General features: G+C 39.7%; 6 protein-coding genes and 1 long non-coding RNA gene across 9 annotated transcripts in view; 3 read left to right on the top strand and 4 right to left on the bottom strand.

Annotated features, from left to right (window-relative positions):
• LOC134658527 (facilitated trehalose transporter Tret1-like) overlaps positions 1-4,432 on the top strand; it is a 7,814-nt gene extending 3,382 nt beyond the window's left edge. Inside the window, exons 2-3 of the mRNA XM_063514213.1 lie at positions 2,177-2,312; positions 3,147-4,432. Of these exons, the coding sequence (XP_063370283.1) occupies positions 2,177-2,312; positions 3,147-4,432 (1,422 nt within the window). The remainder of the gene's footprint in view (positions 1-2,176; positions 2,313-3,146) is intronic.
• A 2,178-nt stretch (positions 4,433-6,610) lies between these two features.
• Positions 6,611-22,570, bottom strand: LOC134658526 (pickpocket protein 28-like). Its single transcript, XM_063514212.1, has 14 exons — positions 22,566-22,570; positions 18,087-18,242; positions 16,434-16,563; positions 15,787-15,938; positions 15,406-15,523; positions 13,347-13,510; positions 12,588-12,723; positions 12,163-12,258; positions 10,421-10,560; positions 9,619-9,749; positions 8,680-8,742; positions 8,222-8,420; positions 7,239-7,406; positions 6,611-6,725 (listed from the first exon to the last, which is right to left on the bottom strand). Exons 1-14 carry the CDS (start codon positions 22,568-22,570, stop codon positions 6,611-6,613), a joined length of 1,773 nt encoding a protein of 590 aa, XP_063370282.1.
• A 5,025-nt stretch (positions 22,571-27,595) lies between these two features.
• Positions 27,596-31,883, top strand: LOC134658525 (uncharacterized). Its single transcript, XM_063514211.1, has 3 exons — positions 27,596-28,067; positions 28,802-31,558; positions 31,833-31,883. The coding sequence occupies exons 2-3, from the start codon at positions 29,063-29,065 to the stop codon at positions 31,881-31,883; spliced, it is 2,547 nt and encodes an 848-aa protein (XP_063370281.1). The 5' UTR covers positions 27,596-28,067; positions 28,802-29,062.
• A 947-nt stretch (positions 31,884-32,830) lies between these two features.
• On the bottom strand, positions 32,831-55,618 carry LOC134658306 (uncharacterized). 3 transcript variants are annotated; one of them, XM_063513935.1, is made up of 5 exons: positions 55,355-55,618; positions 37,169-37,231; positions 35,685-35,793; positions 34,918-35,100; positions 32,831-33,209 (listed from the first exon to the last, which is right to left on the bottom strand). In XM_063513935.1, exons 1-5 carry the CDS (start codon positions 55,577-55,579, stop codon positions 32,842-32,844), a joined length of 948 nt encoding a protein of 315 aa, XP_063370005.1. In that variant the 5' UTR covers positions 55,580-55,618; the 3' UTR covers positions 32,831-32,841. The 3 variants fall into 3 exon arrangements, with proteins under 3 accessions (XP_063370005.1, XP_063370006.1, XP_063370007.1); XM_063513936.1 differs by having other exon boundaries at positions 55,364-55,614; XM_063513937.1 differs by lacking the exon at positions 37,169-37,231 and having other exon boundaries at positions 55,364-55,614.
• LOC134658463 (cytochrome P450 6B5-like) lies at positions 46,610-48,167 on the top strand. Its single transcript, XM_063514144.1, has one exon. It carries the CDS (start codon positions 46,635-46,637, stop codon positions 48,120-48,122), a length of 1,488 nt encoding a protein of 495 aa, XP_063370214.1. The 5' UTR covers positions 46,610-46,634; the 3' UTR covers positions 48,123-48,167.
• Positions 49,786-51,428, bottom strand: LOC134658419 (cytochrome P450 6B5-like). Its single transcript, XM_063514102.1, has one exon. It carries the CDS (start codon positions 51,309-51,311, stop codon positions 49,827-49,829), a length of 1,485 nt encoding a protein of 494 aa, XP_063370172.1. The 5' UTR covers positions 51,312-51,428; the 3' UTR covers positions 49,786-49,826.
• Positions 55,619-68,692: 13,074 nt separating the features above from the next.
• On the bottom strand, positions 68,693-71,135 carry LOC134658327 (uncharacterized). The gene is made up of 2 exons (XR_010097690.1): positions 71,045-71,135; positions 68,693-69,422 (listed from the first exon to the last, which is right to left on the bottom strand). It is a non-coding gene; the product is annotated as an uncharacterized LOC134658327 (long non-coding RNA).
• Positions 71,136-71,887: the final 752 nt, after the last annotated feature.

Below are 71,887 nucleotides of genomic sequence, written 5' to 3'. Positions count from 1 at the left end.
GCATTTGCTTGCTCCTCGCGCTCCCGTTCCGCTACCTCTTTTCTCTGCAGCACCACTTCGCAGAATTTTGAGACGGCATTCCACGATCTCTCGCTGCTCAACATACTCGACACCACGCTGTGCAGAGAGAGATCGTCCACCCCCAATATCGCCACCATTTCGTGGCGCTCTAAGACCCAGCTTGGGCAATCCGCAAGGGTGTGCTGGGCAGTGTCGTCCTCTTCGCCACAGTGATGGCAGACTGTTGACGGTTCCCGCTGAATTTGGTACAGATAATGACCAAAGCAGCCATGTCCGGTCAAAACCTGCACCAGCCTATATGTCAGGCTCCCTCTTTTCCGGTCTAGCCAGTTGTCGAACGACGGGAGAAGCGCCGCTATGGTGCGGGTACCATATGGGGCGTCCTCCAGCTGGTCTTTCCACCGATCCCGCTCCCTTTTGGTTGCCGCCTTTCGCCTCGCATCTATCTCTTGTGGAGCCAGACGATCGTCATTATTTCTGGCTTCCAGCCGCTCTCTGTACCGCTCCGCCAAGAGCCTGGCGTCAAGCTCCCATGGCAAAGTGCCCGCGAGAGCGCATGCAGCGTCATATGCCACCGTGCGGTAGCTCCTAATAATTCTCTGGGCTATTATCCTCTGCGGTCTTCGGAGGAGCGCCCTTGCTCTGTATTTTAGGCGCTCAGCCCATATCGGCGCCCCATATAGCGCCATGCTTCGCACCACCATTGCGAAGAGGCGCCGGCATAGAGCTTGGGGTCCTCCCACGTTTGGCAGCAGGCGGCCCAATGCAGATGCCATGCCGACAAGCCGAGGAGTTAATTGTGAGAAATGCTCCTCAAAGTTCCACTGGCGGTCCAGGATAAGACCAAGATATTTTATGTGGTCCTTAACCTGGACCGCTTCTCCCCCTACAGGGAGCGCCTCGTTGGGTCGTAATCGCCAGCCCCTTCCTCCGAAGATCACTGCGTCCGTTTTCGGCAGTGCCACCCTTAGCCCCAGGAGGCTGATTCTCCCTACTGTCAGCTCTGTAGCAATTGCTGCCCGCCTCAGAGTGTCATTATAGTCCTTCCCCCTCACGGCCACCATAGTATCATCAGCATAGCAAATGGTGACCATGCGGGGGAGTTGTGCACCTCGTATCGCCCAGTCAAAGCCGACATTCCAAAGGAGGGGTCCCAGCACTGACCCCTGAGGAACGCCGCACTCCATTTTGCGCTCCTTTAGGCCGTCCGCTGCTTGATAGAGCACTACTCTTTCAGAGAGGTAGTGTCCTATAATCTTTTGCAGATAAAGAGGCACTTGGTGGTAACGGAGTGCCTCTTTAATTACCTCATAGGGGAGGGAGCCAAAAGCGTTTGCAATGTCCAAGGACACCGCTATTGCCCCCTCCCCTTTATTCGCTGCCTGATCACTGAAGGCCCTCAATGTACTCAATGCGTCGACCGTCGACCGCCCCTCCCGGAACCCGAATTGCCTATCACTTATGTTAGGGCCCGTGTCCTCCAAATGCTTGATTACCCGCCTGGCAATAATGCGTTCAAGCATTTTTCCCGTCTCGTCCAGGAGGACAATGGGGCGGTACCCTGAAGGAGAGTCAGCTGGACGACCCTCCTTCCGCAGCAGGCACAGCTTTCCCATGGAGCTGATACCCTGTGGCAGATCGTTCATAACGCATTGAGAGTAGATTTGGAGGTCGTCGGCATAGAGGTGGTAAGAAGAAGAAATATTAGTAGTGATGGAGTTAATAAAGATGGAAAATAGTAAAGGAGACAGCACACCGCCTTGCGGAACGCCGGCCAGGGTGCTGCACCAAGAAGACATGGAAGAGTCTACCTTTACTCGCTGCCGACGACATTCCAAATAACTGCGGAACCAGCCAATTGTCACGGGAGATATATTAACAGCACGCATTAAACTAAGTAAAACATCGAAATCGACAGTGTTAAATGCATTGCTGAAGTCTAACAGCGTCAGTACGGTGAGCTTACGGTTATCCATGCCGGCACGAACATCATCGGTAATTTTTACTAGAGCTGTTACCGTACTGTGACCGGAGCGGAAGCCAGACTGTAAAGGGTTCATGAGCTCATGGAGATGTTAAAAGATTTGTAATATGTTAATACATTGTTAGTTATTCAGTTACAAGTGAAGTGATTTAAGTACCCTTTCTATTCCAGTCATGGGCGGTGTCAGCCATACTCCTGAACATGCTGGGGCAAGGCATGGTCCTCAGTTTCCCGGCTGTCCTGCTGCCGGGGCTGAAGGCTGATGATTCCACCATCAAGACTGACTTGGAAACTATGTCATGGCTTGGTATGTATCTCTTCTGGTACGCAGTTCGTAGTCGGTATCCTGAGGCAGGTTTTGTAAAGCTACATACAATTTAATTGTCCGCTTGTATCCGCTTGTATTACAAGTTACAAGCTTCTGAGAAACTGGCCCCTGGTGTCCTATGGAATGTTACAAAAATTGCGCTGCTTTCCATAAACATGCTTCAGAAATGGAGCTTTTCTAAATGGAAACTTTCAAAACGCCATTGGTCAACTGCGATTCAGTTGTTAATTTTGTCAAAAAAAATGTAACGTCCCATAGCAAAAGGTACCTTATGGCGGCTGGCGCTTACGTCGCATAGCGCCGCAGTAATATTGGAGCGGCGTTAATAATAGCGTAAGCGCCAACCGCCATAAGGTACCTTTTGCCGTGGGACGTCACATTTTTTTTTGACGAAATTAACAACTGAATCGCAGTTGACCAATGGCGTTTTGAAAGTTTTCATTTAGAAAAGCTCCATTTCTGAAGCATGTTTATGGAAAGCAGCGCAATTTTTGTAACATTCCATAGGACACCAGGGGCCAGTTTCTCAGAAACTTGTAATACAAGCGGATGTCACTTTTTGACAGCTTTTGTTAGAAAGAGACTTCCACTTGTATTCAAAGTTACAAGCTTTTGAGAAACGGGGCCCATGCCGGGGGGTCTTTCCGAGATGACAATTGTAGATCGACAAACCCCAAACGAATAGAAAATTGCTACGAAAACTCACTTGACTATTTTTATATATAACTTAAATCAATGATTGTCATTTTGTCTAGTCTCCCAGTAATCCATACTAAACATACCAAATTTTTAACACTAATCTCGTCATTCCAGCTTCTCTGGTGGGCCTGGCCAGCTTCCCCGGTTTCCTGATTTCCGCTTTCTTCATGGAGCTGTGGGGCCGGAAGATGTCACAGGCTCTGGTCATCCTACCGGGCACGTTGGGCTGGCTCCTCATCTACTTCGCCACGGATGTGACCACCCTCATGGCTGGCAGGATCCTCGGAGGCATCACCGCTGGAGCCAGCGTCACTGTAGGAGCCGTCATCATAGGCGAGTACACTAGCCCACAGCTCCGGGGCATGTTCTTAAACCTCAAGACTGCGGCCGTCTGCGTTGGCAATACTCTTGTTCACATTGCAGGTCATTTCTACACTTGGAGAACAGTTGCAATTTTCGGACTAGTGCCCCATATTATTGCTCTCGGAATTATCTGCACTTGGCCAGAAAGTCCGACGTGGTTGGCTGCTAGATTTAAGTTTGATAAGAGTGAGAAGGCCTGGTTGTGGCTGCGAGGTAACGACCAAAGCTCTAGAAACGAGTACGATAGCATGGCCGAAGCTCAAAAGCAGAGGCTTTCTGAAATACGAGAGAAATCCAGCGTCCAAAGACACGTGGTAATCTTTTTGCAGAAGTTCACTCGAAAGGACTTTCTGAAGCCTCTGCTCATAATACTCTTTGCTGGTATTTTGCTAGAGACGTGTGGAAGGCACATTTTCCCGGCCTACGCCTTACAGATCATCGAAGAAATCTCTGCAGATAAATCCAGAACTTTCTACTACACGATAATCATAGATCTGATAACGACTTTCAGCTCCACGTTCTCGTCAGCGCTGGTTCGCATGCTAAAGAGACGTACCTTGCTGTTTGTCACTGGCGGAGCATCTTTAGCCGTGTTAATGGCAATCTGTGCCTACCTTTACCTGAGTGCTATAGACGTGATAACGAAAGACCGAGCTTGGCTGCCTGTGTCGATGTTTATGCTGTACTTTTTATTGGCAAACTTGGGGTGTACTCCTATACCTTTAGCGTTGCTTGGAGAGGTATTCCCAGTAGCTCATAGAGGGGCAGGATCGGCTATGTCAGGGTTAACGCTGGCTATCTGTCTAATGGTTGCGTTGAAGATCACCCCCGCGATGCTAGAAAGTGTAAAGGTGTACGGAACTTTTGCTATCTTCGGCGTAGCTATGGGACTCTCTCTAGTAGTATTTTACTTTATCCTTCCAGAAACTAAGGACAGAACTTTGCAGGAGATTGAAGATTACTTTAACCACGGACGATTCCTCAGTGACAAGAAAGTTCGCGGTAATGATGAAGAAAATACTACCATGCTTAAGTAAGCATGAAAGTTTGAATCCATTACAAATGCATTGAAACGTCATAATAGAAATACATAATAGCCGATTACAAAAAAAAAGTAATTGCAACGTTTTTGGAAATTCAACCCCTAAGGGGGTTAAAAAGGGGATGAAAGTTCGTCTTGGGGTGCAAGTTTTATTTTAAGCTAGGAACTTGAAACTTTGCAAAAAGGTATTATATTAAAATACAAGAAAACTAATTTCAGCGTTTTTAGGGTGCAAATTTTATTTTAAGCTAGGAACTTGAAACTTTCCAAAAAAATTTTTAATTAAAACAAAGGAAACTATACTTGGTCAACCAGATCTTGACAGTAGAAAAAGGCGGCAAATTTGAAAAATGTAGGGGATATCGTCCCATAGAAAATTTGATTTTCGCGCCTTTTTTTACTGACAAGATTTGGTTGACCAGCTATAATTACAGCGTTTTTGAATATTCATCCCCGAAGGTGGTGGAAAAGGGGTTGAAAGTTTGTATGGATATCAAACATGTTTTCGAGCGCGGGACTTGAATCTTTGTATTTGGGGATATTATTAAAAGACAGGAAAATTAATTTCAGCGTTTTGTAAAATTCATCCCCTAACAGGTTTAAAAAGGTTCAAATTTTATTTTAAGCTAGGAACTTGAAACTTCGTAAAAACGTATTATTTAAAAACGGCAAAAAACTAATTTAAGCGTTTTTGAAAATTCATATTTCAAGGTGGTGAAAAAGGGGTTGAAAATTTGTATAAGTAGGGTTCAAATTGTATTTAAAGCTAGGAACTTCAAACTTCGCAAATAGGTAGTTAGGTAGTAGGTTTTATTAAATAGAGGACATGAAAATCTTCTAAGGGGGTTGAGAAGGATTATCGAGAACAAGTCTCATATGCGTTGTATAATATTAATAATTAACAAATGATCAACCGTCCTACTGCAATCTTTTGCTGCATAATGTTCTAAGCTAATGTAGAATATATAACCACCAATATACAAATCCACGCGTACGAAGTCGCGGGCAACAGCTAGTATATAATAATGCTACAATAATGTATAAAAAGCGGCCAAGTGCGAGTCGGACTCGCCCATGAAGGGTTCCGTATTTAGGCGATTTATGACGTATAAAAAAAAAACTACTTACTAGATCTCGTTCAAACCAATTTTCGATGGAAGTTTACATGGTAGTGTACATCATATATATTTTTTAGTTTTATCATTCTCTTATTTTAGAAGTTACAGGGGGGGGGGACACACATTTTATCACTTTGGAAGTGTCTCTCGCGCAAACTATTCAGTTTAGAAAAAAATGATATTAGAAACCTCAATATCATTTTTGAAGACCTATCCATAGATACCCCACACGTATGGGTTTGATGAAAAAATTTTTTTTTAGTTTCAGTTCGAAGTATGGGGAACCCCAAAAATTTATTGTTTTTTTTCTATTTTTGTGTGAAAATCTTAATGCGGTTCATAGAATACATCTACTTACCAAGTTTCAACAGTATAGTTCTTATAGTTTCGGAGAAAAGTGGCTGTGACATACGGACGGACAGACGGACAGACGGACAGACATGACGAATCTATAAGGGTTCCGTTTTTTGCCATTTGGCTACGGAACCCTAAAAATCATGTTAGTAGACTACTAGCGGCATCTAACGTGGTGTAAGTGCGAATTAAGTACGATCAGCGACGTAAATCGTGTATTACTGGCCGGCCACCTTCCAATAACTGGACACCTTATACTAAAAAAACCGGCCAAGTGCGAGCGGACTCGCGCACGGAGGGTTCCGCACCATCAACAAAAAATAGAGCAAAACAAGCAAAAAAACGGTCACCCATCCAAGTACTGACCCCGCCCGACGTTGCTTAACTTTAGTCAAAAAAACGTTTGTATGGGAGCCTCACTTAAATCTTTATTTTATTCTGTTTTTAGTATTTGTTGTTATAGCGGCAACATAAATACATCATCTGTGAAAATTTCAACTGTCTAGCTATCGCGGTTCGTGAGATACAGCCTGGTGACAGACGGACGGACGGACGGACGGACGGACGGACGGACGGACGGACGGACGGACGGACGGACGGACAGCGGAGTCTTAGTAATAGGGTCCCGTTTTTACCCTTTGGGTACGGAACCCTAAAAAGATTCTGTTTAAAAAACACAATGCAAGTAATTTTTTTGAACTTTATTCTTTAATGTCGCGCGTCCCGTCATATGGCTGAAGTTTGCTGGCGTGGGGCGCTGCTTTACCATTCTTCCCTTTATCTTCATCGGTGTGTCGACTGACCTTGCAGAATAATCTAAAACAAAACAAGTCTTCAGTAGTTTCCATTTTTATAGTAGGTACTTTAAGTAAAAGCGTCTCTTCCAGTTATTTATTTAGTCATATCATAGAGAAAAAAATACATAGAGTGCTCACTCCATACATCAGTTCAGACTATTAATTTCAGTGTCTACATCTAGCATCGAGTAGCGGAACTATCAGTACTGCTACTTGACAATAGATGTAGCACCGACCGGAAAGTCTTATCTCAACAGCATAAGACTTTCCGGTCGGTGGCTACATCTATTGTCAAGTAGCAGTACTGATAGTACCGCTACTCGATGCTAGATGCTAATAGTCTTTTTGGTACTAAAACTGATGTATGGAGTGAGCACTCTATGTATTTTTTTCTCTATGGTCATATCCATTAAACATCCATTTAAACAAACAATATAGAACTAATGTTACGGTTTCACTTATGTATTTTACCCCTTATTCCTAAACGCACTACAAGCCTCAACCCACATTCGGCCAGGAACTCAAGTCTCACCTTAGAGTACAGAAGTAGATGAGCTCAACCAGACTTAGGAAGGAGAAACCAAGGAACACCCCCCCTAACCCCCCACATTCGGCCAGGAAGTCCGTCGCGCCGAACAGTTCCTTGCGGTGCATCGTCACGAACTGAGCGTCCTTGAAGTACATCTCGATTCTAGTCAGCCTGCAAATATTAATCGTTACCTAATAATTAACTTACTTACCTACCTACATTCAACATTCTTGCAAATAAACATTTATCTTATCTTGTCTTATCTTAAAAGATCTCTCAAATTACCTATAAATAAAGTTACGTTATAAGGTAGACAGTCGAATCGAATCGCAGGGCAAATCGGATCAGACAAAAAAATCTGATAATTTTTGGAATATTGCTTGCTGGCGTGGCAGGCTAAGAGGAGAGATTTAATGCACAATTTTAGTGCACCTATATCACTGCAATATTTTATATATCATCAGATTTTTTAGACTGATCCGATTCACCCTGTGGTCCAATACGCCTCGGGAAGCCATTGAAATCAAAAAACATAGTAATTTCAATCGGGACAAGGGTTTCAAGATCTCATCCACATGGAATCCAGTCATTAGTAAATGTAAGCGTAAACGAATATCGACAGTCGATAAATCGAATATCGTTAGTGTTGTGTTTCGACAGAGTGACATCCCTAGTGCGCAAAACGTTCAAGCGGATAAACAAGACCAAGTGCGGGTAGTTCCAAAAACTCGCGCGGTTAGAAGATGCTGATGTCAACTTAAGCCAATCTTCTCCGAGACCACGGGGACAACGCCGTCCTCGAAACGTCGGAGGTAAATCTTAAAACTTAGATACGCGATTAAGTCCCGTTGTACAATTTAATAATGTGTAAAAATCGTGAAAGTTTAAATCAGTAACATGAAAATTGCTTCTAAAAATGCGTGTGTGTGTGAGTGCGTGCGTGTGAGTGTGTGTGTGTGTGCTTGGGTGTGTCAGTTACAACTCACCCGTCTATAAGAGATTTATACGGTTCCGTCAACCCATTAAGCTCGTTTCGGAACCTGTGTCGGGCCTCATCAAAACCGGCGAAGTCGAAGTTGGTCCTGACGGGCTCCGCTTCATACTGTACGCTGTGGCACAACTGCAGGCATTTGCAACGGTCTGTGCTGTTGGTGCTAAACTCGCCTTCGCTCGTGACATAATGGCCTGAAACATAATATTTTTATCTTATTTAAGAGAAAATACTCTTTATATTTTATTACAGAATATAAACTATTTTTTTTTATATATAAAATAAAGTCCCCCGCCGCGTCTGTCTCTCTATATGATCGCGATAAACTCAAAAACCACTGGACGGATTTTCATGCAGGTTTCGCCTGTCAATAGAATAAATCTTGAGGACGATTTAGCTGTGTAATTATCAAGATGTTGTGTTAAGGCGTACTTTAAGACTAATGGAACTCACCTAGCACTTCTTGAACACATTTTTTATTCTTTTCGGTTGTGCATAAAGGCGTTTTGTTGTCGTCTGAAAATAAATTATTTAACATTTAAATACCGATTCAGCAGTATATTAGGTACTTATCTTACGTTTTGAAACTAATACAGAATAAAATGGATGTATGGCAACCAATATTTAATGTAATTTATACTTATAAGTAAGTAGGTAAAACTTTGAAACCGGGGTTATATCAAACTTTGTTGAATGACAGTTTGTAACTTTTTACTACACTGTCATTAGAGTCTGTGCGTAAAGGGAAGACTCATAGAAACTATTGGTTCCCTTATAATCCACCACTTCTCTTTGCGCACGGACTTTATCATGGTTTGCGGCTAACTATTCGATAACATTTTATTAAAATTAGGCTTTAATTACACTCAAACACACCAAACTTGTCAGTAGGAGAAGGCTTCTTCTTCTTCCTTGCCACTTCCCATCATTAGGGGTCGGCTCTCCTCGTTCTAAGTGTAAGACCCGAGTGGACGCTCGAAGCGGAGCGTTCGGCGGGGCGTACAGCGTGGCGTCGTGCTCACAAGTAATTTGAGCAGCGTGTACCTACTAAGGCCGCTCCTATACGCTTGCATTTGTTTAACATGCACGCCGCACGCCCCGCCCCGCTGCACGCCCAACTCGAGCGTCCACTCAGGCCTTACACTAAGGCGCCAGGACGGTCTGACCTGGGTCCTGGGTTGTCGCATCTGTAAGTTGGGCTCGCTCCAAGTCGCGGGTTATGGTAGCTAGCCACGTGGTTTTGGGTTTTCCATTGCCTTTTCTGGTGCATGGCAATGCCAGAGCCTTCCTGACCACGTGATCTTCGGAACGTCTCATTATGTGGCCATACCAGCTTTAAATCAGCCAAACAGAGGTTAAATCAGCCACTATGAATGAATTATTTATACTCACGTGGCATGTAGAACCATGCGCACCCGCAGCTCTCGATGGTGTGGTTGGTGAGACACTCCAGCCTGCAGTTGCTAGGTGTGTACACCTTGAAGTACTTCAGGGCCCTTTCGGAAGGAAAATAACACTGGCGCCTGCAAATAAATACTTTTGCGTCATGTAAAAGTGGTAACACACTATCGCACCGCACCGCGACCTTGGAGCGTCGCACTTATAAGTGAGAGCCAGAAAAAGATATATTTTTCTCGCTTTAAGGTCAATACAGCCGCAGACAAGGAGATCCAAACGCGCGAATGGCATTAGATCAGGCATATCCTCGGGAAGCGAGACACCCACCTGTCCAAAGTGGTCCTGACCTGGAAGATGCTCGGAAAACGGAAACATGGTCGCCCTAAATTTACTTGGCGCCTTTCTGTGGAGCAAGAGTCGGGTGCAGGTGCATTCCAAGCTGCCCAAGACAGGAGTCAGTAGAAGATTATGACTCGTGCCTTATCGAGCGGAATCTCCTGGTAATTTGAGAATAAGTATGGCCAAAATTGTCTTAGTAATCGGCCAAATGTACGAGTATACTCTGTATAACTTTACTCAGAGTTCATCAGTTGAGTGGTCAGCCAGAGAGTTGGAGGTTGTGACATTACAGTTTACAGTAGCAGATTAAGGGCCACTTGCACCATTATCTAACCCAGGGTTAACCGGTTAACCCCGGGTTAGTGGGTTGCTGCAAGTGGCCCTTAGGAGGTTGTAAAGGCTCAAGTCCCAATTCTTAGGGTATGGCTTGTGGATTGTATTAACTTGTTTAACTCACAGTTCGGTTGAATAATCCGCCAGTGAGTCGGAAGTGGTGACGACGTTGACTTTGACAGCTAAAGTGACGCGCTCGTGCGCCTGCGCGGCGTAGAAGTTGAGTGTAGACTGCGGCAGGTCTGCCGGGTGGTGGAGAAACACCTGTAGGGATATAAGAATTTTTGGACCTAAAACTGTACTTTTTACAGAATAGATACTAATAATAAGCCGGCCCAGGAAGCGATGGCTTGATGTCGTTAAGGAGGACATGCGTGCCAACGGACTCACCACCAGGGACGCCGAAGATCGGGCAAAGTGGACACGAAGGAGTCGGAAGGACCCAGGGCCGGATTAACCCTAAGTCAGAGTAGGCAACTGCCTATGGGCCCCGCCTCGGCGAGGGGGCCCCGCCTCGGCTAGGGGGCCCCGGCGGCCCCGCGCGCGCCAAAAACAATATTTGTTTCATATGGCCAAAATTCATAAATATTGTTTTTATTGTACCTAAATATTTATACCTACTTGATGTCCAATTTCAGTTTCTCAGACACACAATCATTAGATGATTATGTAAATTATGTTATTTTATAGATTTAAAGTATGTAATATCGAGCTCGATTTTCAGGCTCCCGAGGGCCTAATACCTCATCTCCGAGTAACTCTTGCACATATTATTGTCGAGTAACATTTGACGATTGGTTCGTGTCAGAGCGCTGCTTTCTTACAGTTCGACCTTCGGCGTCGTTTTTTAACAAATATAAACATTGATTTAAGCAGCTTGGCCTTTTGCCTCGCATGAAAGCTCACCTTGCTGGTTATAAGTACGCTTCGGGCTTGTTAAGTAATGTGGAGATTGCTGAGCTCGACCTTCAGCCTCACTTTTTACCTCCATTTTTGGTTTGTCTTCCAAATCTCCTCTTCTTCAGCTTAGCCTTTGGCCTCCCTGCGCCAAGCTCGGCCTGTGGTCTCGCTTTTTAATACAATGGACATTGGTTGGCGTCTGTGCTCCAGCTGAGCTTATCCTGAAGCACGGCTTTGACCTCGCATGAAAGCTCGGCTCACTGGGGAACTTCGGATTTTTAGGCCCGGCCCGGCCTTTTTAACACGCTTTCACAATTTTTTAAGAAAAAATTTCGCGCTCGCTGCGCTCGCGTTTTTTTGCTGCTTTTCTGGTTGACCCTGTACCTACATGCTAACTTGACTGGTGAATGAATAGTAATTTAAACCTATGGAATATCTTTATTATTACGTTAATTTTAATCATGTGGCTCGGCGTATGGTATTATGATCGGACAATCGCTGTTCAGCCTCGCACAATATTTAACTACCTATTGAGAAAAAAAGGGCTCTCCCCACACTTGACGCAAAAAGGAATCGACAAAAACTGATAGAAAAAAGCTTTATGTCCACGCAATAAAAGCGAAAAAGACATCGCTCGGCATGTTCGGATCGGCTCAACCGACACCTGAAGGTTGAAATTAAAACCACAAACTTACTTCCCTGAACTGAAAAATGAACATTATGTATGCAGAATTGACTGTAAGGGCCTAAGGGGGCCCCGAGCATTGCACTGCCTAGGGGCCCCGACATGCTTAATCCGGCCCTGGGCGGACCCCGAGTCCTCGCGCCCCGCGGGGGGCACAGCTGGGATTGACGCCAGGATGATGATGATGAGATACTAATAAAACATTTTTATGTTTGCTGACGTAAACTGACTGACTGACTTTGACTGTGTTCTTTACACATTAACTCTAGGATCAGACTGACCTTGAACCCTTGGAAAAAGGTGCCGTCGCAAAGAAAATCACGACGCAAAGTATCATGCAGAGTCAATCTAAAGTCGGGAGAATCCAATTTACTTTCCTGGAATGATAAAAATAAATTAACACCACAGAATACTACACACCATCATGATAATAAACCTACATTTCTTCGCTAACCAAGGAACAAACTTTAGAAATTAATAAATGCTCGGATATGCCCTTAACTGACATGATGTAGAACCACAACGTAAAAATTTCGCTTTGCTTCGCTCGTTCATTCGATAAAGAAGAATTAACAGTTTTTAATGATTCACGGTTAGTTTCACTAGACTTATTATAACGACCGGGATATTATGAACCGTGATATCCTAATATCGGGAGCTCAAAAACAATACAAAAGGCAATAAAATCTAGTGAAAGAAGAATTACCTCGCCACGCCTGGGATACGGTTGATCAAATCGCTTGTCTCCATTAGTCTGTTCTGAGCTGATATAACCACCATCTGGAGACCAGCCTTGGCTCCTGTAGAGTGACACGTTGGATAAAATGTACTTCGGTTGGACGCTGAAAAAAAATGTTAGTGGTGGTAATTGCTATAACTGTTCCAAATTTTAGCTATCTACGTCAAACGAAAAATACACATTTAACCGATTTGCAAGACCGATGTGATCCCATAAGTGTTCCGTGAACAAAGTTTTGTACGGAACACTAACAAGCAATTTTGACTTATCTTATTCTTCACAGTATTAGTGGTGTTAATTGCTATAACTGTTCCTTTTACCCCTCTTAGGTATAAAAAATACCAAGGTGATGTTAAAATAATAAGAACTTACTCATCTTCCTCGCGTTGTCCCGGCATTTTGCCATGACTATGGGAGCCTGGGGTCCGCTTGGTAATTAACTATTAATCCCAGGAATTGGCGTGGGCACTAGTTTTTACGAAAGCGACTGCCATCTGACCTTCCAACCCAGGGGGTAAACTAGGCCTTATATTGGGATTAGTCCGGTTTCCTCAGGATGTTTTCCTTCACCGAAAAGCGACTGGTAAATATCAAATGATACTTCGTACTTATATAAGTTTCGAAAAACTAATTGGTACGAGCCGGGGTTTGAACCCGGGACCTCCGGATTGCAAGTCGCACGCTCTTACCGCTAGGCCACCAGCGCCTCGAATAATAAGAACTTACTAATCAATGTTAAATATTTCGTCAGCCGCCAGCCCGTTGAAGGTGAAACACAGTCCTTCCGCCGTCAGCACTGGAGACAGGTAGTTCTGGACGTTCTGGCTCGGGGTTATTATCTTCCCTCGCCACTTGAGGTTTATGAAAATATCTTTTAATGTAGGTGCTGCCTGAAACAGAAATAAATTATATTTACGAGACGAGTACTAGTGTAGAAATTAAATGCGGTTAAAACGAAAGCGGAGGACCCCGTGCGCGTGCGAAATCGCCGTTTCATACAAACGTAGTCCTCGATCATTTCCCTGTCTGGATATCTAAGAACATTATTGAAAACATTTTGACACAATTGGTTTTATTTCAACCACAGCTATGCCCCTAAGTAATTTTTTTGGAATTTTTAACTACTTATACATGCTTTGCCATCTGAGCTACCAAGACCGAACCTAATACAGCAAATAGGTATTTCCACCATATTGAGCTTTAGGGAGGCTCAGATGGCAGAGCACTGTACTAGTGATCCAGAGGTGGGTTCAAGTAGTACTTCAAGTCTCACCCAAGACAGTGAATTTTACAAATTTTAATTTATTTATAAGCTTAATAGCATCGTTCGCAGACATTTCTGCTTGATATAATATTAATTTATATTTAATGTTTGTAATATTTGAAATTTCTCTTTGGAACATTGCTAATCAAAAATCAAATATTTACGAGGGGTATTCAAAATATTCTCGGTATGAGAATGAAAACAAACAAGTACGAAAAGTTTGATATTTTTATTTTTCAATATACTCCCCCCCTATGTTCATACACTTAAAAGATCGATCAATTATTTTTTTTAATCCTGCATAAAAATATTTTTTATCTTTGGTGTAAAAATGCTCCTCCACTGCCGCCTTCAATGCTTCATCATCGGAAAATTTATTTCCACGCAGATCCTTTTTAAGATTGGGGAACAAAAAGAAGTCGCTGGGGGCTAAGTCCGGACTATACGGTGGGTGAGTAACAGTTTCAAACCCACATTCAACAATAGCTGCCTTGGCAATATGAGCAGTATGGACGGGGGCGTTGTCATGCAGAAGCATAACACCTTTGGTTAACTTTCCTCGCCTCTTTTCTTTGATTGCATCCTTTAATTGACGTAGAATGTTAGCGTAGTACTGTCCTGTGATATTTACACCTTTTTCTTTATAATCGATCAGTAATACTCCTTCACAATCCCAAAATATCGTGGCCATGACCTTGCCAGCTGAAGGGATGACCTTGAACTTCTTGGGATGAGCTGAACCCTTAATGTGCCACTGCATGGACTCTTGTTTACTCTCTGGGTCATAATGATGAACCCAGGTTTCATCTCCAGTAACTATTCTTTGCAGCACCTCATCAGGATTTTCACCGCACAGGTCAATAAAATCGGAACAACAAGCTACACGCATGTCTTTTTGAAGCCGAGTCAGCATTCGCGGAACCCATCTTGCACTTACTTTTGACATATTAAGATGGTCATGGATAATATCATGTACGGTACCAATAGAGAGATTGGTTACTTGTGCTATAGATTTTACCTTCACTCGACCATCTTCCAATATAAGTTTTTCCACTTTATCAATATTTTCTTGTGAAGTAGCTACTACAGGCCGGCCAGGTCTAGGGTCGTCTTCAACACTCTCCCTTCCACGTTTAAACTCGCTTGACCACTTTTGAATGGTAGATAAAGAAGGAGCAGACTCACGGTAAACACAATCCATTTCCTCTTTTATGGTTTTTTGATTTTTACCCTGTTTTGTCAAGAATTTTATCACGCATCGATGTTCTAATTTAGTTAACATTGTCAATTCCCACATGATGTTCATGTTTGTTCAGCAATTGCAGAAAAACAAAAGAACATCTCGGTTCGAATTATACTTTTTTTTAATGTCAATGAATAAACCTTAGCGGCCAGTAACGAAAGAAATTTTAGAAGAGGTTGTAAGATATCAATACCGAGAATATTTTGAACGCCCCTCGTAGATAATAAATTAACGTTTTTGACGGTCAAAGAGTCAAAACATAAAGCTTAGGTAGGTACCTGTAAAATATCTGCAATAAAATCCTCGTCAACATCAGGAACTAACGTATTTAGAAGTGATTTGCAAATCAGATCGACGTTGCCTAGCTGCCTCATGAAAGGTGTTTGTTCCGTAAAACTGGAAAAAAGAAAAGAAATCATTGAACTATTGTTACTAAACAACGTATAGAACCGGCACAGATAACCAGTAGGTATTTTGCGCCATGAGATGTTTTGAAACTAACACAAAAACATTATTCTAGAACTGGATACTTATCATCTATTAGTCAGTACATAATCTATAAATAACGCTATTTGCTTAGTTTACAGAATATAAGGTAAATTAAATACCCAAAGAAAATATTGCTTGATTCAATAGTTAAAATGGTAATGGTACCTTACTTTTTCATTAGTTGTGTAATTTCGTCTTTCGTGGCGCGATGTAAATTTGAGTTCTTGGTAAAGTTCGTGACTGCAATCATGAGTTTGGTGTAGTTGTATCGGTCCTGGTTCACTTTAGTCTGGGGGCACACGGTTACCGCCGGGAATGGGACCTGTAACGTGAAACCATCTGGTCGGTACCTATCGGATTTAGACTACACCAGCATTCATCATCATCATCAGCACCAAAGATGTCTACTGCTGGACGAAGGCCTCCTCCAAGGATCTCCACAACGTCTGGTCCTGATATCCGCATCCAGCTGTTTCCGGCGTCCTTCACCAGATCGTCGGTCCACACCACACCAGCATTGTTAATGCAGCAAATTACTGCTGACTGCATTGGACTCAAAAATCCGGGCAGTAGCATCGACAGTGGCGTAGCTAGGCGTGGGCGAATGAGGCCTTCGGCCTCGCATTTAGGGGTTTATTACCTTAGGAAAACACATTGAAAAGGGCCCCGCAGATGTGGATATCGCCCACAGCTAGATTGGTTCACGCTACGCCACTGAACATTGATATTGACATTTACGGCAGTAATGTTGCGCTGCAATACTGCAGCCGTGATGTGCATACCTCGATCCTGCACCGATAGGTACCTACATACATACCTCCGTGGCGGACATGAGTTGTTCGTTTACGGTGATGATCATGGAGTTATGCTGCCACTTGTACCACGCCCTGCTGCACGCCCACAGGCACAGAAACACACTGGTCACCGTTAAGATGGCCCAGAATATCCTGAAAACGGATAATTAACACTTGTATAGAAGAATGTATTATCATAGAGAAAAAAAAAATACATAGAGTGCTCACTTCATACATCAGTTTTAGTACCAAAAAGACTATTAGCATCTAGCATCGAGTATCGGAACTATCAGTACTGCTACTTGACAATAGATGTAGCACCGACCGGAAAGTCTTATGCTGTTGAGATAAGACTTTCCGGTCGGTGCTACATCTATTGTCAAGTAGCAGTACTGATAGTTCCGCTACTCGATGCTAGATGTAGACACTGAAATTAATAGTCTGAACTAATGTATGGAGTGAGCACTCTTGTCTTACTATATTTCTCTATGGTATTATGAACGGATTTATCCATGTGATCAAATAAGTCATTTTTAACACTATGCGATTAAAAGAGACGGGCACTGACATTATCACGTTGTCACGTGGACAGTAAGTACCTACTATTTATCATCATCATCATCTGTAGGCACACACGGCACACGCGACTCGTTACCTTTAATTAAAGTCTAAAATATAATTTATTTTAGGAAAAACAAACACTCTTCACAAAACAGTATGCCATCATTTAGTGGTCTTAAACAGTAGTTTTTATTTTATTTTACTTATTTAATTATAGGTATTAAAATTTACAACTTACTAAACATTTATATTGTCATTATTAAATAAAATTGTATAACGGGACTTAATCGCGTATCTAAGTTTTAAGATTTACCTCCGACGTTTCGAGGACGGCGTTGTCCCCGTGGTCTCGGAGAAGCAAGCGTGGTCTTCTCCGAGACCACGGGGACAACGCCGTCCTCGAAACGTCGGAGGTAAATCTTAAAACTTAGATACGCGATTAAGTCCCGTTGTACAATTTAATAATGTGTAAAAATCGTGAAAGTTTAAATCAGTGTTATTTATATTGTCCCCAAACTGCTATGTTTGATGATGAGATGCGCTCAGTTTTTATACACTTAGCACATTAGCGGACTGATCAACATCACTTACATTACTCAGCAGAGAACTATGAAACTTCTCTAAAAATTTAGCGAGCGCTTTAACGGTGACCGATGGTCTGGTACAACTGGCCTTTAGTACCAGTTGCACCATCCGCACTTGACAGACTGATCAACGTCAGCCTGCGCACCGCGGCGCTTTACTAACTTTCCATACAATAAAATTTAGCGAACTCTTTAACGGTGACAGGCGGTTTGGTGCAACCGACCAGGCCTTTTAAAAATATTTTATAACATAACATAAACTAACAGTATTATTAGGTATACCACCACCAGTTCCACCTTAGTGTAAGGCCTGAGTGGACGCTCGAAGCGGAGCGTTCGGCGGGGCGTGCAGCGTGGCGTCGGGCTCACAAGTAATTTGAGTAGCGTGCACTAAAGGCCGCTCCTATACGCTTTCATTTGTTTAACATGCACGCCGCACGCCCCGCCCCGCTGCACGCCCAACTCGAGCGTCCACTCAGGCCTTACACTTTACTGCTACTGCTTTTCAACATAAAATTCCCGAGTGCTTACTTCTCAAGCCTGGTGAGTCCTCGCTCAGTGAGATAGTGCATGCCATGCAGGGTGGACGTGCTCGTGAACTCCATCAGCACCTCACGCAGCATGCCCCGGGGCACAGGCCTGCATGCCTTGTATCCTTGGTGAGGTTCAGCTCGCCTAGTCCCTTGCCTGGACAATGTTATTTTTTATCAAATATACTTGGTCAAGCAGATCTTGTCAGTAAAAAAAGGCGATAAATTTGAAAAATCTATAGGCGAGAAGGGATATCGTCCCATAGAAAAATTGAATTTCGCGCCTTTTTGTACTGACAAGATATGCTTGACCAAGTATAGGTACCTATGTCATGCGTTTGCAGTATCTTACAACGTTCTTACAGTATCGTACAACAACGTAAACAATGCTCTCTGGCAACCCCAGATTGCATTTTGGATTTTTTATTATACAATGTGGGGTTGCCAAAGATCATGATGTATTTTACTTCAAAGTAAAGGCCTGGGCTGGGGCCGGACCCATTGACATTATATATATCTAAGGACGGGCCTTACGGGCACTATGAATGGTGTTAGTTCAACGGCGGTGTCACTCACAAATTCGAGCCAATCGTGCAGTCTAACGCCACAACGCGATTGGTCGCACGCAACTAGTTGACGTTAGGACGTTACACCGCTGAACTAGCACCATTCTTAGTGCCCATAAGACCCGTAACATGTCAACTGTCCTCTTATTTTCGCTATTTTTTTTCATTTATTTTCATACGTACCTTTTGCATTTTTAATTTATACATATTTGGACCCCAAGGCCTCCCTAGCTAATAACTATACTTACTTAACTTCTTACCAAGCGCCTCAGTAGGTCAGAAATATAAAGTACAAATCACATGTATATCCATAATATAGAAGTTTTTAATTTTAGTTTATAATTTCTAATTTTAGGTGATGCAATCTAGTAATTAAACCTTTTTTACACGACTGCCCCAAAAAAGGAGTGTATTGTTTTCAGGGTTCATGTTTGTATGTGGGTATGTAAGTTTCTTTGTTACACCATAACTTCTGAATACCTTAACCGATTAAGATGTATGATATATCATTAGAATTGTTATATCGTCCCGAGTAACATAGGCTATGTGACGTCATTATAAAAACAATATGGCGGACTTAATACGCCATATTACGCAACATTTAGAATAAAATATCTTGCAAACCCATCGAGTAGGGCATCAAAATGAAGCGCTTTGAAAGACGATCAAAAATATATATACAATATGAGGGTTTAAGTCTAATTTTGATAAAGTAAGAATTTACAAAATATGTTAAGAAAACCTAACCTCATAAAACCATATATTATCCTATTGTTGGAATATTAACAGGAAGTGGTTTGACCGCTCATTATAAAAAAAAATTATACATAGGTATTATATTAATCATATTTTACATGTTTTCAAACCAAGCCAATATGTTCTTAATTGCGCTAAGGGAATAGAAAAGTCTAAATAAGTTCTTTGTAGAGACGCTAAGATTGTAGAGTACGTCTTCAGATATGATTCTGCATCGACTTTGACGGAACAAAGTGTGAAAGTGTCAGACCGAAGGCCGAGCTCCACATAGGGATGACGGCCCAAGTATTCAAATTGCAAAGGTCGAAAGCCAAGCTCCGCGTAGGGTTGAAGGCCTAGAGCATAAGACAGGTTCGGTGCGCGCTTCCAAATTCCCCAAGAATATTAATTACCTACGAAGGCCGACCTCCGCGTAGGGGGCAAATACCGGGAGCTTAAGAGCGATGGGCTCTTCCTATAACTTCCCCGAGTACTTTAATAACGAAGGCCGAAGGCCGAACTCCGCATAGGGTCGACGGTCCGAAGCGTAAGGCAGGTGCGTGCTTCCTGTAACTTCCCCAAGTATCTTAAATGCGAAGGCCGAAGGCCGAGCTCCGCGTAGGGCCAAAGGCCTGGAGCGTAAGAAAGGTGCACGCTTTTTGCAGTTTCCCCAAGAATCATAATTGCGAAGGCCGAAGGCCGAGCTTCGCGTAGGGCCGAAGGCCCGGAGCGTAAGAAGGTGCACGCTTTCTGCAGCTCGAAGTATCTTAATTGCGAAGGCCGGAGGCCGAGCTTCGCGTAGGGCCGAAGGCCCGGAGCGTAAGAAAGGTGAACGTTTTCTGCAGCTTCTCCAAGTATCTTATTTGCGAAGGCCGAAGGCCGAGCTTCGCGTAGGGCCGAAGGCCCGGGACGTAAAAAGGTGCATGCTTTCTGCAGCTCGAAGTATCTTAATTGCGAAGGCCGGAGGCCGAGCTTCGCGTAGGGCCGAAGGCCCGGAGCGTAAGAAAGGTGCACGTTTTCTGCAGCTTCTCCAAGTATCTTATTTGCGAAGGCCGAAGGCCGAGCTTCGCGTAGGGCCGAAGGCCCGGGACGTAAAAAGGTGCATGCTAAAGATGCATGGTAAAGATTCTTGGGGAAACTGCAGACAGTTTCCCCAATAATCTTAATTGCGAAGGCCGAAGGCCGAGCTTCGCGTGGGCTGAAGGCCCGGAGAATAAGAAAGGTGCACGCTTTCTGCAGCTTTTTCAAGTTTCTTAATTGCGAAGGCCGAAGGCTGACCTTCGCGTAGGGCCGAAGGCCCAGAGCGTAAGAAAGGTGAACGCTTTAAGCAGCTTCCCCAAGTATCTTATTTGCGAAGGCCGAAGGCCGAGCTTCGCGTAGGGCCGAAGGCCCGGGACGTAAAAAAGGTACATGCTATCTGCAGCTCCCCCAAGCTTCTTAATTGCGAAAGCCGAAGGCCGAGCTTCATGTAGGGCCGAAGGCCCGGAGCGTAAGAAAGGTGCACGCTTTCTGCAGTTTCCCCAAGTTTTTTAAATGCAAAGACCGAAGGCCGAGCTTCGCGTAGGGCCGAAGGCCCGGAGCGTAAGAAAGGTGACCGCTTTCTGCAGCTTCCCCAAGTATCTTTAATTGCGAAAGCCGAAGGCCGAGCTTCGTGTAGGGCCGAAGGTCCGGACCGTAGGACAGGTGCACGCTTTCTGCAGTTTCCTCAAGTTTCTTAATTGTAAATACCGAAGGCCGAGCTTCGCGTAGGGCCGAAGGCCCGGAGCGTAAGAGAGGTGCATGCTTTCTGCAGCTTCCCCAAGTATCTTAATTGCGAATGCCGAAAGCCGAGCTTCGCGTAGGGCGTAAGCGTAAGAAAGGTGCACGCTTTCTGTAGCTTCCTCAAGTATCTTAATTGCGAAGGCCGAAAGCCAACTAATAGGAAATAATTATGTAGTTGCAGAGATATTAAGCCCTAGCACTTTTCAATACGTCTGGTTTTTGGGTCCAACCTATTTTGGTTTTTAAGCTCGTTTTAGGCTAACATTATCAAAGATAAATATTGGGGGACATCTTACACAGATCAACCTAGCCCCAAACTAAGCAAAGCTTGTACTATGGGTACTAGGCGACGATATACATACTTATATAGATAAATACATACTTATATATATAGAAAACATCCATGACTCCGGAACAAATATTAGTGTTCATCACACAAATAAATGCCCTTACCGGGATTCGAACCCAGGACCATCGGCTTAGCAGGCAGGGTCACTACCCACTAGGCCAGACCGGTCGTCAAAGATCATCATGATGAAAGCTCCATGAAGCAACTTAATTGCCTTAAATCATAAAAAATATGGTTGGTTTGTATGGTCACTAAAATGTATAAAATAAAATTAATTAATTAAAAATTAAAAAACACGACTGCAGTTTAAAAGCGAACTGAAAAGCTAAAAATAATTTTTAGTTATGTTAGGTACTCAACTTAATGAATGTAAAATAGAATATACATATAAGTGTTCAGTCAGGATCGTAAACAGGAAACGGAAAAGTTTAGGCTCATTGAGGATCGTGACTGTACCTGTACATTTTATTTCGATGCAGTCGGGGACCTGTGAATGGGAAAATTTCAATATATCAAGGTCCCCGACTGCTTCGAAATAAAATATACAGGTACAGTCACGATCCTTAATGCGCCTAAACTTTTCCGTTTGCTGTTTACGACCCTGACTGAACACTTATATGTATATTCTATTTTACATTCATTAAGTTGAGTACCTAACATAACTAAAAATTATTTTTAGCTTTTCAGTTCGCTTTTAAACTGCAGTCGTGTTTTTTAATTTTTAATTAATTAATTTTATTATCCATCATTATTTCCATGACATTAATCTATCTATCTATCTAATACCTTTAAACGAGCAATTCTTGTTTATTTATTTATTTATTGATTTATATATATATATATACATATATATATATATATATTTCGGGGATCTCGGAAACGGCTCTAACGATTTCGATGAAATTTGGTATATAGGGGTTTTCGGGGGCGAAAAATCGATCCAGCTAGGTCTTATCTCTAGAAAAACGCGCATTTCCGAGTTATTATATGTTTTCCGAGCGAAGCTCGGTCACCCAGATATTTAATTTCTATATAACAAATGACAGAATTATTCAATAATAAATCTTACTCCATATTTAGTGATGATGACACTTGTAACGCGAATAAAACGTGCTATGCCCGCGGTCGACGCTCTTGCAACTGGCCTAAGTCCTGTCTAACTCGTCTGATTCAACTTTTGGCACTTTTTTATTGGGTGTGTTTATTTATTAATTTATGTACCTACATTATTTCATTATCCATTAAATTTGGAAAAACAAAACTAGTCCTGACTGACTTTGTAGCATTTGCATAAGACAAAAATGAATCCGTTAAAAGCTTATGGTATTTTAAATTACAGTGTGACTGCTATAGTTATTACTACTACATAGTAATGGGGATAGCCGGTTGAATATTTAGCAGATGGCGCCAGCATAGTTTGCCCTGTCAATCTCTAGAATTGTGCCAAATTTATGTTTTTAATAGAATTTAATGCCCGGGTGCCCTTTAAGCCAAATCTCATATAAAAAGGGGCAAGCTATGATGGCGCCATCTTTGGAAACCTTTGATATTTGCCAACCCACCCCGCTCTTAACAATAAGGTTTCAATTTGCTTGTTTCTTTCTGATTTGTTAGGAAAGGCCTAGTAGGTACCTAATTGGCCTATCTACAGGGGCCAATAACTATAGCAAAATAAAATAAAATAGAGCAGTATTCTAATTTTACTGCTGCCCTAATAAGCAGTAACGCCGGAGCAGTCTGAATCCGAAAGGTACCTTTACCTTTAAGCGTGCAAAGCATCTTCGTAACCAGTTTCTTCCCAAATCCATACTAATATTATAAATGCGAAAGTGTGTCTCTCTGTCTGTCTGTCTGTTACCTCTTCACGCTTAAACCGCTGAACCATGGAGATAGTTTGAGTCCCGGCAAAGGACATAGGGTAGTTTTTATCCCAGAAATCACCCTTTAAGGGGGTGAAAAGGGAGGTGGAAGTTTGTATGGGAAATCGATAAAAAGGGTAAAAATAAGCTACCCAAATTACTAACTCCACGCAGACGAAGTCACGGGGAAAAGCTAGTATTTAATAATATGACCAAGATAATATGACCAAGTGTCTAAGCACAACGAGGACCTTATGCTGGTTCTGACCTTGACATTAGATCGTAAACTTAAATAAAATCCCACTTTTAAGGCCAGACCACACCGCATGCGTCACAATGTTATTCTGCAGTGCAGATTTGGTTTTTATTTCCTTTAAACCGGTTTAACTTCTGTTGTTAGCTTTTATATGTACAATACTTTTTTGTATTATCCTTGTCAGAGTTTAGTGTTGCTTTAAGTATCTGTTTTTATCCTATATAGGTAATTAACGGCATTATGGGACAATATTTAAGAGAAAATTTAGAGTATTTTTGATATTTCACCGACGCCTGCAAAATTTCTACCGCGCTATGCGTTATGTTGGCTTAGTTATTATAAGTATTTGTTATTCTTGGTAGATATATATAACTGTTTGTAAATTACAGCCATATTCGAACTTTAAGATACGTCAAACATTAGATATCGAAACGATATGGATTGGATATGTCAGTGTCAAACAAGTACTAAAAGTGACGTTTTTGTTTGAAGAAACGTTTTCGTTCGATATGGCTGTTAATTTACGTGAGTTAGATTTAGTTTTGTTTGCGGTGTCTGACTTATCTACTATTTAAGACAAAAATAAACATATGGTTGTTTTATCATTTATTTTCACGAACAAAAGTATCACAATCACAACAAATCCAATACAATTAAAGTACGTATTTATTCATTTTTATTTTATTTTACTGTAGGTTAAAATTACAACATTAGGTAGGTATATTAAATTAATGAACTATTTTAACGGCGACAGCAAAAATAATACTTACAAAAAATATGTGTAGGTATCATACGATCTTAACTTTGAAATATTCTTACATTATTATTTGCATCAAAATATTAAGCAGCAGTGTTGTGAATAACGCTTATTTTTAGGCTTAAAGACTTAAGGCCTCAAGACTCATAAGTCTTGAAGACTCGACTATATTTGAGAATTGTAATTATTTATTTTACGCGTATGGATGTAAGAAATCGTCTTTGCCGCCTTTGAGGCGTTAACCTCGAGAGTCTTAAGGGTTCGAGTCTTTAAGCCTCGAAATGAGCGTTATTCACAACACTAAAGCAGAGTCAATAAAAAATGTGCTTAGTAGGTACTATTAAACAAAAATAAAAATAAAAAACAACATAATATAAACTTACATAAATACTAAAAAGTACAGTAGTTAATTTTAGTGAAAAACTGATATAAGTAGCTTTCAGTGTTTTATTCATAAAGGTATGTTTTATGCAAAATGACTAGGTATAAATGTACACTAATAAACTGTAACTATCACAATATATTATCTGTGTATAATATAAACTATAAGAAACAAAAAATAATATAGTTTTGTATCTTTGTGTTCTTTTTTTTCAATACTATTGTTATAGCGTTTTTTTTTTGTAATTCGACATTTAGAGACTTTATACATCTCTATGTAATACTTTAGTTTGATTTTATATTTGCGGCTTAGAAAGTTGTACTTTATAATTGTAGATGTGTTTTTTTTTTTTGCTGTATGTAAATTCCATGTTGACGCGTAAAAGTGCCCTTGTGGCCTATTTGCTGAATAAATGTTGATGTTTGATGATGATGTTTGAATATTAAACAATAAATGCGGATTTTATTTTAGAGGGTAAAAATCAAAAATAAAGTTTTAATAACAGGATATAGCATTTTCGAGTATCGATAGGTATCTAATAGGTTATATATTAGGTAATGTAATTAATCTAAAATTGTACACATTTCGCTCAGTTTATTAATATTTAATAATTTAATAATGTTTATGACTAGTTTTTATTGACTTTGGAGATTTAAAAATACTATTTTATCGTCCCAAAAATACTCATACATACCATAATATATAAAATTAAATATTTAACCTTTAAGAAACATAATATTTACTAGCAAACTTATGCAACTCTTACAAAAAGCACGGTTTTTCTGAATTATTCAGACGTTTCTTTTTTCGTTGATATGTAATCGTTTTATAATGAAAGAAAGAAATAATTTTAAATTATAAACTTCGTTATTTAATAATTTAAAAGTATTCGTAAAATCAAAAAGAAACATAAGAATAGTATCGGTTGAACGATCAATCTCAAAACTTTGCCAACTCTAAGGTCGCTTTTTATTATTCTTTAGACTAGATAATAAAATGACACTCGATTACTCCAATCCAGTTAACCAATCTGTCATTACAGTTCAAATTTTCCCAAAAGAATAATCGGGTACAGTGCGGCATAAAATAGTAGAAAATAAACGAGAACGCCACTTCCTACGTAACTGGGCGTTTTTTTTTTGTTGTCCCCTACACGAATCACGAGCTCTTTCTATCCTAATAGGAGAAAGAAAGTGTCCTAAGGTTTTTATTTCCATTCCGTCACCATTTTTCATAGACTTTGTATGGCGGTCGCGGAACGGAAAGATCGAAAAATGTATGGAAATTATGGGACACTTTTTTTCTCCTATTAGGTTAGAAACAGCTCGTGATTCTGAGTAGAAATAACATAAAAAATCCCAAATTTGAAAAAAAAGTGTAGAGGACAACAAAAAAAAAACGCCCAACTGTCACATTTTTAACGTAAATGATTAAACATGGCAACAGTTTTTAGTTCAATTTTATTTAATTTCTACTATTTTATGTCGCACTGTAGTAAATTCGTCAATCAAAATATCTAGATAATAAAAACGACGATAGAGCCGTACCAAGCCAACTCTGCATTGCATTTGCAATAACGAAGCGTGGCAATGTTGTGTAGCTTAAACCGACTCTAAGTTTAATATAGCTGGTCAAGCAAATCTTGTCAGTAAAAAAAGCGCTGTTCATAACCGAACACAAGTTATATTTATATTAAAACTCTTTAGGTTTTTTTACTGTACTCTTGTCTATGATAGGAAACAATGGAATAGAAACAGTAGAAGAGATTGAGTTGTCATGATGTAAAAATGTAAGTTTTGGTGGAGCTGAAATAAATTTATTTTAATACAAGTTGCAGTGAGTTGTTTTGAATGTGGAGACACGGTCAGGACCAGGGCCCCCTTAAATTGTCTCGCACATAAAATTGGTCCTTCGAGCTGTTTTAAGAAGTTTGCAAAAAACGATGATAAGTTTAAAATCAAGACCTACATCAATGATGATGAATTTTTAGTAGCTGTTCTTCTTCTCAAGAGAACGACTTCATTCTTAAACAAGAGCATTTCGTCTGTTCAGAACGTCGTGATTTTCAACAGAGCCAGTTCGTGCGGCGACATCAGGCGGTTTCTGTGTTGGTGTATAGTTTCTAATAGTTTCCGTCGCGGTGAGGCGACCTGCGGCGAACAGTCTTCGGACGAGCTGCTAGCACCTGCTAGTATCCGAACGCGACGGGTCAACGACCGCAGAACTGTCACCGGTCACCGGCGCCTTGTGTTGTTTGTTGTGTTGTGATGGACGTAAATCTTGTTTATTTAATATAGTTAATAGTTAGCATAACAATAGAAAGCTGGAAGATTGTCATACAAGTGTTCTGCACAAGTTCGCAAACTTATTTAGGTTCAAAATGGCTCAGCTAAAGGAATTAAAGGCCAATCGGGGATATGTAAAAGGGGCGATTAGTAGGTTAGAAACATTTTGTACCTCAAACGAATTCGCGACAGCAACACTTGAAGTGCTTGCTCAAAAAAAGGAAAGGGTGCTTAAAGCATTTAATGATTACGAAGCGTACAATGGAGCAATCCTTGCTATTGAGCCTGAGGATGGTGAGTCGTATGAATTGTACGAATCTAAATGCGATTTGTGTATCGCCACGTTAAATACGCGTCTACATCCTGCGGAACCACCTGCGGCACAGACTACTGCATCGACATCTTCCGGACTAGAAGCAGGTAAATTTAAAAAACTTCCGTGCATTAATATTAAAACTTTTGATGGCCAGAGTGTGATGGACTATCACCCATTTATAAATATGTTCAAAGCTGTCATTGATATGGATGCAAAATTGAGCTCCTGTGAAAAACTGTACTATTTACGGTCGTTTTTGGCAGGAGGAGCTTTAGATTTGATAAAGCATTTAATGCTTACAAATGAAAACTATGAGGTAGCCTTAAAACTCATTGACGATAGGTACAACAACATACCAAAAATTATAAATTTTCATGTCAACAGTATTATTGACATGCCAGTTTTGACAAAATGTACAGCTTCTGGGCTGCGTTCCATAGTGTCAACTGTAAATATGCATCTTGCAGCATTAAGAAACTTGAATGAAAAAGTTGAGTTCTGGGATACTATATTGGTCAATATTTTGTCTAGGAAGATTGATTCCTACACTTATCGTGGATTTCATCTTGAGCGTGATATGAAAGAGGTTCCTAACTTGTGTGAATTGCTTACTTTCCTAGAAAAAAGAGCAATCGCGTTGGAAGCCACAATGACGGAAGAGCCGAAGAAGCCGGTGAAATCTGTTGTAAGTGCAGCAGCTGCCACTGGAGTCTCATGTAAGTATTGCCAAGATTCTCATAAAATATATGAATGCGCCAAGTTTAAGTTGCTCCCTTATAAGGAGCGATGTGAGTTTGTTGATGCAAACAATTTGTGTAAATTGTGTCTCAATGGTCATCGAGGTAGATGTTTAATGAGATTGAAATGTGCAACTTGTCATGAATTACACAACACTCTGTTGCATTCGCCAAACAAAGGTAAGGTAGCTAATGTTTCCTTGGCTGATGAACCCTCTCAGAATGTAAATAATAAAAGCAAATCAAATGATGGTTGTTTGCCTACCGACTCATCCATAAATGTGAGTTTGTCTGCTAGACCTCGGAATGCAAGTGTATTGCTTCCGTCTATAATTGTGAAGTTGAAGAAAAAGGATGGTACCTTTACTCATGCTAGAGCACTTCTAGACTCTTGCTCGCAGATACATTTTGCCACTGAAAAACTGATTGAGGAAGTAGGTATTTCTACATATGATACTGTTGAGGTAGTGACTGGTGTGTGTGAAAGAGACAATAATATTGCGCAAAAGGCTGATTTAGTTATTTACTCTACCGTGGGTGATTTTAAAGTTGATGTGTCATGCTGTGTGACAAGAAAGATTACTTGTGCCCTTCCGCAGCAAACATTTGACACGTCTCAGTTTGATATTCCATCCTATGCCCAGTTGGCTGATGAGAAGTTCAATGAATCGAATGAGAATTCACTATTATTAGGTGCCGACGTCTTTTTCCAGGCGTTCCAGTATGTGTGCCGACAGCTGACACCTGTGGGTCCATATTTGGTGAAGACGAGGTTCGGTCATATTGTAGGCGGGGCGCTGCCCTTCCCTGCTGGCAAGAAGTCTATAAGTAACTATTGTGTTACATCTAAAGGTAATCCTATTGATTTTAATGTAGCTAGGGATGATTTGCAACCACCTTTCCCATGTGTTAAACAAAGTGAGGTTTGCTTGCTGTCAAACGATTGTCAACCTTCTGAAGACATTGTTGATATAATGTCCAAATTTTGGGATTGTGAAAAAGTACCTGACATCATTAGGGAAACCGGTACAGAGGTTGAGCAGGCGGAACAGATTTTTCAGGAGTCAGTTAAATTAGAAAATGACAAGTTCACTGTAGCCATGCCGGTGAAAGTTGAGTTGGACAAGTTAGACTTAGGTGATTCTTTTAGTAGCGCCTTGCAACGACTTTTCAATTTAGAAAAGCGGTTTTCACGCGATCTGGAGTTGGGTAAAAAGTATAAAAAATTCATACAGGATTACATTGACCAAGGTCATGCTAAATATTTTGACATGTCTAATTATGACTTAAGTGCAGGCAATGTCATGTTTCTGCCCCACCACCCTGTGATTAGTTCCAGTAAAACGACACCAGTTAGGGCTGTTTTTGACGCTGGTGCTGTCACAAAAAATGGTATATGTTTAAATGACATTTTGTTAAATGGTCCGGTGGTTCAAAAGGATCTCTTTGAAATTCTGATTTTGTTCAGAACTTTCAAGTATGTATTATTGTGTGATATAAAGGCTATGTATCGCCAAATTTTGATTGAGGATAAGTATCGTTGTTTGCAAAATATCTTGTGGCGCGATTCTCCTGACGAGTCAGTCAAATGTGTACAGTTGCAGACAGTTACATATGGTTTAAAGAATTCTGCGTTCTTAGCATGTAGGTGTTTGTTAGAATTAGCCCAAAGGTATGAAAGTCAATATCCCTTGGCTTCGTTCGTGTTGAAGCACACGTGTTATGTAGATGATATTCAGTGTGGTTCTAATGATTTGAATGAGCTTGCGCAGATGAAAAAGGAGTTGATAGGGCTAATGAAGTTCGCTAGTCTGTCTCTACACAAATGGTGTTCTAATAACCAAGAAATTTTAAGCGACATACCGGTTGAATTGCATCAACTCGATAGTAGGAGCTTTGATAAAAATAATGAATATGTTAAAACTCTTGGATTGACATATGACGTCATTACTGATACTCTCAACATGAAGTGTCCTGTTAAAGAGGTTCAAGAAAAGTACACGAAGCGTCAGATGCTTAGCTTCATAAGTAAATTTTTTGATCCTTTAGGATTATGTGGCCCTGTGTTAGTGCAGGCAAAGATATTAATGCAACAGGTTTGGTTTGAATCGTTGAAATGGGATGAGGTTTTACCTCAAGGTCTTAACAAAAAATGGGTTGACTTTGCCAATAGCTTAGTTCAAATGTCCAGCATCTCGGTCGCTAGGAATATCAATATTCAAGGAGCGCAATCCTTAGAATTAGTGGGATTTTCTGATGCTTCTAATGCTGCTCATGGATGTTGTTTGTACTTACGTGTCATTGATGCTGACAACAAGGTTTCGGTGAATCTTTTGTGCTCGAAGACGCGCATCAATCCTAAGGCTAAATCCTTGACCATCCCAAAATTGGAACTGAATGCTGCCCTGTTACTTGCTATTCTAGTTCGGAAGGTGTACAATGCTCTGTCCTTAAAATACTCAGTGAGTGCTCACCTTTATAGTGACTCCATGATTTTACTAGCTTGGTTAAAAACATTACCAGTTAAGCTTAACGTGTATGTAGGTAACAGAGTTGATAAGATTAATAAGCTATCCTCCGACTTTGAATGGCATTATGTAAATACGCATGATAACGCCGCAGATATATTATCTCGTGGTGTAGAGCCCCAATTATTGGAAAAATGTGACATTTGGTGGCATGGGCCAAAGTTTTTGTCTGACCCTACTTACCATCATAAACCTGTAGAACATGATATTTTAAAATCTGATGTACCAGAGCTAAAACCTACAACTGAAACCTGTCATACTTGTGTAGATGTAAGTTCTAGTTCGATTGATGCTTTGATACATAAATATTCAAATATAAACAAATTGACAAGGATTGTAGGTTATCTCCTTAGATTTGTATTTAACTGCAAAAATGTAAATATTAACAAACGTCAGGGATATTTATCTCCCCAAGAATTAGACTCTGCGTTGCGCATGATAATTAAATGTGAGCAAAGAAAGTTCTTTTGTAATGATATTGAAGACTTAAATAATAAGTTGCCATTAAAGTCTGGCTTAAACAGTTTGCATCCTTTTCTTGATTCTGAGGGATTGTTACGTGTAGGTGGTAGATTGCAAAATGCAGGATTGTCCTATGACCAAAAGCACCCGATTATATTGCCCAAAGGTTCTCATGTAACAAAAATTATAATTCATAATGAACACTTGAGGTTAAAACATGCTGGTGCCACTTTGTTACTGAGTACCCTAAATGAGAAATATTGGATTTTGAATGCCAACAGAGAACTAAAGTCCGTTTTGTATAAATGTATAAAATGTTTTCGACTTAAGGCAAAAAATGCTACTCAATTAATGGGTTCTCTACCACTTGATCGTGTAAATATGACTCGTCCATTTCAAATAGTAGGCACGGATTATGCCGGTCCTTTCTATGTAAAGCAGACTAGAATTAGGAAACCTGTGATCACAAAGGCTTATGTTGTGATTTTTGTATGCTTTGTTACAAAAGCCATTCACGTTGAATTGGCATCTGACATGACAACCGATACTTTTTTAGGGTGTCTAAAAAGATTTATATCTCGTAGAAACAAACCTACTAAAATATATTGTGACAATGCAGCCTATTATAAGGGCGCGGAAAATGTTCTTAAGGAATTGTATGACCTTCAAAATTCCGCTAATCACCAATCAGCTGTGGTTGACTTTTCTAGTTCTGAAAGAATATCCTTTCATTTTATTCCTTCTTATTCCCCAGTTTTTGGTGGTTTGTGGGAAGCTGGTATTAAAAGTGTTAAATATCACATGAAACGTGTAATTGGTAACACGGTGTTTACCTATGAGCAAATGTACACGATTTTGGTTCAATTCGAAGCCATTTTGAATTCTAGGCCGTTGACCCCTATGTCTAGGGATCCTAGTGATATGACTTATTTAACTCCTGGACATTTTCTCACTGGTAGTTCACTGACTTCTTATCCAGAAACGGATATTACAGATGTAAATATAGGTAGATTGAGTTTTTGGAAACAATGTGTTCAATTGCAGCAACATTTTTGGCGGCAATGGCATAAGCAATACTTGGTTATGCTGCAGAGTAGGCCAAAGTGGAGAAATGAGTCTCCCAACTTAGAAATAGGCACTTTAGTTTTGTTGAGGGAAGATAATACCTCTCCGTTGTGTTGGCCAGTAGGTCGAATTGTTGATGTTAAACCTGGTAAAGATGGTAAGGTTCGAGCCTTGCATGTAAAAACAGCAAAAGGTTTCATTGTTAAAACGAGTGTTACCAAGGTGTGTCCCTTACCAATTGATTACAGTTAGGTAAACTGTTTTATTCATTTGTTTATAATTTAGCGATAATGCTGAAGTTGGTTAAGGTTTAATTTTTGTTGTTTTTTAACATTGTAAGTGTTGTTTTTTGGCTAGGCCCCCAACATGTTCATAACCGAACACAAGTTATATTTATATTAAAACTCTTTAGGTTTTTTTACTGTACTCTTGTCTATGATAGGAAACAATGGAATAGAAACAGTAGAAGAGATTGAGTTGTCATGATGTAAAAATGTAAGTTTTGGTGGAGCTGAAATAAATTTATTTTAATACAAGTTGCAGTGAGTTGTTTTGAATGTGGAGACACGGTCAGGACCAGGGCCCCCTTAAATTGTCTCGCACAAGCGCTACAAATTTTCTATGGGACGATATCCCTTTCGCGCCTACATTTTTCAAATTTGACAAGATCTGCTTATCTTTATAAACAGAGCTACCAACTAAAAATCAGAATAACGCGGAGCGGCACCAGCGACATCTAGCGCAACAGGTCTGTAGTATTCCTTCATCTCTCCCCACCCGCGCGGCGCCACGTTGAAGTTCGGTCCTGACACCATCGGCAGACGAGGACTCACAGGCGCCGCGTACACATCGTTCAACCTTGTCGGAGCTATAGAAATAGGAACCTCGTGATGCTGCACAATAATCGTTGGTGGTGAGACTGGGAACGGCTCCATTCTAGGCAGGGGGTGCTTCAGCGCAGATTTGGGGTACGTCTTCTGGTTACGGAGACTGGACGGCGGGCGGTAGGCTGTGTCGTGTGTTGGGATCGGCGTTGGTGTGGAGGATAGATTCGTTGTGTTGCGACCTGAAAAACAATATTTATCGCTAGAAAAATGGTCTCACAGCAGTCATAAAATCAAATTTTCGAGTAGTTTTCACAAAATCAGGATGATATATGTTTTTGCGCTGTCAATTAATTTTAAAATCAGCAAAAACGCATTAAAAGGACCTCCTTTTGATTTGTAATTGAAGAGTATGTTTACTTTACCTTTGACTGTTATGTTTTTGAACTTTTATGATTGAACAGATGTATAAATCATTCTTAGACCAAACTAGAAATGGTTGTTGTTTATTTTAAATCTTAATATTACATGGCGCAGTCAAGTATGGATACCGCATGATAATTCCCTTAGGTCGCATGGTCCGATTGACTAGTCCGATCAATCGGAATACGAATATTTTTTTTTCCTGTTGGCTCGATTGATCGGACTATAAGAACTTCTCAAATCCTGTCAGTCCTACTATCGGAGTAATGGGATTTTAAAAGTTCGTCTAGTTCGATCGATCGAACCACGAGTTTGTTTTTTCTTCCTGTTGGATCGATTGATCGGACATAACCGTAGACTTGATATTTTGCTAAGTCCGGATGACACATAGAGGTTATCTAATCTTAACTCATTACTAGATACTGGCATTTGATAAACTTTTCTATATTTTAGTTGATGCGATGTCAGTTCATAATATCAACATCTGATCAATGTCAATTTATTGAACCGGACGGACGGAAGATGGAGGAAATAATAGATCACAACAAAATTGTATTCTTACGCCGTAAAGGTGGTTGCGTACTACTGAATAAAGGGCATCAATACCATAAAAATAAAACGTATAAAAAAGGGCCGTCAGTATGGACATGCTGTAATAAAATAACACAAAAACAGACCTACCGGTCGGACAAACAGGAAAAATAAAAATTGTGTGATCGGATTAAGAGGATTTTTCAAGCTCTCGTGGCTCGATCGATCGAACTAGACGAACTTTTAAAATCCCATTACTCCGATAGTAGGACTGACAGGATTTGAGAAGTTCTTATAGTCTGATCAATCGAGCCAACAGGAAAAAAAAATATTCGTATTCCGATTGATCGGACTAGTCAATCGGACCATGCGACCTAAGGGATATAATTTTTACCTTCCAAGTTATCCCTGGTGGGGAACCTAAGTGAGAACTTTAGAAAATCATTCAAGCAATCATTCAATATAATCAATATATACTTGAAGTTAGCGGAACTTTCCGAAGTGGACAGACAAAGAGGACCTGTAAACATCAGCACAACCGTGACCGTGGGGACGCCGACACGAAGAACACATGATAAAATTGATAAATTCTATGATCTGGCCACGACTTAAACATTAGCTCAATCTTACCTTTGCCCTCATGCACCCACACCCAGTTGTCACCGTTAAGCTATTTGAAAAACTACATTGCATTGTCACCGTTAGGTATTCTAAATGGGTCTCTATTGTTTCCCGAAAAGTTATAAGTCATAATGTGTTGTTTGCCCGCATTTTCGTTAATCATAATTGATTTGGTTTAGAAACGCGTCACTGTTCAGGATTGCCATAAAACAAACCTAACCTTACGTAATCTATCTATAGGATAACCTTGCTAAAATCCTGAAAAGTTAACGGTTTTCGTTTTAGGACTAATGATAATATGACAAACAATACATTATGACTTATAACTTTATGGGAAACAAAGGGACCCCATTCGAAATATCATCTCAATATTACCTCTGCCCTCATGCACCCATTTGACCGACCGCTTTTTCCGGTTGACATACATGCTTTGCCCTCTGCTCATGTGGTTGCTCTGGTCGCTCAGACTCTTCGATATGGCTCTGGCCAGGTCCATCTGCTCTTTGACCGTGGGGTGGACCCCGGGCACGTAGAACGCTGACGAGGCGAAGGTTTTCTCTGAAATTTTAGTGGTGAATGAATACATTATTTTATATTAACGTTTATGGGAAAAGAATATATGATTCCTCATCAATCATCATTATTTCTGGAGTAGGTAATCATTTTTTTGTCTGTATTAATGTAACTTTCAAACCATAGCTCTTGTTGGATAATCGTATCTTCTAATACGAGGTATTTAAAAAATATACTACTGAAGACCTATGTAAGTACAGTCGTCATCAGATATATCGGAGCGGCCAAGGTGTTCAAAAATATCTGAACACGCACTCTAACGTCTTGACAATAGAGGCGTGTTCAGATATTTGTGAACGGCTCGACCACTCCGATATATCTGATGACGACTGTATAACAGTACTACCACCAAGTAACATCATTTTTTTGCAGTTTTTTCTAGTGCAGAATTTTCAGGACTTTAAGTCTTAAGCCTGGAGGCGATGAAGCTTGAATCGCGTATTTTTTTAAATCTTGGCCGTTAAAGGGTTAAGAAGATGTAATACCATCGCCCACACTGTCCATCGGTGAACCTTATTACAAAAGGCATAAGGTTCACCGTTGAACAGTTAACAGCTGTTTGTACTGACCAAACTTCCGATCCTTCTTGATGAGATGTTCCTCAGCATCAGGCGCCGGCGTGAAGATCTTGTTCAGGTCCACCTCTTTGCTCAGCATTGGGGCTTTCTCCAGGTGTTCCTGTAACCAGCACGGAGGCAGAATACATTAATATGTAGTTAACGTTTAAAGACAGGCTGGAGATTAAACCTTGCAATACCCTCTCCATTGGCGTAGATAATCAGAGTTGGGATGAAAAAAAAAATACTAATACATATAATATAATAATGTAAATAAATATCTTATTGGTATAAAAGAAGATTTTAACTATAAAACTCCCGTGAGACTCGAACATACATATTTACAGATGTAGTGCAATTGTTTTCCATCGTATTTTCTCGGAAATGTTCATATTTGTCATGCTAGTTCAGTCAATGTCAGTACTTTTTTGTACCGAGACTGACTGAAATAGCAAGACACGTTCAAGATAAGATAAGATAAGATAAGATTTCTTTATTGTCAAAACTGGTACATAGGTCTTATAAATATCACAAAAGTCCATCAGCTTGCCCATTTCGGGCGTACAATTATAAACTAACCTAGTGCATGCAAAAAACAATAACATAACATCATAAATAACGATTCATTGTCTATGTACATAAAATATTCATTTAAATTTCCGTTCGTAAATTTCCGTGAAAATACGAAGGAAAATAATTATGCACTACAGCTGTAAATTATTTTACTATGTTCGGGAGTAACCAGTTTATAATAATTTTATGTAAAAGGAGATGTCTAAAATTTGCAAGAGTGTGTTCAAAAATTATACATCGTTTAAAATTCTGAACTTCCTCAAATAAATAATATATGCAATGGCGTAACGAAATCATGAATCATGATTGAATGCAACTAAATATCTCTTGAACTTGCACTTGCACAGATAAGAACGACTCTATTAACCTAATCTTAGTAAAACACAAGTAATGATGATTTTCAATACAAAGACGATAAAATTGTGTCAAGTCATGTAACAAAACAAACTCGGATGAACCCTATCCTATAACCATGATAGTTAGAAACTAGTAAATTTAAAAAGGCAATGAGTGCAATGAAAATGACACAGTTTTTTATTAATAACCCTAGCCACAAATTTTAAACATATTCGTATAAAATAAACGGTATTTGTGAAACTGAGATACTGTTGCACTCTTCAGTGCCCTAGAGAACTACAAACCCTAAGTTTGAAGCTAAATATAAACTATGTAACAGCATGAAAATGAGAAGAAACTGAATGTCCAAAAAACACACATTAAACAATTTAAACATATACTATGGTAGTTTATAGAAATAAAGCCTATTATTTCACACAAAACAAACAAAAACCCCTAACCCATCTAAATGCTTTATTTACACATGTATGTTTAGCATTAAACCGTCTAGCGATGATTCAAACCACAAAACCGAAGTCTAGACTACATCTAGATCTCTCTAGAAGCCTAGATTTGGTTGTTCTTACTAGGTCATGGTCCAGGGAGGGTAAAATGGGGACTGTGTTGCTCCGGGCAAGCTCTCCATCATTCTGTATAAAAACATAGTTCATAAATTACTAGAGATTGGACATATGGTGGCAAATTGATAATAGAGTGCATGTGCGTACTATATGTTGTATGTCGCGAGCGCAAGAGTACCGTTACCGTTACCGTTAAGTGACTGCGCCAGCCAGCAGTTCTGCTGCAAGGACGCAGAAGCGTTGGTCACACAAGAGAGGGAGGGACGGAGAGGCTCATCGAGCTTGCTCAAATGCACGCGCTGGCACGATCCAGGCCGTCGGTCAGAGGCGTATGCTACGGTATGCTAACAACCACCGTCCAGACAAACCTGTTCCGAGCCAGGACATGTATTCGGGCCTACTCGTGTATTCCTCCCATCATCTGCCGCCCCGGCATGGTCAACTGTCCTTCCTGCCCGAGACACCGGCGAGCCAATAATACAGGTGGGGAGTGTGGGGCTGGTGCAGCCGAGGATAGGAGTTGACGGGAGTAGAAGAACCAGACCGAATACCAGCATCGTGCCCAGTGTAAGGGATATAGATAAATACTAGTGTAAATATATAGGTAAGAAGGGATGGTGACTGCGATTAATTTGCTTTCATTGCTCTTAGGTTTTTTGTGAAGCCGATTGTAATTTTCACGTGGGTTGTTCAATCACTGGTCCGTCGTTCTCGTCAGGCTGGGACTTCGGCATTGACAGTTTTCGTGAGTTCGTGATTGACTTTCTTCAAGGACTTTTTCTACTATATGGCTTTCGTATTTTCTTAGTTTTTTTTTTACCCGCCACTGTCCGTTGCCACTTGCGAGAACCAAAACTTTGAGGATGCAGAAGGTATTTTCTACCGTGGCCTTGCTAGTCTGCATACAATATGTTTCTTCTGTAAAGTAGGGGTTTTGTATGACAGCGGGATGATGGCAGCAATGGCGACGCCGCGCTGTGTAAATATTCGAGTTTGCACGGAGATTGTCCTTAGCGTTTCGTGAGCTCGTGATCATCCGGTTTGGTTTCAATCAGTAACATTTATCTCAGTGTGTTGATGCTTGTTCTTTAATATACTGGATATACGTCGTAATAGCGCGCTGTAAATGGCGAAATTACGAAATTTTAACTATACCCACCCATTTTTGCCATTTCACGCGCGATCGTTGTGTTTAATTCCGCTTTCATGTATTATGGGTTGTTCCTAACGGACGACGTTCAGTGGCTCGCTTGTCCTGAAATAATTGTCTCAAGGTTCTTTTCTTCAGATACCCGTGTCTTGCCGTTGTTATTTGACGTCTAGGGGTTGCTAAGATTTTGTGGAGTGGCGCAATGCCGATGTACCTATAGTGTGTGTGTATTAATACAACTAAATACTACAACACTAAGAAATAATCACGCTTATCAATCAACACTGCAAGAAAGCGACAAAACAATAGGCAACACTCGAACACTTGACTCTAGATTAAACACAAAATACAATCACACAAAATGGAATCACCACCAAATATTATTCATACTTATTATGCACTAAACACTGTCAATGGTAGGTATGTTCTCATTTGTTCCGTTCATGTTCATAAATATCCGTATTGTTCATAAATAACCGACTTATGGGTGCGCCAAAACTTAGTACTTAGACTACGACTGGGATTTGTAAGGTGTCATCAGGCTCAGGTCCCGCTTAGAAAAGTGATCATTTATTTCTGTTCTTGTGCTAATCCAGTTTTTCATGTAGCAGTAGAAATAATTTGGGCAATTCCGAAATAACACTTCGATGATTGTTTATGTTTGACCACACTAGGCACAGACACTTTTAGCACAAATAAAAACACAAAGACACTGTCACTTTAATAAACAAATCACTAATTTAAAAGTGTAAGAGATATTATGGGTTCAAAGATTGTACAGAATTAAACAAACATTAGGCTTGGTTGCTTTTGTCCAGGAATGCTAACAAAAAATCTTTTAGTTCATCTCTGCATCTGTGCAATTTAGCGGCCTGTACCTACTTTTTATGGTTATATGGTCAACAGATGCGTTTAAGGGAAGCGTAGTTGTTTTTTTTCTAAACTCGGCCTTTATTTTAAAACTGTGTACTATTGCACCATAGTTTTAAATTGTTTCCCGTAATTCAAAGCCCCCGAGCGATGTCTGAGCACCAGATGGCCAAAGCTATAGGCTGCTTTCTCCTGGTTTTATTGACTTGATATTCTCAGGATCGTAGATAAAAAGAAACTTACGAAAATAACACTCTGAACACTCATAATGTATAGTAAATTAACTATTAAGTATGTTTACCTTAGTACGGTGCGTACTGCATATAAGAGATGCCTATTTGATACATCGCTGGAGAAACTTGGGTTCACCCGTGACCACCTTTGGTGCTGCCCGGGTAATGCCGATACATATATTCACACATATATTCACATTATAGGTGCCAGTAGTTTGAAACATTTGTCTAATCTAATGATTCCGTGTTATTTTCTGCCAGCATCGTCACAAATTCCAAGTTATTGGCCCTTAAATATGTACCTAGTATGTATGTGTGACTAGGCGCAAATGACGCAATTAGGCAATCCTTACGGAACACGGTGCGTATGCGCAAATCATCTCGCATCAGACTCCAAGGGTGATTCGGTGGGGAAGTATGTAGAACGCGAGTGCGGCGATCTTTATTGTAAAACTCAAGTAAAGGGCACTGTTGCCTTAACCCTTACGCAATATTCATGCATGATTATAGTAGGTATATGCAAATTGGAACAATCTCACCGGGGCCACCCGCCAAGTTACGGCACATGTTGTTGCAAATGTCAGCCTGTGTCGCACGCACTGATGATAGATACACACTGCACACACACACGTGGAAAAACACCTATATATATGTAAACACACTGCACAAGTACACACTCGTCAAGATTGATAAAAATCGCGAAAATGAGTAGTTATAAAGCGGCTAGGTCGCGTCAAGGAACATAGACCGTCGCGTCGGCGTGAGTCGGTCAACTCGGTCAGTTGCACATCTGCGCGATCAGGGAATCTATTGTTTCGTCCCGGGGTTTTACAATTTTAAGGGATAAATGGACCCGCACAGATGCGTCCGTCTTCCACGGCGTGTCAAACGAGACTCTGTATAAAAACATAGTTCATAAATTACTAGAGATTGGACATATGGTGGCAAATTGATAATAGAGTGCATGTGCGTACTATATGTTGTATGTCGCGAGCGCAAGAGTGACTAAAAATACGTAATTTAAACTGTAGAATTAGCTTAAATTTATTTGGTTTGTCTTCTGTTAGGTGTTTCATTCTTACAAACCCTTACGATATCGTATTTCACGGCCTGCAACTCAGGTAATATAGGAAAACCGTAGGCGTAAGGGCTCATTTAAGAACTCGCATGCGAGTTTCATTTGATCATTGACATTGCGTCATTTGATCGGTCGGCTGAATTGTTGTAACCTCAATGGTCCGCAATGTAGCTAAAATCGCATGCGAGTTCGCTCGCCGTCTAAATCAGCCCGTAGTCGGGTAGTCACCTGCATTCTGTACAATTCAAGAATATGAAATCGCGCCATTGCACCATCCCACCCCTATAAACCGTTAACCCAGTGTCAAATTGTACTGGTAACCATGCTAACGCCAGTTAACCCCGGGTTAGTGAACGGTGCAAGTTGTGTAAGGCCTCAGTGGCAAGCAAGGGTTGCGATTATACCTTGCATAAAAACGAGTGAATATTGAATAATTATATTTGACTTTTTGTATTTTGTATGAAGGTCGAAAGCTAGCGTATGCATCAAATTTTGGCAATCATCTCAATTGTAGAACTGTCTCTAATTATTTCTAAATTTATTTAGCCGACTCCGACTATGGCAAGTGCAGTTAATTTCAGCGCTTTTATATTATAGCAGGATTTTATATCGATTTTTCTGGCCTTCTCTGCTTTAACCAACTCTTTTCCTTGCATAGCAGCCGCGTAGTTATCATCTATTATATTTAACACTCTATCAATTAATAATTAAAGTTCAAAGTCTAACGCATTTATGATATTTCGTTTGACAGCGTTGGCGCAACTCCAGGGCTTCTTTCGACAACTTACCCAGCATTTATCTCAAAACAACCAGTATATGTATGACCCCCAATTACATGTAGTTATTACTAATTACAAGATAGCAATTAAACTGGTTTTTTTAAGCAATGCTTGAGTGATGGACGAATAAATGGCGCGTGTTGCCAAGCCGCCTGATTTACAAGCAACAACAGCTTTTATTCGCAGAATTCAGGCCAGCGTTCATGGCAGACATCTTGGTAAATAACACGCAGTTATTGGATACTAATAGACGTCAATAAGCGAGAACAAGGCCCCCCCCCCCCCCCGTCTTGTAAAACTGAAGCTCTGCATCTTACGGCCCAATTCGAGTTTTAGTTATTAGATCTGATATGATACTGACGTTTTTGGTTGAAGATAATGTCACTTTTGACACCGACAGATCAGATAACGGTCTTCCGGTTCGAGCGCCATCTTGATAGTTAGCCTCGTGATTAATTCCTTTGTTTTTTTGCTCATTAATATTGTAAAGTGTAATACCGATAGCTTATTATACTTACTGTTTTAAACTATTTTAATGTGGTGGTGTGCAGTGAATGGAGAATTTATCTTGAAGCGCGTTTAACCATTTTGGAGTCAACGGCCGGTAATCCACGTGCTTCTTGTAAAGTCCGCTATCGCTTTACAAGAGGAGCGAATAAAATTACCGTACACTGTCTTGTACTAACCGTACAATTTCATTCGTATTACCTTGCTCCTATGATCTTGATACTGGCGAAATAGCCCCACTGGGCTGAAGCCATAATTTAAAAGATTGAATGAATATAATCAGATAACGCCAATTGACGTCTATTGTACAAAAACCTCGATCCGCTGAGCTGTTTCCACTAAACCTGCGCGAGGATAGGTAAATGAGGTGTTTCTATTGGTTGACAAACACATCGCTCGCTACGCATCCTCGCATATCTTTGGTGGAAAGGCAGCTTTTTAAGGTTCGCGAGGTGTACGACTCACGGAGTCACTAGCACAGAATAAGTAATAGTATTGTCACTAGTTAGGGCACCGTAACAGGCTAAAATAGAGCTGGTACCTAGTAGTTTTGTATGTAAGCTTCTACCTACTCGCTTTAATACATAATTAAGGGTTGCGTAATAGTACCTAACGTAGATTTTGAAGATGACTCACGCTTGTCCGGGCCGGGGCCGGGCCGGAGCTTCCGGCACTTCGTTTTCTATGGAAAGCACCACGTGGTCACCGAGCAGCCGTGATAGAAAATGATATGTTGGACGCCACGGCCCAGGCCGGGCCCGGTCTAGCGTGAGTCATCCTTTAACCTGCGCGCATCTTAAGTGCTTAATCATATACACGATGCGCACATAACCAGATTTTGTTGTCTTTGCATGAGTTGCGTCTTTACATAAGAACATAGGTAGGTGCCTATAAGTGGCGCGTTTAACAATCAATAATCTAGTGAATATTATATTATATGCATACGTGTTTGTTGTTTTGCACAAATCTCGAACTAGTTGAAGCATCTTCCATCCTCTCTAACACCAGCTCTCTTTTCTTCCGAAGAAACGCTAGGAGTTCACTGATGATGGCTTCCTCTCCTTCATCCATTTATTTACCTACGCTTTAATTTTTTATTAAAAAAATTATAAATACACCGCTTCCGGCAAGACCCGAACTTGCGAACTGAAACACAGGTCCGATCACTCTTGACCTGAGCTACGGAAGCTTGCCAAAAGCCGTGAATCTTTCCATTCCCCTTGTTTTATATCTTTTCATCACACTTGTTTACACTTTCATGCGATTCGTATACGGATATGATGGTCCAGGTGAAAATGACAGTATCTCTTTCGATTGCGTGGTGTTAAAAAGTGAGACTTATTTTATCACGTCGATAAAGCCATCCTTAATACGGCTGCGGACAGTTTACAAGTCCCGTATCCACTTTAAGACGACGAAACTTATAGAATCACCTCTAAGTTTGTCAATGCACTTTTCAATCTTTGCCTCACTGAACGCTAATATAAGTGATATGTATTTCCTCCATACGTTTTAATCGCGACACTTATAAATGGCAACTGTGCGATAATGTAAGATAGAAATATATATTCTCTTGGCTTAAATCTAAGTCATTGGTTCCAAAAAAGCACTCAAGCGAAAGGAAATTAATGTAATGGTTGCCAAAAGATAGTACAAGGCGATATAAGTAATGTTAGCAATCCAAATCATCTTCACCTTGGCAAGCTTCTAGTTCACAGATCACCTCAACTAGGTACAAGATGGCGCATGTAAGTGTAAGGCCTGAGTGGACGCTAGAGTTGGGCGTGCAGCGGGGCGGGGCGTGCGGCGTGCATGTTAAACAAATGCAAACGTATAGGAGCGGCCTTAGTGCACGCTGCTCAAATTACTCCTGCGGACTCAGCACGGTTCCATTTTTATCGACTATCACTATGCCCGTCACTTTCGCACTTACATACTTGTTAGAACGTGACAGGCATGGTGATAAACGATAAAAATGCTACCGTGCTACTAGGGCTGACCCCTACGCCACGCTGCACACCCCGCCGAACGCTCCGCTTCGAGCGTCTACTCAGGTCTTACACTTAAGGCCTGAGTGGACGCTAGAGTTGGTCGTGCAGCGGGGCGGGGCGTGCGGCGTGCATGTTAAACAAATGCAAACTTATAGGAGCGGCCTTTGTGCACGCTGCTCAAATCACTTGTGAGCCCGAAGCCACGCTGCACGCCCCGCCGAACGCTCCGCTTCAAGCGTCCACTCCGGCCTTACACAGGTGACGTATATAGCGGCGGCAACAACGACGCCGCAATTGTAATCCGGCTTCAGTTGACATCCGAACGGCATCTTTCGGCATCTTGCGATCACAGTTAGGCTGCCTCTCCACTGAGGCAGAGATGAGAGAGTGTTTGGGTATCAACTATCAGCCTATAGCATTGGTTATTGTAATCCACATATCTACAACGCTGTATACTTATGTATGCCATGTGTGGCAATGGCAACCCTACGACCTTTAAAAAGCTTAACCTTTGTATAGAGCAGACAAAATCATTCCCGAAAAAAATCCAAGAAGAAGAAAATTCGGCTTGCATCATTATCATTATCAACACCCACACTCTTGTTTGTTGTTAATAATGCGGTGTCTGTTTAGTCTCTGAAGTTATTTAATCAATCCTAGATATTAAAATCATCCCAAAATCTTGGCAAACTCCTAGCTATAAATTATCAAAAATCTAAGACTCGTAGGTATTCCTCAGATGGTTGTCTTGGCGTCTGTAGTATAGGGGTCGCTACCAAACGGTTCGGAGTTCGATGCCCGGATTATTTCTGGCTAGGTCAACACGATCGCTTGAGATTTGGACGCGATGATCTTTTGAATTTTGCGATTTTGCAAGAGTATTTTAAGACTATTCTTAGTGCCAGTTACACCATCCGCACTTGACAGACTGATCAAAATCACCCGGCGCGCCGCGGCGGTTTACTTAAGAAACATTCCATATATGTAAAATGTTTTAACACTTTAACGATGACAAACAGTTTGGTGTGCAACCGACCCTTAAATGTCGTTGTGTGTAAGGTCTTTAATTACCTCTAATGTTACATTAGAGCATTCATTATATGATTTTTCTCATTTTGTCAAAAATTGCAGCAATTACTATTATTAAATTAAAATATCTGTGCTCATCACACATATAAATTCGAACCCGGGCCATCGGCTTCGTAGATGTTGACTACGAAATAACTCGCGTTTTTGTAAGAAAACTGATGTATGGAGTTACTACTCTTTCTTTACTTAAGTATACAGGGTGCTTCCTGTAACAGGAGCAATAAATTAAACTAAAGGCTGTACTCCTCAAACTGACCAACATTTGTTCAGCAACTTTTAATAATTATGAATCCTTCAGACTTCCTCTTTTTCATACAAAATAAATATTGCCTTCAATGTACGCTGACATCAGTGTGTTTGACGTTGCTTGTCACGCTTTAAACATAACAAAATTTGCAATACATTGCGTCTTAGAATAAACTTTAAAGTGTAATAAAAATCAAAACATGAGTTATTTTCAAAAGTTGCTGAACAAATGTTGGTCAGTTTGAGGAGTACAGCCTACAGTTTAATTTATTGCTCCTGTTACAGGAAACACCCTGTATACATATTTCTCTATTCTATCGATCACTACCCACTAGGCTAGACGGGTCGTATTTGTTATAAGTCATAATGGACACAAAAACATTTCGTCACTGACTCACATTGTGAAACTGTTATTGAAATCTTATCTATGACCTTTAGCCTGTTCGTGCCTATTTTGTTTATTAGTTTATTTTTAAGTTATCGCAAGGCGGACTTAATGTCTTTAGACATTAGTTAACTATAAAATTAAGCTACTTAAACAAAATATGTTAATTGTTAAGGTACTTTATAGCATTAAATATAAGAAACTTTAGACCCTGACTTCGTCTGCCTAATACTGTCCAAACATCTTAAACTTTCAAAAAACCGGCCAAGTGCGAGTCGGACTCGCGCACGGAGGGTTCCGCACCAGGTGTAACTGGCATCAACAAAAAATAGAGCAAAACAAGCAAAAAAACGGTCACCCATCCAAGTACTGACCCCGCCCGACGTTGCTAACTTCGGTCAAAAATCACGTTTGTTGTATGGGAGCCCCACTTAAATCTTTATTTCATTCTGTTTTTAGTATTTGTTGTTATAGCGGCAACAGAAATACATCATCTGTGAAAATTTCAACTGTCTAGCTATCACGGTTCGTGAGATACAGCCTGGTGACAGACGGACGGACGGACGGACGGACGGACGGACAGCGGAGTCTTAGTAATAGGGTCCCGTTTTTACCCTTTCTTATTATTTCGGGGATCTCGGAAACAGCTCTAACGATTCCGATGAAATTTACTATATGGGGGTTTTCGGAGGCGAAAAATCGATCGATCTAGGTCTTAATCTCTGGGAAAACGCGCGTTTTTGAGTTTTTATATATTTTCCGAGCAAAGCTCGGTCTCTCAGATATTATAAATTATGACATTAGTTAATAGATTTACTTAATGATTTCATTAAAACGATCTCATATAATTGACTTAACACTTAAATAAGTAGGTAGATATGTGAAACGAAACTAATAGTATCTAAAGACAATTGAAAACATTAGTCAATAATGAACATGACTTAACTCTTCGGAATAAATCGGGCAAACTAAGAAAGCCGGCAATCTAACAAATAGCTTAATTAAAGCCCAAATCCTTCCAGGCATCGTTCAAATTACAGAGAGATAACCTAATCACTTAATGATAAAGGCAAAATAATAAAGTATAAATGGAATTATACGCCAACGCACAATTTAGTACTCGATCGGTTGTTCCGCGGTTACAATGATTCCTATATTAATTCTCGTTATCATCGGTGTCATCTTTATCTATCTAAGAGGCCAATACAATGAAAACTACTGGAGAAAACGTGGCGTAGCTTTCTACGAGAAGAACAAAGTCCTCGGCATTTTCTGGGACTTTCTCACCACCGACAAGGCCTTGTTTGAGGTCCTCAGCGACCTTTACACCAAGTACGAAAACGAGCCAGCTGTTGGAATCGGATCTCTCATGACTCCGAGTCTCTTCGTGATCGACCCGCAAAACGTCCAGCATATAACGCAGACCGACTTCCAATCCTTCAGCCATAGAGGAGTAACTATAAACAAAGGCGATCTGTTAGCTGATAACCTGCTCTTTATGAACGGTCCAAGATGGAAGTTAATGCGACACAAAATGACACCGGTCTTCACTGCGACTAAACTCAAAAACATGTATTATATTATGGATAAAAGTGCGCAGGATTTCGTGGCACATCTAAAGGAGAATCCGGAGAAATTGAAAGGTAACGGGTTTGATACGATGAACGAGTTCTGCAGCGCAGCCATTGCAGCCGCGGTTTTCGGGATCGGTACGGAATCCACATTCAAGTCACCATTCTTAAAGATGGCGAGAGATTCGGTGAGGCTCAACTGGCGAACTAACCTTAGGTTCGCGATCGTCAATACCAGCGAAACGTTATGCAGAATTATAGGTTTAAAGCTGTTTAAAGAGCATGAACCATTATTCATTGGCGCAATAAAACAAGTGTTAAGAGCTAGGGAAAAGGAGAACGTTAAGAAACATGACTTCGCTGATGTATGCGTAAGCCTGCAGAAGGCAGGAACTATGAAAGATAATGAAACGGGTCAGGAACTTGAACCCTCAGACGAGCTCCTCGCCGCCCAAGGATTCTTCTTCTTTATTGCTGGCGTCGAGCCAACCGCCAGTGCCCTGTTTGGAGCGCTCTCTGAGCTGGGCAAAAATCCGGAAATCCTCGAAAAATTGCATAAAGAAATCGACCAAACTTTCGAGAAACACAATGGAATCATCACATACGACGTTATATCCGAGATGAAATACCTTGATCAAGTCTTAAGCGAAGCGTTAAGAATGCATGCGCCTATAGGTTTCCTAGGCAGACAGTGTGTTAGCGATTCAGTGCTTCCTGTTGGGAACATACAAGTGTCCGCAGGCACGAAGATATACATACCAGTTTTCGACATGCATTACAACCCAAAATTCTTCCCTGAGCCTCAGAAGTTTGATCCGGAGAGGTTTTCTGCGGAGAAGAGGACGGGAAGTGAGGTGGCTTACTTGCCGTTCGGGAAGGGAGCGCGGATTTGCATCGGGATGCGATACGCCCGGCTGCAGGTGCTGGCGGGGCTGACGCACCTGCTGCGGCACTACCGCGTGCTGTCCCACCGCGACCCCGCCAAGAGGAAGTACGCTAAGGGACAGTTCCAGTTAAGACAGATCGATACCGACATAGAGCTGATACCTCGAGACAGATAGGCACATCAAGGATAATAACGGACGGTTCATTTTTGAAGTGAATGCTGACATACAATGTAATAAGATCTTACAAGTTGATTTTTTAACCTTCTAAGCTGGGATGTTACGGATATTCGCATCCGGGGAAGATGTTGTGGACTACAAAATAAAATCTGTTGTCATCCAACCCTCGTATTCTTTACACAACAAGAATGATATCTAAATAATGTCATTTACCGTACATTTCCCTCGTACTTGTCCGTACATTTAGCGCGAGCGAGACGCACGATAGCTAAATGGCACCATATACTGTTTACACGAAAACACGCATTTAAAATGAACGAGCCATAATAAACAAAATGTAAGTCGTAGGTGTACGTCAAGTCATAGGTTAAAATCCGGCTAGAAACGCGTATAACGTGATAAACGTGATAACAGTCTGCTAAGTGCAACAGCATATAGATAAGATATTGCAGCATGGTTGCATTTAGTGGTATCAAATGAATAGATACATTATTAAAAAAAGCGGCCAAGTGCGAGTCGGACTCGCCCATGAAGGGTTCCGTATTTAGGCGATTTATGACGTTTTAAAAAAAAACTACTTACTAGATCTCGTTCAAACCAATTTTCGGTGGAAGTTTGCATGGTAATGTACATCATATATTTTTTTTAGTTTTATCATTCCCTTATTTTAGAAGTTACAGGGGGGGGCGCATTTTACCACTTTGGAAGTGTCTCTCGCGCTAACTATTCAGTTTAGAAAAAAATGATGTTAGAAACCTCAATATCATTTTTGAAGACCTACCTATCCATAGACACACATACGTGGTAAACCCATACGGGTTTGATGAAAAAAAAAATTTGAGTTTCAGTTCTAAGTATGGGGAACCCCCAATATTTATAGTTTTTTTTTCTATTTTTGTGTGTAAATCTTAATGCGGTTCACAGAATACGTACATCTACTTACCAAGTTTCAACAGTATAGTTCTTATAGTTTCGGAAAAAAGTGGCTGTGACATACGGACGGACAGACGGACAGACGGACAGACAGACAGACAGACAGACATGACGAATCCATAAGGGTTCCGTCTTTTGCCATTTGGCTACGGAACCCTAAAAAGCATACGATGTACTCGTAGAGTCTGTGCGGAAAGAGAAGAGTCGTGGAATTTATGGAGCCCAATACATTCCACGACTCTTCTCTTTCCGCACAGACTCTATTAAAGTATAGATCTATTCTGCACAAAATAAATAATTATACCTACCACACGAAAGAAATAACTGACTGATAACTGTGATCACAAATGGAACTGTCCACACAGCTTTAACGAGACTTGTGGTGTGTTAACTAGTAGACGATAGGATAATACACAAATTTTATAAATACTTAAAATACAATGAAACATCCATAACAAAGGAAAATGTGTATTGTATAAGATAAGGTAAACGTACTAGTGCTCGACATGCTTAATGCCTAATAGACGACACCCTGCTGTCATCTCTATTGACAATGACTTAAAGTTTTAAGATGACATGTATTGCGACCTCGTCGAGCACCAGCACGTTTAACTTACTACTTATACCTAATTTGAACAGCGTACCTAAATCAATACTTTGCCATAAAGAAAACTTAATGTGGGTGGTGGTAGAGTACACTAATTTCGAGCAATCATTGTTGCACCCATTGTTGCAGATATATTTGTGGCGGTTAGATGTAGCCAAAGGTTACTCTCTAGGGATGAACTCAATATCGTAATCGACCCGTCTCATCTGGAACTGCCCCTTAGCGTACTTTCTTCTTGCGGGGTCACGGTGGGCCAGCACGCGGTATTGCCGCAGCAGGTGCAGCAGACCCGCCAACACCTGGAGCCGCGCGTACCGCATCCCGATGCACACCCGCGCACCCTTCCCGAACGGCAGGTAACCCACTTCACTACTACTCTTATTCTCTGGCGAAAACCTCTCCGGATCAAACTTCTCAGGCTCCGGGAAGTACTTAGGGTCGAAATGCAAGTCGTAAATAGGTATGTACAACTTTGTGCCTTTAGACACCTTGATGTTACCAATTGGGAGCACTGACTCGTTTGTGCATATTCTGTTTATGAAGCCTACTGGCGTCTGTATTCTTAGTGTCTCGCTTATAACTTGATCTAAGTACTTCATCTCAGAGATGACCTCGTAAGTGATTTTGCCGTGTTTTTCGAGAGTTTCATCGATTTCCTTCTGCAGTTTCGTCTGGATTTCTGGGTGCTTTCCAAGCTCGGTGAGCGCGCCAAATAGGGCGCTGGCTGTGGGTTCGACGCCGGCGACGTAGAAGAAGAAACCTTGGGCAGCAAGCAGCTCATCAGTCGGCTCCAACTCCTCGCCCGATTCTAGATCCTTCATAACCCCAGCCTTCCGCAGACTCAAACAGATATCGGTAAAGTAATGCTTCTTAATTTCTTCTCTTTCTGCAGCTCTAAACATTTGTTTCACGACGCCTATGAAGAAAGGTTCCTGCTCTTTAAAGAACTTCAAACCCACGGCTTTGCTTATTGAATCACTTAAATGAGCGACCGTGTATCGAAGGTGAGTGAACCAACTGAGTTCAAAAGCGGCTCTAGCCATCTTCAGAAACGGTGACTCGAAGGAAGAGTCTGTCCCAATTCCGAAGACAGCAGCCGCGATGGCCGCGGAACAGTACTCGTTGGCCCTGTCAAACCCGTTTCCTTTTAACTTCTGTGGATTCTGCTTTAAATGCTCCGCGAAATCTTGCGCAGTTTTGTCCAAAATATGATACATGTTTCGTAATTTAGCCGCAGTGAAAAATGGGGTTAATTTCTGTCGCATCAGCTTCCATCTTGGTCCGTTCATGAAAAGCACGTTGTCTCCTAGAAGATCGCCATCGTTTATTATGGGTCCTCTGTAGCTGAAGGATTGGAAGTCCGTGTGCATGACGTGTTGGACGTTCTGCGGGTCCGTGACGTACAGACTCGGTGTCATTAGCGATCCGATGCCAACGGCCGGTTCGTTTTCGTATTTCTTGTATATTTCACTGAGAATCTCAAACATAGCTTTGTCGGTGGTGAGGAAGTCCCAGAAAATGCCGAAAACTTTGTTTTTGTCGTAGAAAGCGACGCCGCGTTTCCTCCAATAGTTATCATTGTATTTGCCTCTGAGATATAGGAAGGTTAACGCGAAAACAAGGAAAAGTAATATTATTGAGTACATTGTTTACAAAAATAACGAGTCTAGTGATAATTTTATATCAGTGTCCCAGACAAATACCGATCGTCAACTAACTACACGTTTAGATTTCATATAATTTATAGACACAGGAACTTGCGCATATCTAATTAATAATAGTGGGGGAAGTAAGTGCAATGAATATGTATTTATGTCTCACGCGATACCGCTTGGCTATAAATATTTTTTTAAACAAAAATGTATGATTATACTTTCAAATGATATTTTCTGAACAAAGAAAGTATGGGCTAAATTATCCAATTTTATATTTAGTGCAAATCTACACTATAATGCCAAAAAGTAGCAAAAAGTGACATATAATTTTCATTTTTTGTGCAACCATATTTTTTTGGATATAAAGGTATTCCATAAATGAATTCCTCGTCCCCAATTTATACGAAAATGATACCAAACTTGACCTGATAGCTGATAGCTACAGGAAGATAGAAACGAAACTGTTTTGAATGATTCACGGTTAGTTTCACTAGACTTATTGTGATTACCTAAATTACCTTTTTCAGTTTTTCATAACGCTCGAACACACTTAAATCTAACAAACTTTTACACTCCTCACATTCTTAGATTTCATTCACACACTTTTCACTCCGTCCTCACAACAACCTTACACACATACAAGTACACACTCCACACTCCTCATTCTTTCCTAAATAATTCCTATTCTTATGTTTAGTATAAGTAATTGTAAATTTTATTACTGGTAACTCGTGATGATCATGTCCCCCGTGATACAGGCCATGCCTAGAGCGGGGTTCACTGTAACGTGCCTGCTAAACTTTTATTATGAATAAAAATATTGTTATTGTTATTGTATTGTTTTCGAGCTCCCGATATTTCGACGCAGTTACATGCATGTTGTTCACTGGTAACTGAAGATAAAGGTAATCACGGTTCATATCCCGGTCGATATACCTAAGTCTAGTCTAGCTAGAGTTTAAACTGAACCGCAGGAGCCACCTTTCCCCTCGCCCTTTTAGGGGGTTAGTTAATATAGGGGCTAGGGCATCAGTACGAAGTACGATCCAAGGAACAATCGTGCCAAGCAGTACGGCCTGAGATTAGGGATGTCAGTGATGTCACGAATATTCGTATACGAATATTTATTTGCATCATTTTAAACATTCGCATCGATATTCGCATTAAATGTAGCGAATATTTTGCGAAGGCGAATGTGCGTATGTCGTGTCCCGTCTCGTCGGCTCGCGTATGGGCAGGGCGCGCAAACTGTTTTCAATTCAATTCAATTCAATTCAATATTTATTAATAAAATACAATTTTACACGTCATAAATAATTACTATTCTATATTTAAATTACATTACTATATTCACATGTAATAATCAATATTACACTAGGTACATTATTTATTTATAAATTAATATTACGTGCAGCCCTCATGTGCCATTCCTAAATGAAGAATTCATTCAACGAATAGTAGGCAGCAGAGACTAGGTATTTTTTAAGTTTCAGTACGAATGAATTATTGCTATTCGCAGTTTTAATATCTTCAGAGACACGGTTATAGATTTCAAGTACCCTAATGCATTTTGACCAGCCCTAGTAGCACGGTCGCATTTTTATCGTTTGTCACCATGCCTGTCACGTTCTAACAAGTATGTAAGTGCGAAATTGACAGGCATAGTGACAGTCGATAAAAATGGAACCGTGCTGAGCCCGCAGAAGACAGCGTTTTTGAACACTTTATAACATCCCGTTCTAAGGTAACATAATATGATTCATGTACTGTTTTTTCTAATTAGGATTAATAATAACTAGGTACTTACATATGTACCTATTCCCCTAATATTGGTATTCGCACTCGGATTCGCAGTCGCATTCGCGAATGTGATGAATGCGACATTCGTGACATCCCTGCCTGAGATATCAGTGCATATCGCTCAATACATTTCTTCCCTTAATTCTCCTACTATCATGTTTTCATGTTAATTAGTGTGATACGATACGTCGTTCTATAATAATAAATCTTTATTCAGAAAAACATAGTCATACATTTAACATTAGGTAAAGAATATCTTATAAAGTACCTACGGATTTTTAATGACTTCTTTCTACCTGAACTAGGAAAATCCTGTATCTCAGGTAGAGAGATTTAAATTACTCAAAGGCTAAGTTGTGTTCATTTAGGCCAGGGTAATTAGATAAAGATAAAGTTTACATTCTAGAGTTGTGGCTAAACAATGATTATGTGCTTAATATAAAAACAAACCATATAATTCTAAAACTAATTACCTGGCCATAATTGCCAAACAAATAATTTCTATTTATACCTACTTCGGGAAGAAAAATATATAAAAGTAAATATATACATTAAACTCTACATTAAGTAGGTACCCTTACTAGAAACGCCGTAACAACTGCTGGATGGGTGTTCATTTTATATTGGAGGTTTTTTATAGGTACGTTTAGATTTAGATATATAGTGCTAATTTTAATTTATTTGAAGTTTTAGTTTTATTTTAATTTTATTTCACGCTTATTTCAATTCTATAACAAACAAACCGCAAAAAAAATATTATACTAATATCGAAACTCAAGCCAGATATTTGAGTATTATGAAACCACAGCTTATCGAATTAGGAGTTTCCCACAGAGCGAAAGTTTCCATAGCTTTAAGAAAATAGGTTAATCTGTCGGTTCGCAAATAGCCGCCGAACTAAAGTTTTGTGCCAGGTTTTGTGATCATCCCGATTTCCGAGTTTAATATATTGATATTTATTGATCTAAAATTTTACAGCATATTTAACAGCTGAGGGGCGGCAATGCGCTGTAAAATGAAGTAATAAAAAAGCTATAGGTAATACAATTATACGATAAATATGTTTTTTCTCTACTAATATTATTTAATATTTATACTCAAACATAACTAACTTGTCAGTAGAAATAGTATTCATGATGGTTACTTAGAATTTCTATTATTAAAAACTAATCACATCCGTTAGTTAAAAGTGTGTGCGATGCAATACATAGCTAGCATGCATGTGTGTTTAGTAAGATGTAGACTAAATACATATACAAATAATACTTGCAAATATATGTATTAAAATTACCTGGATCGTGGTATTCGTGGTTAAAGTGTAGCGCCTGCCCTAGAAGCACGGTCGCATTTTTATCGTTTATCACCATGCCTGTCACGTTCTAACAAGTATGTAAGTGCGAAAGTGACGGGAATAGTGATAGTCGATAAAAATGGAACCGTGCTGAGCCCGCTGGTGCCATAACTACTGTTAGAAGTTTCAAAGTGTTTTATATAGATATATTTAAGATAATAACTAACTACATACAATATAACGCCTTTAAATACAAAGAGAACCAACCTACTTGTGAACTTAGGTATATTTTGTAAGAGAATCAATAGAGCAAATTCACACAAAATCGCTACAGCATTTTACAGAAATTTGAGATTGAATTATGACTATCAGAATGTATGTATATGAAAAAGGGACCAAGGCATGTTCTGAAAGGCTGTCCAGCGTGTTCTAGAATCGCAGCAGACGTCATAAGTAGGTACCTATAGTACGTACCTATAGGCTTGGAGGATACAACTAAACGGAGTAGCCATTAACAGGCTTTCCCCTCTGTCGAAAATAGGCGGCCAACGGTCATACACAATGTATGGACTGACGTTTATCTGACATGGCTATTTTTACGTTACGCATACATTTGACGTTCCCCTCCCCCGCAAAAATCGGCAGACTGTTTTGTACAGAAAATTACAGATATGGCGTCTCCGTTTGATTATATCCTCCAAGCCTATAGGTATAGACCTAGGTAGTTATGACAACCACTAAGTAACATATCTTGAATAGGTTTATGCAATTTTGTAAATGCTGTCACCATTTACCCGTTGTTCAGTTACCTATCCTTCTATGGAATATATTGGAAATTCTCTTCATTTCTAAAGGCGCTATAGTTAGAAAATATAAAAAAAATCACAATACTTAAATACGGGTCCAACTTCCAACCAAGCTCACACAAAATATCGTAACTTACCCAACTTACAGGGAATAACTTATAACTGAGATTCGTCAGGAACTCTCGTTTCTGAGGATCGTACATGTCAGACGGCTTGAAGCCCCTTTTGGTGACCAGCGCGCTGTTGACGCTGGAACTGCTATTCACGTCGTTATAGCTGTCACGGTGGAGGACCCGGTCGTTCACGGAGTAGAAACTCGACATTTTATTGGAGGAATACTGGTTCTCGCTGATTGTCATCATTTTGCACTTTCACTAAACACTGTCCGAAAGTCTGGGGGCGACTGAGCTAAAAAGAGAGGTGATTAATGTGCGTTTTTTGTGGTGGTGAGTTTATACAACACGGAACCAATGATTTATTTGTTTGTGTGTTGTTTTGTCTACGTATATAAATACTGTATAGCTACTTGACTTCTATTAAACAGAATTCTGGAAGCATGCACATATAAAATGAAGCTTCCGTTAAATTTTGTCTTAAAATATATCTAATATTTAATGTTTGTAACCTTTTTAAAAATGTGAATATAATAGTTAAGTAATTAGTGACTGTGTTTATTTCTATGAGCGTTCATGTTTACGGTATGTTGTCCTTCGCTCGCTTTCGTTATTTTTGGCAGAAGGAAACAATACAATCACAATGTTTCTGCGTTTGTCAGATTTTCACACGACTGCCAAAAACAGGAGTGCAATTTTTACTCTTTTAATCACAAATTGCAAAATGTGTTAGACGCTTTAGTTAACCCAAGATTAATATAGAAAGTAACAATTAATGTTTAAATGTGTAAAATAAACTATTTGCCATTAATTCTGAAAAGGGGGATACGTATAAGTATATTGAAAACTACTTTTCCGAAACGTAAAAGTATTAGGTAGGTACCTATCTACGAATAAAACAAAAGTTCGTCCAATCTCCCAAGGAGTATACAATTAACTAAATAACATTCTAAAATTAACTATTGAATCATTGCACTAGTTACGCATTTAACAGAACAAACAAACAAACAAAAAAACCAAGATGGCGGCCCGTCGTCACTTGTCAAAATCTACCAATTAAAAAACACTTCCTAAGTATTCGACATTTAAAAGCACTGCATTAATTAATATTTTGAATCTAATTACTTTGTATTAAGACCGTTTTTCGCTTGTTTTCGGCGGACGTGTGCACGCGCCGCGAAAATTTCTGACTGACTAAAATAAGTCCTGAAACTCAGTTGCATAATACGTAGAAAAGCTCGGTCGATGCGTGGGAACCATGGTTTAATATTTGCTGGGATAGTTTATTACGTAGGTACACGCAATTAATTGGTGACCCATAGACGGACACCTAATTTTTTTCGCCATTTTGCAAACTACATATTGGATACCTACATCAAATGAAAGGGCTTGTTGTGAGAAGTTTGAACGTAGTTAACCTTCTCAATCATATATTCACATAGAGACGCCTGATTTATTTTTTGTTTCAAATTGTTGTCGTTCTTCCTTAGAACTCAGACGGTGCGAGAACTCGCATGTGGATTTTTTATTACATTGCTCTATTTAATCGGTCGTTGGCTATTACCTCAACAATAGTTCACAATGTAACTAAACCCGTATGCGAGTTAGCCCGCCGTCTAAAGAGCCATTTCTGGGTAGCATTAAGTGTAAGGTCTGAGTGGCCGCTCGAGTTGGGCGTGCAGCGGGGCGGGGCGTGCGGCGTGCATGTTAAAAAACAAATGCAAACGTATAGGAGCGGCCTTAGTGCACGCTGCTCAAATTACTTGTGACCCCGACGCCACGCTGCACGCCCCGCCGAACGCTCCGCTTCGAGCGTCCACTCAGGCCTTACACTAAGTGTACCTAGATTTGTTTGGAGTCTGTCCCTCCAGCGCGGGCAACATGGCCACCCTCGCGCCGCCGCACACTGCCAGCATCTATTTTGGTATGCGGGTTTCGCCATCGATGTTAATGCGTATATTCGCCGACCGATTGGCCAAATGGCCATCCTTGCTTTATCCTTCATTTAAATCCTCCTCCTTTAAAGTGGAGTAAGTAGTAACTCTTTAGGTTAATCCTTTTCAGACGCTAGGATGAGTTGCGATTTCGTGCGCGACTCCATACAAACCATATACCAATAAGTAATAACTATTTGGCGCGACTTCAAGTTAACTAACTAGGGCCTACCCTACACGAAATGCTTTTTTTTTTCAATCCCATAGTGAGGGATATCGTCGGATATGATATTTTAAACTGAATAGGGGTCTTTAACAACCAGTTTTAGATAAAAAGAATATTTTCGGATATAATCGCTTTGAAAGAAAAACAATTGTGAGATTGTTGAAACATGTCAAAAAATAAGAAAAAAAACCGTGATAGTAAAGATTAGCACATAGCGAACAAGGTCCGACATGCTGTTGGCCGGTTTTTAACCATTTATAAATATGTAGCACAGGGCTGCCAGATCGTAGAATTGGATACGAAATTCGTATAGTGGAATTTTTTTCGTATACATCACGTATAGGTGGTCAATCGGTATAATTGTATACGAAAAAAAAAACACCGATGTCAAACTACTGACAATACTTCAAAAAACAGTGTGTCGATACTGTTACACAATTAATGGAACCGTACGTCAACGTCAGGGCTATAATTGCAAAAATCGAAGATTAACAAGACGCCTTCATTGGAGTAAAAGAGAAAGACCCCCACAATTTGCAAATTTCGGTCTTCGCGGTAAGACCACAATTTTTAAAATATCGATTTAATATTAATCGTTTTTTTTTTTTAATTGTGTTCTCGTATAATGCAATCGAATTTCGTATAATTGCAGGCACTGGATCGTATAATCAAAAGCGGCCAAGTGCGAGTCGGACTCGCCCATGAAGAGTTCCGTATTTAGGCGATTTATGACGTATTAAAAAAAACTACTAACTAGATCTCGTTCAAACCAATTTTCGGTGGAAGTTTACATGGTAATGTACATCGTATATTTTTTTTAGTTTTATCATTCTCTTATTTTAGAAGTTACAGGGAGGGGGACACATTTTACCACTTTGGAAGTGTCTCTCGCGCAAACTATTCAGTTTAGAAAAAAATGATATTAGTAACCTCAATATCATTTTTGTAGACCTATCCATAGATACCCCACACGTATGGGTTTGATGAAAAAAAAATTTTTTGAGTTTCAGTTCGAAGTATGGGGAACCCCAAAAAATTATTGTTTTTTTTCTATTTTTGTGTGAAAATCTTAATGCGGTTCACAGAATACATCTACTTACCAAGTTTCAACAGTATAGTTCTTATAGTTTCGGAGAAAAGTGGCTGTGACATACGGACGGACAGACGGACAGACTATAAGGGTTCCGTTTTTTGCCATTTGGCTACGGAACCCTAAAAAGTATGTACTGGCAGCCCTGATGTATCTTCATATTTTCTAATGTAGTAGGTACCTATAATTTTTAGGACTACGAAGTTCCGGTAGTGGCATTAATTTTATTTTCACCACACCAGCTGGTAAAGGCTCACTTGATTGTTAAAAAAACTAAATTCCAAATTTAACGTGTGGTACCTGGATGATGGAACCCTAGGAGGCGACGTAGATACTGTTACTTCCGACCTGTCCACAATCAAGACCGAGTTTAGGAACATCGGTCTTGAAATAAATTTTAGCAAATGTGAACTGTACATTCCAAATTCCATCCCTAATCACAATAATATTGAAGAAAACTTCAACACAACACATAAAAGTAGTTAACACTGTTAACAGCGTGTCACTTTGCCTCCTAGGGTCTCCTATTTTCGAAGACTCATTTCCAAACTTTATAGAAAATTCAATTTCCAAATTCAAAAAATATTCAAATCGCCTCCTCGAAATAAGCCCTCATTACGCAATTACAATCCTTAAATTCTGCCTTTTTGTACCTAAATTGACATACGCCATTCGCTGTAGCCCTATCTGGAAATTCGGAAACATTATTTTACCTTTAGATGACCTTTATCAAGTCAACCCTGGAATCCATTCTCAACATCCAGCTCAGCGACCATTCCTGGACCCAAGCATCCCTACCCATCCGTCATGGTGGTCTAGGGATCAGAAAAATTTCTAGTGTAGCCTTGCCAGCTTTTTTGTCTTCAGTCCACAGCTCCGCAAGTCTCATAGGTAAAATCCTAAAGGGTCTTCCCTCAAACTATGAGACTGCGGGCTTGGACGAAGCCAAGAAAGCTTGGTCAACTGCTTGCCCGAGCAAGGATTTCCCAACTCATCCAAACTGTCAAAGGAGCTGGGACGACATCATGTGCCAAATTTCAGTGGATTCCCTCCTAAACCGTAGTACAGGCCGTGAACGGGCTCGACTACTGGCTTCGGCATCCAAGGAGTCCGGGGAGTGGCTCCGGGCATATCCTTCTCCAAACACCGGAACCTTCCTCACGCCGGACACCCTCCGCATCGCGACCTGTCTTCGGCTTGGAGTTCGCGTCTGTGCTCCACACAGGTGCCCCTGCGGCAGTGAGGTCGATGAATTAGGACACCACGGGTTATCCTGCCAAAAAAGTGCTGGCCGCTTTTCAAGACACGCTGCTCTGAATGACATAATCCGCCGGTCTCTTGCATCCGTCAATGTGCCAGCTCTACTGGAACCAACTGGCATAGTCAGAGACGACGGCAAGAGACCGGACGGTATGTCCTTGGTTCCTTGGGGTTTAGGAAGGGTGCTAGTGTGGGACGCTACCTGTGTAGACACACTGGCCCCTTCCCACCTCACCGGAACCAGTAACCAAGCTGGTGCAGCGGCTAAAGCGGCCGAAAAGCTTAAAATGCATAAGTACAGGGGTCTCGGCCCCGAGTATATTTTTATGCCATTTGGGGTTGAGACCCTTGGCCCGTGGGGTCCTAGTGCCCTACAACTTTTTAAAGAGCTGGCAAAAAGATTGATCGACCTCACTGGTGACCGAAGAGCTGGCAGCTTTCTCGCGCAGCGTATTAGCCTCGCTATACAGCGGGGAAATGCTGCCAGCGTCTTCGGCACCATGCCAAAGGGGTCCAACTTTTTAGATTTATTTTAATTTTATTTAGTATTAGTTTTTAGTTTTAATTTAGTTTTATTTTGTTAAGTTAGTTTATTTCTTTATTAATGTACATTTACCTGTTCATTTATTTATTTCTATATTTAAACCCCAAATATTTAATGATATAGTATTTAACAACATTGCCATATCATTTGTAATCGATTTGCTTTGATTTTGTTTGATATTTTATGTACAGTTAGTATTTTCCTTGTGTTGGTGTGGTGAAAAATGTTGTGTTTCACTCGGGGGCAAAATTTGTATCATAATCACTTTTGTTTTAAATTAACTATTTTTCTAGTCCGGTAAAAGATTCCGGATATACTAAATCTCGCATTGATCATTGTTCGGTCTATGGAACCGAATTAAAATAGCTCTACAATAAACAGTAGGTATGAATACTATGAATCAGAACGCCACGCAGCCACCTGCTCCTGAACTCTCGTGTAGATTCATATCGTAATTCTTAAAACTGACATTGACTCACGTGCAGCGGCAGGGCGTCCATATAATAAGTGTGTCTACCACCAGTTTGGTACTGACATAAACGCTATCGAGAACGTAACTTACTTTCTAGGCATCTCGCTCGATTTGGCCTCTGTAAAACTCAATTAATGGTTGGATCATATGAACTGATGTTATTATTTTAAATACCAGCTTGCCTAGTTTTCAGAGATTAGGGCATTTTTTCCGACATACATATATACTTTTCCTAGGATTATAAACAATTTTCAGTATTTACCTCCATAGTTAGGCAGGTACCTACCTCGCATCTTCCATCTACCTGCCAACTTGTGACGTATAGGTACTTATTTTCCGCCATTTTCGTTATAATGTAAGAAAGAATTAGACATTCTTCGGGACATCCTCGTTTTAATTTAAAAGTGTTCGTGAAAAGAACCCTTTCTTAAATACGTAGGGGTTTTCCAAACAAGCTTTCGACCTTGACGTTGCACACACGCAAGTATTTACGTCACGCACACAATTGGCATTCATGTCCGCTTGCCAACGGCCAGATGTACAAATTACTCAGATTCACTCGGTTTCAACACAATATGTAGGTAACGCGTAACGCTAGAAAATGTTTTAGAGGTCTCGAGTCAAAAGTAGCCGAAGCTAAAAAGCTTAAAACAAGCTAAAATGTATTTTTCTACTCGTCGACTGCAATGCTTGAATTAAGACTTCGTATACCAAAGTGAAATCGCATACTTTTTTCACTATGGGACCCCAACTCAACTATAATATTCATTTCGATACAGTTTAGTCAACTATAATATTCATTGTGGCTTTCCACGGGTCCTTATTGGGTCATTCTCTCATTTCGTGCAAATCGGTGAGATTCTCTCGATTTGTAATTTTTGTTTTAAATGATAAACTTTTGAGTTTCGTCAATTTGTGGATTCATTTATTAACATTTTTCTGCTAAAGGCACCTTTGTAACGTTATTACTTTTCATTTAATAAGGCTACTGGTAATGAACTACGCGCTGGTAATGAATTCGGCCGAGATGGTAATTTTATCAGTGGACGGTAATGAAACAAACTTATGAAATCGAACATATTCTATGTATATAAGTATGTATTTATCTATATACGTATGTATATCGTCGCCTAACACCCATAGTACAAGCTTTGCTTAGTTTGGGGCTAGGTTGATCTGTGTAAGATGTCCCCCAATATTTATTTATTTATTTATTTATTTATTATTTATATAAAAACTGTATTTCAAGAAAATTAACACCAATTAAAATCAACAATATTAAAAACATGTGTCTTAAGCACTGCGGAGATGATCAAACCGACTTGACATACACTTGGAGTTGACAATCTCAACTTATAATGTTCAAGCTAGATGGTACATTCACCATTTACTTATCATCATTATAAGTCGAGATTGTTAACCCCAAGTGTTTGTTAAGTCGGTTTGATCATCTGCGCACCATATCACATTAAACATAGTTTTCAAATTTTCAAAAATTAGCATAGACAAAATATATTTAAATCATTCGCGTTTTGTACCTATGTAAATTTTTTTTATCGTTTTAACCCTATAGTGTGGGGTGTCGTCGGATAGGTCTTTAAAAATAAATAGGAGTTTGCAAACAACATTTTTTGATAAAGTCAATCAATTCGGAAATAATAATTTAGAAAGAATAAAAAACGGTTATTCCTTCTAACTTTTGAAAAATCGATCCAAAAAATATGGAAAAAAATCATAAAAATAGTGCTTAATAAAATCATTCAAACAAAATTAAAGCGAACTTGATAAGTTAAGCCGTTTATGAGTTATCGCTAAAAGTCTTCCCTTCTTATTTTATTTAAAAGCCTGGCAAACCTTATTTGTGACCGGATTTTCGCAAGCAACCCTATAACCACATAATAGTGACCGGAAAAAGATAGGCAACCTAGTTGATTTATATTGTACAAGTTGTATACTTTCCATTGGAACTTATTTCGTTTGTCAGACAGATCGGTGAAATTTAAAGAAAAAAATTTTTTTTTCAAAAAATAATTAAACATAGTTTTGACCATATTTCTTTAAGCAACCCTATTTATTTATGTTCAGGAATATATTTTCTTTCATAATATGTAAGTTTCATCCGTCAGACATATCGGTGAAGGTCGACCATCTTAGACTACAAAGGCTCCCCGGTTGGGCTCCCCTATTATCATATACAGTTTTAAATGTTTATAACAACGTAATATTTATAATAACTAAGCCTCTTTCCATTAAATGCACTGCCTCGAATATATTATCATTACCTTCTTAAGTCATTCATTACCTTTCCCAGTAAAATTAGAAGGAAAAGAAGTGAATGAAACCGATATGAATGAAGTTTTGGAAGTTTTTGTCGCCTACATCAGTTGGCATCAGACCTTAATTTTGCAGAATAAACCATCTGAAAGGGGACACTAAAACACTTCATTACGTATAATTATAATAATGTACACTTGCTACTTACTGTATAAATCACGCGATGGCGATGAAGACTAACGAGAACCACACTCCTTCCCGACCCGAGAGATCGTATATATTTTCGCTAACAGCGGCACACGGGCGTCCGCTACGAGATCACGCGGCCAACTGACTGACGAACAATGTGTTGCATCGGCGGTAGGCGCTATATACCCTCGCTATATAGCAAAATATAGCTAATCTATTTCTCGCGTCGGTAATGAAGAAATTACTTGAACCATACACTTATAAGGCTGTATAGTTTTTATTATTTATTTCTAGCTTCTAATATTATACGATTTAAAACATAACTAAATAAGTCATTTATTGAACAAACAACGAATTTTCTATTTGTAGTATCTTAAGGTTAAAATGTAGGTCAAAGTTATATCTTCACGCGTTACATGTAGAGATGAATGAAAAATTTGGGTGTTAATTGTACATATAAAGAAAATACATATCTTTTTAGAATTGTTCATTGGAGAGACATATACTTTAGGCCCTATGTTACAACCTTGCATTAACAGATATTTGAAAACGCCACCACATTTTTGGTAAATTTCCGAAAACACCGATTTGCACGAAATGCGAGAACGACCCTATTAAGCTTTATCTGCAATAAGGTCGTTTCTATCACAATTTCTGTTGGAATTTCAGATGGGAACGTTCTTATTGCACTTGAAGCATAAGGACCCTTCTGTGTGGAAAGCCACAAATACATTCCAGTTTGTATTAAGCTTTTGCGGTTTCCTTTGACTTTTTAGGGTTCCGTAGCCAAATGGCAAAAAACGGAACCCTTATGGATTCGTCATGTCTGTCTGTCCGTCCGTATGTCACAGCCACTTTTTTCCGAAACTATAAGAACTGTACTGTTGAAACTTGGTAAGTAGATGTATTCTGTGAACCGCATTAAGATTTTCAAAAAACAATAAATTTTTGGGGTTCCCCATACTTAGAACTGAAACTCAATTTTTTTTTTCATCAAACCCATACGTGTGGGGTATCTATGGATAGGTCTTCAAAAATGATATTGAGGTTTCTAATATTTTTTTTTCTAAACTGAATAGTTTGCGCGAGAGACACTTCCAAAGTGGTAAAATGTGTGTCCCCCCCCCCTGTAACTTCTAAAATAACAGAATGATAAAACTAAAAAAAATATATGATGTACATTACCATGTAAACTTCCACCGAAAATTGTTTTGAACGAGATCTAGTAAGTAGTTTTTTTTAATACGTCATAAATCGCCTAAATACGGAACCCTTCATGGGCGAGTCCGACTCGCACTTGGCCTCTTTTTATATGTATATGATGATGAAGCTAAAGGCGCCCACTGATTACCAGTCCTCCGGACGTTATCGGCCTGTCAGTTAGAACAAAAAGTTGACAGTTCCGAACAACTGACAGGCCGATATCGTCCGGCGGACTGGTAGGTAATCAGTGGGCCCCTTATCACATTCGCACTGTTCCAACAACCGTCTGGGAAATCTCGCTGATATATGTAAGTACTTTTTTTAGATCAAAGTTTTCAAACACGTACATCGTCATCATCATCGTGCGTCGCGCTTCCGTCTGCCTTGATAATATATGCGTGTTCAGATTCCCAGCACCAACACAGTAACTTTAATCACTAGCCCTCTGTATGTAGCACTGAACCACAAATAATATTCTTCTCTTCGAACCCCAGACAGACATATTCTCAAAGAAGGAACCGAGACTCCTAGCCACTGCAACTCGGTATTTGGAGTCAATCTCCACACCCACTACTATACCCTCATAATTTTGTATTAGTCATGTATATTATAGTATAGTACTAAGTAATTAAATAATTTGTTATGTTTAATAACTTACATGTCTGGTTTAACTGTAAATATAAGTTAATCAATAAATAAATAAACAATAAGTAATTAATTTGTGAGCACCTTGGCCGCTCCGATATATTTGATGGCGACTGTATCTGAGATAAACTAGTATCTGACCGGAATCGGCTATTTTGCCGTAAACGAAACCGAAGGTTCGGTATCGGCTCGGAACCTATGGCCGAAACATGATTTTAAGCCGAAACCTGCCGAAACTTCGATCAGACACTATGGAAAATAGAGTTTCGACGCGGCCGAAAGGTTCGGCAGTTTTTTTTGGCCGGACACTAATAAAAACACAGGGTTTTTAGAAAGGATTTTAGGAAGGAAACAGGAGAATACTTAGAAAAGGATACCCAATAAAACAAACATGAAATAAACAAATTTTAATTTATTGATATAATAACTAAAAAAAATATTTTACACAATACATTATAATTAGTATTACACCACTAAGAATAATTATATTAACATATCGAAGATGTGGACTAGCAAATAAAAATTAACTTATACAAATCCTTTTATAAAGTGTCAGTAACAGTTCAGGGTACTATCATTACTGATTATCTGCCGATTCATACGAATTATCGAATTATATTTGCACATAGTAACATATAAATTATGCGCGTAATTTTGACCCCTAACTCGAGTAAGATAAGGTTCCTTTTTAGTTAAAATGTTGCCGCAGAAGGCTCATTTCATAATAATTCCTTTCAATAAATCAGGTAACCAGTTACGGCCTCTGACGGCCTCTAAGAGGCTGTCATAGAAGTTTATTTGATAGCCCAATCCCAGTACTGCATGTCACGTCAGATACTATATATTATTACAGTAAGATTAAATATGGCAGTCCATTCCAATAATACGATGTAAAAGTGAGAAAAATTGGTCTGAATACGAACGAAACGGGAGTCATCAAACTATCCATTAAATAGTAAATACGTACATTTATTCTATATTACTTAAGTTGTCGTACACCGATCGGAAAAGCGGATTTTGTAGAAAATAACGTTTATTTAAAAAAAGTCTTATCCTAGGCATAATCTAGCGTACCAGCTAACTCCTGGGCCGGCCAACTTATGTAAGACTGCGATTGAACGCGCTTAAGATCTTTAATAAGTTGGTCGGTTGTATGTATCCAATGCTGGCCGAATGACCCTTTCTATGACAGATGTAGCGTATAATTATTTTCCATTGTATTTTCACGTAAACGTACGAACGTGTCTTGCTATTTCAGTCGGTCTCTGTACAAAAAGCACTGAGGTTGACTGAAGTATCATGACAACGTTTCCGAGAAAATACGATGGAAAACAAGTATGCTTACACCTGTACGACGTTGTAACATTGGAATAACACCGCCAGACATCAAGATGAGTGCATTAAAAGATCAATTTGCTCAAAGCAAAAACAGGAAAAGACCCGAATATAAATAATTGTGCTGTATAAAATCAGTATGCGTATAAAACCGAGCAAATTGCTTGATATGCTAACCTAGCAGTCATCTCTAGTCTGTTACACGTCATAGGCCGCTGTGGATATATCAATAACATGCTGTACAGTGCGACATAAAATATTAAAAAATAAATGGGGGCGCCACTTTCTACGTAACTGTCACATATTGACGTAAAATGCTTAACATGGCAACAATTTTATTTAATTTCTACTATTTTATGTCGAAAGATAGTAAACTTAATTTGTGTGTTTGAGCTCATAGATGTAACAAACAAATAATGTGATTGGAAATTATTTAGACATTAGAAATGTCAATGACAGCTTGAGGCGTCTATTTGATATTCTCAATAGTCCTGTGCGAGCGCAAGATGAGAATCAGATTAAAATTCTGAATACGCCTTCTTATACATATTTCTTTTTCATGTAGCCGTCTACCATATTAGGTAACCGTATAGCATATCAAGTCGCGGCGAAATGTACGGACTTTATATCAAGTCAATGGCGTCGAAAAGATTCAATAGTTACCTTACTTTGACAGTGTAAGTAAATATTTTCAATCCCATTTTTTACTTGTCTAAATAAAGTGTAATGAATGTATTGTATTGATATATCCATTCCCTATATCTTACGTATATTCCCTGAAGCGGACGCCTTAAAAACATCTAAGTTTATATTATTACCTATCTAGACAAAAAGGCTTATCCTCTTGAGTCCGTGTTAGAAGTAGTGTCCTTACCACGAGTTTGACACTGACATATTCGCTAGCGACTGCGTCAAACTAACCCACAATGCATCTCCCTCATACTGGCGCGTGAAAATATGTGCCTATTCGTTGCAGGCTAACTCTGAATTGCATTTGCAATGATAAAGTGTAGTAATGTCATCATTTATGTATTTCTATGAACATATGATGTTTATAATGACACGACCACACTTTGTCATTTAAAGTCGTGCAAAGTTAGCTTAGACTCACAGAATTTGAAATTCCGATTTTACTGAAGATAAAATGGCCAATGAATGGATTTCTTTGTATATTCACTTTTAACGTTATTCAAATCGACCTTATAAAATCTGCTATATTTTTTTGGATTGGGAGAAATTACAGTTATATTTTTCGCTGCCACGTCAATGATACTTCATCAATAAAGTGTCATTAACGCCAAGCACGTAGACAACCCGTGTAACATATCAAGTCGTGGCGTGTGGAGCACGAAATGTACTGACTTTATATCAAGTCAATGGCGGCGATGTTAAAAAACCCTTAGTGTAATGCCTGAGTGGACGCTCGAGTTGGGCGTGCAGCGGGGCGGGGCGTACGGCGTGCATGTTAAACAAATGTAAACGTATAGGAGCGGCCTTAGTGCACGCTGCTCACATCACGCGTGAGCCCGACGCCACGCTGCACGCCCCGCCGAACGCTCCGCTTCGAGCGTCTACTCAGGCCTTACACTGTTTTGTATGGCGGGCCTCAAGAGGATATAAACAACGGAAGAGCGACAACCAACCATCAAAACAAAAGCCTACGATAACTTTGTGCTAACCAACGAATACTGCAAAGTAACTGCCAACTGAAATATTGAAAATTTTGAAGCAACGAATGTTTCAAGTTACAAAATGCTTGGGAACTTACATTTAATTCCTATAGCTAGCTTAGCCTAGAAAATGAACGCATGGGCGAACCCGAGATGTAGGACGTTACAGTGTAACCGGATATAGAAAAAGATGGTTATGGGACTAAATGACACATTAAAATAAGCCACGCCAAGCGGCTTGCCTTTCTCGCCGTTTTTGCACGCTCGTAAAATCTCGTCCTTCAAGGCATGCCTCAGTCTGTGCGTCCCAAAATAAGTACTATTTGTTGCAGTGCTTTTAGTGCGTCTCGTATCAAAATTAGAACTATTGACAGCAGGTGTATAGTTAGAATAGTTTACATGAGATAATTTACGATTATTCAGAATGATTAAGTAATTATTATTTATAATTATAACCTGTTTTGATTATTATGGCATCGAAATTTCAAACGGTTTTCGCGTAAAAAAAGATATACTTACCTCCTTAGAAATTATGTCACATTGGCCGATAAAAATGTTGAAGGATTATAAACTTTACACGAATGCGTTAGAGTCCCTTTTAGACCATCATGAAGTCAGTAAATATTTAAGTAATATACTTAATAGGATTTTTAATGGATATTTTAGACAACACTATATTATTATATGCCATTTATTAATCGCCATTTTTCCTTTTAGTGAGATATAAAAAATAACAGTGAGTGACATTGATAAATTAATATATTGCATTATGTCAAAGTGTAAATTACAATGTTTCATTTTGGAAATATAAAATAATATCTTATTATTTTGAACCGACACGACATCCACGAATCTACCTTCAAAATTCAGTAGAAAAAAGTACTGAAACATCTAAATTATTCTAAATGAACGCTGTGTCATTTCAAAATTGATGAAAATATGAAATTATCAATTAATTTTTGATCCATGAGAGATCTATAAAAGGAATCTCCATTATCTATACATTAAAACGGGTGACTTATTTAATACAATTACATATTAAAATTATAACTTAGCATCCACATTGAAATAATCCTCATTCAATAAATTACACATAGATATAGTATTGTGGTTAGTTGATAATCGTCCGAGCGAGACAGCAATGCCCTACGAAAGAGACGGAAGACAATCAACTCGACCACTCATTAATCATAATATTTGGTTCTTTAAATAGTTTTTAGAACTTGTACGATTGATGTTGTGCGATTGATCTGTAATGAATAGATATTAATCAAATTAATATTAGTTTTAACTCGTCTATTGATTGAAGAAATGCGTAACGACTGACAGATATTCATTCTAACACACAAACATAAACTATCATCCCTTTTAGTTATTTTATCTACACACATATGCCCCTCCCTCTATGACACGTTCAAAAACCGCAAGTCACGGCCAACATAAAGAAAAACTGTTTTGTTAGAACAAATTTCTTATCTGTGAAAATGTTATTATTGCCTAATAATAACATCGATATCGGGTTAATAACGGCATTCAAATTTCGAACATCTCTGAAAAACAGGAATTTGATTTGATCTCAGTCGAGATGGCGTTTTATTCGAAAGCAATATCTATTGCAAACAGCGTGATCGAATGCCGCAATGGCGGCCGTAACATGCGGTTTCTGAACACATCATCGGTAGTAATAATATGTGTGTAAATAAGTTATATTACCAGATATTTGCCTCTTTATATTAGAGAAAAATAATTCTAAGGGCCAAACGAACATAAACTAATAAAATTTTAAATACAAATGTTAATACAACGACAATTTTCACATAAATTCCCCAGCTTCAAGCTTTATGACACATTGTAAAGCTACATACGAATCAGGGCGAAACTACTAGTACAGTCGCCATCAGATATATCGGAGCGGTCGAGGCGCTCAAAAATATCTGAACATGCCTCTATTGGTAATGTGCGAAGTCGGTGGAGGGGGAAGTGGCGCTGATCGTCACAAACACAGGTAATCTTATGGAATGTCCGATATTAGTACTAGCGGCTGCCGCTAGTACTAATTTTACTCCATAAGATTTAACGCAGAAAGTCCGACAAAATGAGGGCAGCACCAGTCGTGCACGTAGCGAATTGTCAAGGCGTTTGCGTGCGTGTTCAGATATTGTGAACACCTTGGCCGCTCCGATATATCTGATGGCGACTGTATTTGTACAGTCAGCAACACTCTTAACTGTCCATCGGTGGACCTTATGCCTTATGTAATAAGGTTTGGGAAGTGTCAGTTAACAGTGTGGGCGATGGTGTGAGACCCACAGATAAGACAACCTCCAGACTGAGCATAGTAGCGCTATCCCCTCTGCCACAAATATACGGTAGTTTTACTCCATCTTCGAGTCAAGTGTCTTTGTGTGACGTCCGTGTCTTTGAACGGACCAATCACGGCACGGGACTCGCTCACCTCGTCCCCCGCGCCCCAGTATTATTGGCAGCATCGGTTTCATGAAATAATTGCTCTAAACTCCGTCTAGAGGATTCCTAGTCTATGGTGAGACCGGTGGCAAAACAGTAGATTTTGAGCTTCAACATACTATTGTGGGCTTAATGTTATTTGAATACGGAGTAAAAACTTACTAATACATTAAAATGTTTTGACTGTTTGATGGTCTCACTAAGTGTTACATTTCAAACCCTGATAGCTCTTAAAATAGGCGTTTTCTTCCAAAATATTACCCTTTTTCCAGTTTAGAAAACTGCTGATATTTTACTAAGAAAGTATTTATTTATAAGAAAAACCCAACTTTTTCGTCTTAGAAAACAAAAAGGTACATTTTAAAAGAAAACACCCAAATAATTATAATTTCAAACGAATACTTACCGTTACACAGAAACATATTCTCAGCAGCGGTGCCGTCCCAAGGCTTCGCAATGCCACGCTATATAATCATATAATTACATTACATATACATGTATAACGTAAACGATAGTCTTGGTTGAGACTCGAGTCCTTTTGAGTCCTCTGCTTCGAGACTCGACTCAGATTTTCAGACTCAAGTCTAGACTCGAGTTCTTTTCAACTTGTTAGAGATCCGAGTCTTTTGTAGACTTGAGTCCTTTTGAGAGGACTCGATGTTTTTTTACAAACAATTTCGAAATGCATTGTTTATGTAAAATTCGTGGATTAGGTACAAATCATACAATAACGCCTAATGTCTTTACTGTTCTTTAAGAAAAACCTTTAAAATTGTTGAAGGAGTCTTTATTCGGAGGCTTGAGTCCTTTTGAGTTCCTCTTAAGACTCAACAAGGGACTCGACTCGGGATTTAAAAACTAACAAATTTATGGACCATATGTTGTCTTGAATAAAGATTATTTTTAAAGACTCGGAAGTTAAAGCGCCGAGTCTCGTAAAAACGAGCCGAGTTCTTCAAATTTAGACTCAAACGACTCGAGTTCCCACCAACACTAGTGAACGTGAACCATAGAGACACACACACAGCCACTCCGTAAACTACACCCTCTATCGTAGTTTAAATGCTTTCATAGTTAGAAATTATCGTCTAGTTTTTAAAATAAATAAAGCAAAGAAAACACGGTGCGCTTATCAAGTGCGTTGGTATTTTAAACCTCGCGCGTCGCTATTAAAAGTTTTCCATGAAATGTACGTTTTTTTTTGTTTTTCTTACAGAATTTGCTCGAATTTTTAATTGTTTAACAAAAA

This window comes from Cydia amplana, chromosome 22 (genome assembly GCF_948474715.1).
Source record: "Cydia amplana chromosome 22, ilCydAmpl1.1, whole genome shotgun sequence".
Classification (NCBI taxonomy): Eukaryota; Metazoa; Arthropoda; class Insecta; order Lepidoptera; family Tortricidae; genus Cydia; species Cydia amplana.
The sequence above is the reverse complement of the archived record's forward strand: the minus strand, read 5'-3'. Positions and strand labels throughout refer to the sequence as shown.

What these genes read in the sequence shown, in the direction of transcription:
- LOC134658525 (XM_063514211.1), top strand. Translation starts at nt 29,063, where the DNA reads ATGTCCAAATTTTGGGATTGTGAAAAAGTACCTGACATCATTAGGGAA. An exon ending in TGATCACAAAGGCTTATGTT is followed by an intron (nt 31,559 to 31,832) that starts GTGATTTTTGTA and finishes CTTATTCCCCAG; the next exon opens with TTTTTGGTGGTTTGTGGGAA.
- LOC134658306 (XM_063513935.1), bottom strand. Translation starts at nt 55,579, where the DNA reads ATGATGACAATCAGCGAGAACCAGTATTCCTCCAATAAAATGTCGAGT. An exon ending in CAAGAAGGATCGGAAGTTTG is followed by an intron (nt 35,101 to 35,684) that starts GTCAGTACAAAC and finishes CTAAAATTTCAG; the next exon opens with AGAAAACCTTCGCCTCGTCA. An exon ending in ATGGGTGCATGAGGGCAGAG is followed by an intron (nt 33,210 to 34,917) that starts GTAATATTGAGA and finishes ATTGTTTTTCAG; the next exon opens with GTCGCAACACAACGAATCTA.
- LOC134658419 (XM_063514102.1), bottom strand. Translation starts at nt 51,311, where the DNA reads ATGTACTCAATAATATTACTTTTCCTTGTTTTCGCGTTAACCTTCCTA.
- LOC134658463 (XM_063514144.1), top strand. Translation starts at nt 46,635, where the DNA reads ATGATTCCTATATTAATTCTCGTTATCATCGGTGTCATCTTTATCTAT.
- LOC134658526 (XM_063514212.1), bottom strand. An exon ending in AACTCATGTCCGCCACGGAG is followed by an intron (nt 15,939 to 16,433) that starts GTATGTATGTAG and finishes TTCACGTTACAG; the next exon opens with GTCCCATTCCCGGCGGTAAC. An exon ending in GCGGATTATTCAACCGAACT is followed by an intron (nt 9,750 to 10,420) that starts GTGAGTTAAACA and finishes ATTTATTTGCAG; the next exon opens with GCGCCAGTGTTATTTTCCTT.